Source organism: Labrus mixtus, chromosome 8, assembly GCF_963584025.1.
Source record: "Labrus mixtus chromosome 8, fLabMix1.1, whole genome shotgun sequence".
NCBI classification, from domain to species: Eukaryota; Metazoa; Chordata; class Actinopteri; order Labriformes; family Labridae; genus Labrus; species Labrus mixtus.
Window position 1 is genome coordinate 5,715,273 of NC_083619.1, and position 59,440 is coordinate 5,774,712.

General features: G+C 41.8%; 4 protein-coding genes across 4 annotated transcripts; all 4 read left to right on the plus strand.

Annotated features, from left to right (window-relative positions):
- Positions 1-3,310: 3,310 nt before the first annotated feature.
- LOC132978665 (cytochrome P450 7A1) lies at positions 3,311-9,475 on the plus strand. Its single transcript, XM_061043920.1, has 8 exons — positions 3,311-3,553; positions 4,517-4,757; positions 4,867-5,076; positions 5,250-5,444; positions 5,567-5,766; positions 7,455-7,585; positions 7,711-7,889; positions 8,222-9,475. The coding sequence occupies exons 1-8, from the start codon at positions 3,471-3,473 to the stop codon at positions 8,522-8,524; spliced, it is 1,542 nt and encodes a 513-aa protein (XP_060899903.1). The 5' UTR covers positions 3,311-3,470; the 3' UTR covers positions 8,525-9,475.
- Positions 9,476-26,230: 16,755 nt separating this feature from the next.
- On the plus strand, positions 26,231-27,875 carry tmem70 (transmembrane protein 70; the record flags this gene model as incomplete). The annotated part of the gene is made up of 3 exons (XM_061043717.1): positions 26,231-26,233; positions 26,275-26,374; positions 26,624-27,875. Coding segments are annotated over 3 exons (537 nt in total), but the record flags the coding sequence as incomplete, so codon positions are not given.
- Positions 27,876-29,072: 1,197 nt separating this feature from the next.
- exoc3 (exocyst complex component 3) lies at positions 29,073-43,186 on the plus strand. Its single transcript, XM_061043917.1, has 16 exons — positions 29,073-29,231; positions 30,582-30,794; positions 32,032-32,251; positions 32,494-32,666; positions 33,084-33,296; positions 34,541-34,719; positions 34,851-34,967; positions 35,316-35,433; positions 36,517-36,642; positions 37,650-37,750; positions 38,631-38,741; positions 38,970-39,105; positions 39,937-40,059; positions 41,003-41,164; positions 42,382-42,503; positions 42,789-43,186. The coding sequence occupies exons 2-16, from the start codon at positions 30,651-30,653 to the stop codon at positions 42,982-42,984; spliced, it is 2,241 nt and encodes a 746-aa protein (XP_060899900.1). The 5' UTR covers positions 29,073-29,231; positions 30,582-30,650; the 3' UTR covers positions 42,985-43,186.
- Positions 43,187-44,252: 1,066 nt separating this feature from the next.
- dnajb6a (DnaJ heat shock protein family (Hsp40) member B6a) lies at positions 44,253-54,720 on the plus strand. The gene is made up of 8 exons (XM_061043937.1): positions 44,253-44,424; positions 47,319-47,422; positions 49,133-49,242; positions 49,683-49,748; positions 51,193-51,303; positions 51,426-51,572; positions 52,715-52,931; positions 53,827-54,720. Exons 2-8 carry the CDS (start codon positions 47,358-47,360, stop codon positions 53,930-53,932), a joined length of 822 nt encoding a protein of 273 aa, XP_060899920.1. The 5' UTR covers positions 44,253-44,424; positions 47,319-47,357; the 3' UTR covers positions 53,933-54,720.
- The last annotated feature ends 4,720 nt before the right edge of the window (positions 54,721-59,440 follow it).

A 59,440-nucleotide genomic window follows, 5' to 3' on the forward strand; every position in this document is an offset into this window, starting at 1 on the left:
TTTTAATTTGTATGAAATTATTTTTGCTCTCAGGTGTTCGACTTAACCTATACATTTTCAGGAGAGTAGTCTTCTGTTTTAGGAGTTGAAATAATTCAGAATTTATCCATGGTAATTTACTCTGCCTAGGTCGAACCTTGCTGGAAGTGGTATATTTATTCTGTATTGTCTGAAGTTTAGTGTGGAATTGTGCTAGAATTTATTCTGGATTTTCCAGCGACTGCTCATCATTCCACTCAATGGCACTAAAGTCAGCATTGAACTGAAGTAGTTTTGAAATTGGTATTTTTGATACAGAGTGGGGGGGATGGGTTTTTGTAGATTTTAGAGTTTTCCTAATTGCGTAGATAAGCAAATGATCTGAAATAGCCGCATATATTACACCAGACAGAGTCTGAGGAGAACGCTATAGAAATTTAAGTTTAGTGTGGTCAGGAGCAGCCACATTTCCTTCTTTATTCAAAGGAAAGTATCTGAATCTGAGCTTATCACCAGTGGTCTCCTCCGTCTCTGTACTGCTGAGCACGTTGAATGTGTTGTCCATGGCCTCCAGCTGCATGATGTACACTGTTTGGGGACAGGGAGTTGAGCTATGTTCCCACAGCCCTATGTTCCCACAGCTCTATTTAACCACATTTCTAAGATTTTTCTCAAAATTAGGCCCTATGTTCCCACATTTCCCATATTTCTAAAATTTTTCTCAAAATTAAACCCTATGTTCCCACATTTCTAGGACATTTTCAAAATTAGGTATTGTGTTCTTACATTTCCCTTCAATTTAAGCCCTATCCTCCCACAAGATTTTTTGGAAGCACTTTATAGTAAATGAATGAATGAATGAATGAGTAATTTTATTTTGATCAGCAGCAGCAGAAATTGTCACAACCACAATCATTACAAGAAAAAATAAAATAGGCTGACCGGAAGCTAGTCAATGCGAGGCCTCTGTGCTACTTAGTTTAGTTTGTTTATTTAAAAGGACAATGTGCACTTACATTAAATGTTTGCAATAAACAAAGAGATGGGCGCACCAGATTTAGCTAAAAGCTACATTCCATCTGTAGTCCATTGCTACTGGATAATAAGTTGGGTGTAATTAGCTACCAAATTGGGAGAAAGGGGGCTAAATCTGATACAAATTTATGAAAAAGGAAATGTGGGAACATAGGCACGCTCCCCCTGCAGTACATTAGTGTGTAGATTTAGACAGCCTGAGGTTGGTGATGAAATAACTCAGTGCAGAGTCAGGTGTGTGTGTGTGTGTGTGCGCGTGTGTGCGTGTGTATGTGTGTATGTGTGTGTGAGACCATTTGTTGGAAAGTTATACAGGCTCTTGGGCTACTTGTATCTTATTTTTGGGGCTAGATTCTTCGAATGCCTACGAGGGCCTTCCAGGTGGATTGCCAGATTTTTAACAGGTCCATGGTGTGCACCTCACGTCTGTGGGACACTCATTAAATTATTTTACATCACAACTCAGCATCAACTTTTTCCCCTGTGGTCAATAATAAACCTGTTACATAAACTTGCCTAAAACCGCTGTCAATATTTAATGTGGTACATTTGAAAAACATTAGCATTAAACATTTACCGATTTAATTTGGATTTTTTTTTAATCCATGCCCCAAGATTGAACTTGTTGTGTGTCATCAGCCTGCACTCATTTACAGTGAATGGTCCTGAATATTTCCTGCTGCGTTCATGCATCAGCTCAGCCCGACTTCTTGTAAAGTACCGGTACTTAGGTCCCTAGCAGGAAAAATTATAAGTAAAGTTGAAGTGAATCTGCATCTTGAATCTGCATCTTGAAGCTCAAACTGAAAATGTTGGGAAATTTGTGTGAAAGAGGCAATTGATATCTACATGCTTATATTTTATGCTAGGATTATGAAATACCTATCTCAAGGTGTGTGCAGGTATGTTACAGGACATTTTTTTTTTCTGCAGACAGTTATGCGATGATTTATTTCCCCCCGAGTTACTTCATGTCAGCTAATTTTTTCCCTATGTTGACTATCTCGATCAACAAGATTCTTATCTCCACTGACACACGTCTCAACAGGTTACACAAATAGCAGAATAAGAATCAATCCTGCACTAACCTGCACACACACACACACACACACACACACACACACACACACACACACACACACACACACACAAAAGACAAAGAGTAAGGTATTTTACCTGCTTTTTGTAAAGTATCTCGAGATAACACTTGTTATGAGTTGACGCTATACAAATAAAAATTGATTGATTGATTGATTGATTGACACACACACACACACACACACACACACGCACACACACACACACGCACACGCACACGCATGCACGCACACACACACACACACACACACACACACACACACACACACACACACAAACACACACTAAACAGGAGCCCAGCAGTGGCCTTGAGTATATTTACCATCCTGGATGCACTATCACAGGTAACACTGTCCATGGACTCCAGTCAAGGCCATCACATACACACACACACACACACCTGACAAGCATACAAGTACACGCATGCACATATACTTCACGCATAGCACACATGGATTCCTGTCCTAGAGGATCCCACAGAGATAATGTTGGAGTTTGAAAACTTAACAGAATCACACAGTTTAGTCTGACCCTAAGATTCGGCCATGTCCCAAGTCCCTGTTCTGATATTCTCATACACACACGCACACACACACACACTCACACACAAACACATATAGATCTTAATATGGAATCCTCCGCCTGTTCAGATCATGTCATTGCTTTGTGGTTTGATTTCCCTAAAAAGGATGAATTTCTCCCCTCACTGGGGCAGGGAAGGGAGGAGGGGGACACTGTGTGATACTAATTGGAAGTACTCAAATTATAACGCGCTACATATCTGTTTAGTCCATTTCTGCTGAAATTTAGTGAACTGATTGTGATCTGGGAGAAAGATTCTATCTTCTTTCACTCCTATTTAAAACGTATTTAAGAATATGATGTGACTATGTTGATGTGGGATAATCAGAGTTATTCCACTGAGATACATTTTAATAATATTATATACTATATAAACGGATTCATATATTACAATAGTATTGATAAGCAGGACCTGTTGAGTAAAGTGAACTTCAGCTTCTAAGATCCTGAAACACATGCAGATTGATCACAGATTAGAGCTTCATGCTCAGTTACACAACAAATGGAGAAAAAAACTGAGCTTTTGCTGTTCGAGTCCAGTGATGACATCACACCTGTTCTGTAAATCCACCCTCCAGCCCTGCCTACAGTTCAAAACAGGTATAAAAGCCCTGCCACACACTGCTGCGTTGTTCATACACACACACACCAGTTACACACACAATCTACAACCTATTTACACACACTGTTCTCTGCAGGACTTAGTCCTTGTCTGAGTGTGTTTGGTCAGTGTGGAGCTTTCCCCTTGGTTGGATCTTCCCCTCATCATCGTCAGCATGATTATCAGCATCGCTCTGATCTGGGCTGTCCTGGTGGGCTTCTGCTGCCTGCTGTGGCTTGCTGTGGGAACACGCCACAGGTAAGACCTCACCTGTACGATGCAAAGTTTAACATAGTGTGGAGAGTGCATGAACAGAAATCTCCTCATGTAGACCTTCAGTTGGTTGCACACAGTTTTACACCCGTCCCTGTGTTTTTCCGGGCGAGCCTCAATAGTGATCCATGAGGCCCCTGATGTAACAATCGCTGTGAGTGACAGACGTATGTGAGCGGTGTGTGCTTGTCAAACAAAGGCCTTTGTAAAGACGATGGAACTAGTTGGGTATGTTGTTGAGTCACATCACTGTGCTGTCATATGTGAAGCTGCTGTTTACTTTACTCGTGTTCAGAATTATACAGTTAAGGAGTGTATTTAAAAAAGAAAAGAAAAATGTATAATACTTCATTAGCTTTAGATTCTTGGACACATTTTGGATGTAAAACATACATCTTTTGAAAGAGGATTCTCATGTTTAAAAGAGCCTCGTGATGACATTCAGGCCGGTATGTACGAACAACAACAATAACATTGGAAACTGGTTTGTGATGTTTTTACACTTAACGCTGTCAGTCGTTGGGAGAGACGACGCACAACTTTAAAACTGTGACACTCAAAGAGGAGCTCTGAATGAGTTTGAATGAATCATCCAAGAAAAGAGGTGCAGCAGGCTGAACATCTTATTTATCTCTGAAATGTTTTGGAGGTATATACCAAGACCATGAACTTTATTGTCATTTAAGGTCATCCCCCAGTTTTCTCTTCTCTTCCCTTATCTCTCTGATTGTCACTTCAAAATAATACATAATTGTTCAGGTAAAACATCATTAACAACATTATTGAATATCATTCAGTGAAGTTAGGTAGCCATAGTTGAACTTTAAGACCTCTTCGAAAACCAATGGGTGATTTTATACTGAGAATATGTCAATGTTTTATTGCCCCATTCTGACATCCAGCAGTTAGTTTCAACATGTTCTTTCCCTCCATTGTTCACACCCTCAGGCAGCCAGGTGAGCCTGCCGTGGAGAGCGGTTTCATCCCGTACCTGGGGTGTGCTTTGCAGTTCGGGGCCAACCCTCTCCAGTTCCTCCGCAGCCGCCAGAACAAATATGGACACATCTTTACCTGCAAGATCGCCGGCCAGTACATCCACTTCCTGTGTGACCCGTTCTCCTACCACTCGGTCATCAGACAGGGCAGACACCTGGACTGGAGGAAGTTTCACTTCGCCACCTCTGTCAAGGTCTGTTTTTAATTCATCTTTTATTTTTTGGACTAGGATGTTTGCCCACATTTCATTCTGCATGTGAGTCCTGTGATGGTCCTAAACCTGCTCTTTCTCCTCTCTGCAGGCGTTCGGCCATGACAGCTTCGACCCTCGACACGGTCACACCACGGAGAACCTCCACCAGACTTTCCTGAAGACCCTGCAGGGGGAGGCTCTGCCCTCCCTCATAGAGTCCATGATGGGCCACTTGCAGGACGTCATGCTGAAGTCAGACACACTCAGCCCCAGCAAGGACACCTGGGAGGTGGACGGCATCTTTGCCTTCTGCTACAAGGTCAGTAAACAACTTTAGACCAGTAATATACAAGAGACAAAGGAGTCAGGAAGACGCATGACACACAGAAACAAAGAGGAACTATAGCTCTGACATCTTGCACTGATTCTGCAGATTCTCCACCTTTTGAACCATGTTTCAACAGTCCTGATAGGTGTCCTTGTGTCGTGCAGGTGATGTTTGAGTCTGGATATCTTACCCTGTTCGGTAAAGAGTTTGGTGATGATAAGTGTCAGGCTCGGCAGGAGGCTCAGAAAGCTCTGGTTCTGAACGCTTCGGAGAACTTCAAAGAGTTTGATAAGATCTTCCCAGCGTTAGTGGCCGGTCTGCCCATCCACGTCTTCAAGAGCGCCTACAGTGCCAGAGAGGTCAGTAAGGGTTCAATGCACATATTACAGACAAAAAAAGAGAATCTGAGAACACAGTGCCTCGCTGTGAGATTCATATGATGAAATCAACTAAACTGAATGTCCTCTTTTCAAATCTAAAGAACCTGGCAAAGACCATGCATGCTGAAAACCTGTCAAAGAGAGAGAACATGTCTGACCTGATCTCTATGAGGATGATTCTCAACGATTCTTTATCCACCTTCAATGATATAAGCAAAGCCAGGACACACGTGGCTCTGCTGTGGGCTTCACAGGCCAACACCTTGCCCGCCACCTTCTGGAGCCTCTTCTACATGATCAGGTGAGTCCGCTTTCTAAACACTGTACAGACTCAGAAGACTGACACAACAATTCAACCCAGCAGGAGGCAGAGAGTTCTGGTCTGTCTGAACAGAAATGTAGAGATTTGTGTTATCTGCATAACACATTAAAGCTCAAGGCGATATAAGTGGTCACCAAGTACTGAGGGGCACTGGCACCAGTGTGACGTTTGAATATAGCCACAAGTAGTCAACCTACGGCCAGACAACCTACAACTTCCAAAGTAACATCTCCCTCTACTCAGTATATTTCAATGCTCACTCTCCCACTCATCCAACCACTCACTCACTCACTAGTCACAAATGGAATAGAGGAGCGATTACACAGCATTTAGGTGCATGTTGAAAAAAACACAACTTTATGATCATTCCGGAAAAAAAGACAGGGTAAAATAGTCTCTCACATAATTCCTTTATTACTTGGGGCGGCGGTGGCTCAGTTGGTAGAGTCGGTAGTGTCTTCACCAGATCGGGAGATCGATCCCCAGCTCCTGCAGCCACACATCCGATGTGTCCTTGGAGAAGACACTTAACCTTGAGTTGCTCCCGTTTTCCGCACTCAGCGTCCTAAGCAAAAAAAACACCCTCGGTGTCAGCTTTGTTTAATCGCTGCACTCACAGCACTCTCAGTTTAAATAGTTAAACTTTTTGAACTCCGCAGTTTTCATCAACAGCACATCTATCTCACCGACATATCAGACAGAAGAAAGACAGGCCCAGATGGTTACTTTGAGCTTTATTTACAATATATTGTAGAGTTAATTTAAGAAGAACAGTTTCAAATGGTTTTCAGAATAGCCTTATAGTTCTGAACCATCCAATCCCAAACTCAGCCCTCTCACTCTATGTAAACAATTATTAGAGATGATAGCTCTTTGTCTACAGATTGCCTGGAGCCTGGGTGGCAAAAGTAATAGTGACATAAATAAATCTATATTTAACGACATGATATGTTCCACACACATGTGACCAGTCTAACTGGCTGGTGTAGCTTGGTAATACAAGTGTGACATACAGTTTGTTTGTGGACTTATGGCAAATGTTGCTTGCTAAGAAATTAGCTATCGCACCTGTCAGACTACTACATTAGAGCGAATCCACTGAATTATACAGGACACGTTGTGGAGTCTGTTAATGTGTCGTCTGATCTCATATCACCCTCTGTGCTGTGGAGCTGGAGGTTTTACTTCATATTACTGCACATTTATCAGCTTCAAAAAGCTGATTGTAGCACACAGACCCATAAAGTTCAGATCAATGAGATAATTCACATGGATAGTGTTGTTGGGTTCAAGGAGCCGCCTCACAGTGATGTAACAAGTCTGACATAAAGACATATCAGAAGGAGATTTATGATAGAGATTCAGAGAAAACTCAGGCCCATTCATAAAAGTCTCTCAGCGTTAAGAATCTCCTGACTTCCTGACGTGAAATTCAAAATAGTCATCCCAAAGTCCATGAAAAAAAGAAACATTTTGAAGGTGATTTGCTTCTGTTCTTGAAAACTGTCCTGATACATCTGAGAGAATCTGTTCATGTTGAGTTCATAGCACTGTAAGACAGATTTCAGCCGACTTAATGTGGGACTTGTTTGAGACACCTCTTTAGTAACCAATGGGTGATGTCACTGCTACAGTAATACTAACTAGTCTCTCGTTTGTGTGCTCAGGAGTCCAGATGCTATGAAAGCAGCTCGTGAGGAAGTGCAGAAAGTTCTGGAGGTTTCCGGTCAGAAGGTCGACCCCAGTAACCCTACACTGAACCTGAGCAGAGAGCAGCTGGACAACTTGCCTGTACTGGGTAAGATCTCCACCAGTCACTAGAAAATAACCAGGACCTGTACATGGACCAATGATGCTACAGAGCAAAGATTAAAAGTTGAGACTGTGAACTGTGATTTATTTTGTATTTCTTCATGTCCACAGACAGCATCATTAAAGAAGCCATGCGGCTCTCAAGCGCCTCCATGAACGTACGCATTGCCAAGGAGGACTTCCTGCTTCACCTTGACAACCAGGAAGCTTACCGTATAAGGAAAGATGATGTGATAGCCCTGTATCCTCCCATGCTGCACTTTGACCCGGAGATCTACGAAGATCCATATGTAAGAGCCTTAAATACATCATGAATTAAAATCCTCTATAGTAGGGCTGACATGGTACCAAAAGTTGAAACGTTGATAATACAAATTATAACCATACGTGATTCAATACCAGGGAAATGTTTGCCTGAGGTGTAGATGCATTATTCCTCGCCTATGCACCTGTCTTATAAAACAGGTGTAGATTTTTTTTTTTTTAAAGCTTTGGCACATTTAGATCGTATTGATCCATTTAAACAACACAGATTGTATCTTTTATGAACAGTATCGAATCTTTGGACAATCTGTCTTTAAAAAATGAGCTGAAAATCACCTCCCTCCTCCTCTTCCTGCAGGAGTACAAGTTTGACCGTTTCCTGGACGAGAAGGGTCAGGAGAAGACCACCTTCTACCGCGGCGGGCGCCGCCTGCGCTACTTCTACATGCCGTTCGGCTCAGGGGTCACCAAATGTCCGGGCAGGTTCTTCGCAGTGCACGAGATCAAACAGTTCCTGACTCTGGTGCTTAGTTATTTCGAGATGGAGCTGTTGGACCCAGCCACCAAAGTCCCTCCTCTGGACCAGAGCCGAGCCGGTCTGGGGATCCTGCAGCCCACATATGATGTTGACTTCAGGTACAAGCTGAAAGCCAACCATTAGACTGTGTCAGAGACTGAAGGACAAACTGTACAAAGTGTATTTTTTGAAGATAATGTAAATAGACAAAATAATGTATATTTGTTGTACTAATTTGTTATTGCTGAAGAACATGTTTTCTGCATGCGTGCATAATGTGAATTTTTAAGTTTTTGAATGTTTAGCCCATTTACTTTGGATTCTGTAGATTTACAGTCATGAAAACTATAAATCTAAATGTATAACTGCAAACAGACACCTACAGTCAACCTGCAAGATCAGGACAATCAGCCTCCCCACGTTGTAACCCTGCACAGACACTTAAAACATCTAATATTTATTTCACACAGAAACAGGCATATTTTTGGTTCAATTCACATCAAGAGATGATAGCATTTGTCCACATGTATAATTATGTTGTACTTTATAGATAAATGTAAAGTGTGGAGGCTGGAGCCTCATAATGAAGACCCACACTATGTGCCATAATGCAGGTTCAGGACTGTAACAGATGATTTTGATCACAAAAAGAATCAGGATAGGATAACACTAAAAAAGGGCTGTTGCCATACCAAAGTTACTATTAAAAACCACACAAATGGAAATGATGACAATCAATTTGTACTCTCTCTCTCTCCCTCTCTCTCTCTCGCTCATGGCAGCTTTTAGTTAAAAATATGACTGAAGATCATTCTTTTTTAATACTATCCATCATTTAAACAACAGAGATTGTATCATTTCAAAGCACCTGATATCACAGATTCACCTGGTACTGTATTCAAAATGTCGACAACCTTATTTAAAAACAGTTATCAGTGGTGCTTCGTGTGCACGATGGGCTGAACACACAAAAATCATTTCTTCACCTAAACATGTCAAGTGTTATTATTGTGCTGTGAGACATGTTGTGTTGATTACATGAGTTTGAAATAAACACAAGCTGCTTGTGCCAAAGTACAGAAGAACCTGTGCAAACACATGAACTCATGCATCGTCCTTTTTCTCATCATCTTGTGAAATTCTGTGATCTGTTATAATTGTCAGATCTATTTTTGTAATGTTTATGCTGATGCTCGACTGCGATCAGTATCTTTTCTGGACTTTAGGTCGCAGAAGGAAAAGGAGCATCCATCAGCCGTAGAGTTTAACACATCAGACAGTCAACAAAGACATGTGTGAATGTTTACTAGTGCTAACCTTTTTTATGTACCTTATATCTGCCCTCTCAGTGTCATTATAGGTGCTTCATGATGTGATAACATGTGGTTCATAGTGAGCACAGAGAACATTTACTTTCTGTGTTTGTCAAACAGATGAGCAGGCTGAAAAGTCCAGACACAGGACAGTAAATATAACCTACAGATCTATGACAGAGATCTGTAGTGGAGTTGGCATTCAGATGTAGTGCAGTGAATAGATGCTGCTCTGCACAGTCAGTGTGCTGCATGCTCTCTCTAAAGGTGTTACTGCAGGTGCACACACACAGGTTGTGTCTAAAATCACACACTCCTTTCTTACTCCCTGTTCTCGGGGAGATCTCTGTAGTTGACTCATTTTGGACATTACTCCTGGCAACGATAATGACGGCTTTGCACTCTCACAACTGAAATGTAAAGATAGAGGATCATTAATAACAGTAAATAATGCATGGCATAAATTTCAGTGATAACTTATATAAGCTTATTTTTGCAGAACAGTTAAGTATAATAAATACATATAAAGTATTGAATTCCTTATAAATTATTAAACATATTAAACTCATTTATTAGTGTCACTAGTCATCATCATCAGGAGAAACTAAAGTAATTGTGTTGAAAATCCTTTCCCTCTTTATTGATCCAGATCTCTGTAAAAAATGCCGCCAAATATGAACTGTTCTGTGTTCAGTGATGATGCTGGTCACTCCTCTAGTCCAGGCCCCGAATGGCTCATTTCTGAAATTGTGGGGCGCGTGTGTGCGCCTGGGAAACATCCAGGTATATTAACGGCCGCTCCAGGATATATTTTTCGCCCACACGATCAGCATTTCAGACAAATGAAGTCGCTCTTTGAATGCATTTGTTGCAGTGCGACGTCTGGTCTTTTAGTCACACATTAGATCACCTTCGCTCGCAGTGCAAACCCGCTTTTTACAAAAGCTTCTCTCCCTCATTAGTCAAAAACGTGCATTTAAAGGTAACGGTGGGTCCGCTCACAGAAGAGGGACTCGTCCATAAGAGAACAGTCAAATATAACTTTCCACTCATTGTAGATTTACCCCGTACTGCACGATGGTTTATATTAATTGGCTTGTGAACGTCAGTCGTAAACATTTCCACAATGCAGTGTGGGATGAATGACTCCACTATAGTGTCTGATAATGCTCCCTCAGAGTGTGGACAGCACAACAACATAGCGCGTTATAGTGCAATGTAAAGTGAGGACTATAGTGTGTGATTGGGACACAGCCACAGTTTGAGAAGCCGTCTTTGTTTCTGTCTTATATGATGTGAGTGTCTGTGGAGAAGCAGACTGTAAATAAACAGCTGTTCACCTTTAATTCCAACAATAATTAGCGTGAATGATAACAGAGGCAGGTTGTATTTAAGTTAGACTTTTGCATGTTTAACTGGTTTACATCACGGAGAGTTTGGACGGAAAGCAGGATGACTGCACGCGCAAAATAGGTATTAGTGGAAGAGGCAAATCAACGCACAATATTTTTGAGTTATAGCAGGTAAATCTGAGTATTACAAAAATAATATTTGGCTTATTAGAAAACCTGGGCATTAAACAGGGCCTCTCTTTTCTTCCCTCCATCTTTTGAATGAATTGTCATACATTGCGCAGGAGGTGTGAGCTGTGTCCTCTGTGGCACGGACGATCATGCGCGACACTCTGTGCGTTGTTGCGCACCAGACAGCTGGCCAGCGCTGTGTCTGATCGGACATAAATGCTCTGGAAAGAGGTATCAGACGGGGGTACAAACAGTGGTGAGGTGCCCCAATCAAAGCGTCCTACAGAGTAGCAGCAGCGGGCTTTAGAGGGAGGAGACGAGCGCATTATAGGAGGAGCGCACCAGAGGGGGCGAGCTGGGGGAGATAAAAACCCGGGAAAAAATAAATCCCCAGTTTAACATTAAGTGGGAAATAGGAAGACATAAATGACAATGTTAAAATTCTTTAGAATGCAGAAGCTGTGGATGTTCAGTTTTGTTTGGCTATAATTTAAAGGGATACTTCACCGGTTGAAACATGAATCTGTATTGACATTGGGTCATATATGTAGTAGAAACATGAAATAAATGTTGAAGTTGGTGCCTTCTTGACTGAGAAACCTTTTTGGCTCATGTGGATGAAAGACAACAACTCCCAGAATGCACAGCACCGCAGGCCACACCCACTGAAGCTAGGGTGCTCTTGGAAATTCCTGGCAGAAAACAGACTCTATGTTTGTGTCCATAGGCAAACAGTGAGAGCACCGACACTACCAGTCCGCCCCAGCTCGAGCTGGCCCGGGCTCCTCATCCTCACCGTCGCCGACTGCGGCTGCTGCAGCCGAGGCACAAGACCTGACAGTCGGCATCAGCTGCCTCGTCGCTGTATTGCGGCCCTTAGAGATAGCCACGAACATCCGATTCGAGCACACAAGACCTTCAAAATCAACTTCATCCATATTAGATTGAAGTTGAAACATACTTTTATCATACTTTTGTTCTTAACTTTCTCCATAGAGTCTGTTAGCATAGCTACCAAGCAATATGGCGGACGTTGAGTTTTGATTCTGGAAGTGAGGTCCCACGTACTGATCTCTGATTGGTCTGTAGCTTTAGTGGTCCCCCCACCACCACCACCACCTATGGGCGGGTTGAAAACATGAGGAACCAGCGATGTAGATTCACCCCCTCTAACCAGAGCAGCCGCCGATGACACAAAATGTCGACTTTTGCGTCATCGGCGGCTGCTTTTCAGAAAAGAAATACAGAGCTTTCCCGTCTCAGGGGAAAATGAGGAAAATTAACAGCTTAATGCAAATGGGTGAAGTATCCCTTTAATCATGGTGTTTGCCTTCCTTAACCATTATTTAATCGAAATAATGAATAAATGCATGCCATTCATTTTTCTGTCATTTGAAACATGTTAACATGTGTGGGGAAAAATGCAATCTTTATGCCTTCTTTTATTGTGCCACTGTCACAATCACCGCAGTTTTTTTCATACTTGGTAAATCGCAATGCGTGTACTAACTTCTTTACATTTTCTCCTCCCAGTATCAGAAACGCCCCACATTGCATATGCATGAAGGAAAACGTGCTAAATGGACAATGCAGGTTGTTTTGCTCATATGAAAGACGCAATCCTCACTGCGCGCCGGTAGTAGATCAGATAAAACATATTTTGTTGGTGGTATCAAGTTTGCACACGTTTTAAGACATGCAAACCTTTAGTAAATCAGGTACATACTGTACAAACAGATAATAAATCAGTACATTTGCAAACCCGTCTGAGCGTCCTGCTCTGATGTCTACATGTTCAACAAACAAAAAACGTACTCTTCCAAGAAACTCTGTACACATTCGTCTGACTCTCCCCATCCTCCCCCTCTCTCTGTCGGACTCTCTCTATTACTGTCTCTTGCTGTCGGTCTGACTCTCTCTCACTGTCTGTATCTCTCTCTGTCTGTCTCTCGCTGTCTGTCTGACTCTTTCTCTCTGTCTGTCTCTCGCTGTCTGTCTGACTCTTTCTCTCTGTCTGTCTCTTGCTGTCTGTCTGACTCTCACTATCCTCCTCCTCTTACTGTCTGTCTCTCAATTCAAACTGGCTTATTGGGATGGAAAACGTACATTTAGATTGCCAAAGTGTGAAATCCAACACAAAATTAAAAAAAAGAAAAAAACAACAGAAAGGTAAATATTAAAAACAGAGCTGTGCAGAAAAAACTTCCATAACACAAACACATGTTGACTTCCAACATAAACATTTAATCAATCACAGCACAATGTCATAAAAAACACTAACATCAGATGGAATAACAGAAACTACATTAGTAGTTTAGTTTACAATGGGTAGTTTTGAGCATGAAATTAACTGGTTTGCCAATTGTGTGTTTTGGTGTGTTGGTGTGTTAAGAGTTTAGGAAAATTGTTAAAAGTATTGAAAAAATTGTCATAGCAATCGAAAAAAACTATAACACAAATTTAAATTGCTTGAACTTCTTTTACACACAAGCTCAACTAAGAACAAAACAATGGATTTTGCAGCCAAATTTACCAATGATTTCACAGTGTATGTCAGAACAGATACCATCATGTTCTGAACCTAACCTATAGGCTAAAGTCAAAGTGAACAGCTGTTCATATTGTAGATTTAAACTCATACATATCCTCTGTCTTTTTTTCCATTGCTACTGAGAAACAGCTGATTGAAGTTATGCAAAAAGAACAATCCCAGCTGATTCCAGAGAAGACGAGTACCAGGACAAGGGAGAGGAAGATTCAAGATTTGTGATCCACTGATCCACAAGGCCATACAATAAACACTCAAAAGTTACTACAGTAATACACATACAGTAAATGTAGAAATATACTGTAAGATAAGATAAAAAAGAGAAGTATAAATATTCAAAATGTAGAAAATGTAAACAGTGTATAAAGTGAGTAAACAATGAGTAAAGTGTCAGTGCGTAAAGTGTCCAGGCTGTATAACAGTTACTGTATGCCTCCGGTCTCTAATATGTAACTGTATTTTGTCTCTCTAAGGATTCAAAGTCTACCTCCCTCAGGGGGCAGAGGAAAGCATCTACTGTAAATGAAGAACAAGAACTTGTCATTAACAACATGGTGATTGCGGAGAATGAAATAAAACCTTTACTGCAGCAATTCTGTCTGTCTTCTTTTCATAAACCATACCTTCTATAAAGCTACTCTGATATGGGTCAATCCTTTCTTGTCCTGATGAAGACTCAGTAGAGTCGAAACGCGTTGACAATCCCTGACAAATAAAGGATTTTTATGTTATCAGAGTGCCTCGGACTTCCAGTTTACATTTTTTTACGATTGCTATGACACTTTTTTCAATACTTTTAACAATTTTTCTAAACTCTTAACACAGTTAGCACAACATCCGTCTCTGAAGGTGTTACGCACCCGTCTAGGCGGGCAGGTTTGTAACATAAAAACCCGAAACAAGTTATTTCCCCGGTCCCCAAACCAAAGGCAAAACTAATCTTGATTTAAACAAGGATTTATTTTAACACACAAATTCAAACACCTATCAAACAAAAGACAATCTCTAAACCTAACTTTTTAACAAAACCAAAAACAGGAGAAAAAGTGAGCACAAAAGAAAATGGCAGTAAACTGCTTCTCAAACTAAAGACCTACTCAACAAGAAAAACACAATTTTCAGAGCTAACGAAAGACTAAAGAACAAGGCTTTAACAACAATATAAGTTTGGAGGCCGAGGGACAACGAGCTGCTGCTGTCAGTTTACACACGCCGCCCTTGCTGAGGATTCCAGCAGGCCTTAAAGAATTGCGACCAGACTCCCGACCAACGAATGGCGGCGTCCTCCCTCCAGCTGATCAGCTCCTCCAGCGAATCCCCAATGTCCACCTGCAGCAGCATCAAAGATCCTCACACTCGCACACACACACACACACACACACACAGAGGTCTCACTCCCACACACCACAAGGCAATAAACACAATACGGCCAGGACCGTAACAGAAGGCTATGCAATTAACACGTCTTGTTGCTTAGACACAAAATGCATACATTTAACACAAATTTAAATTGCTTGAACTTCTTTTACACACAAGCTCAACCAAGAACAAAACAATGGATTTTTACTGCCAAATTTACCAATGATTTCACAGTGTATGTCAGAACAGATACCATCATGTTCTGAACCTAACCTATAGGCTAAAGTCAAAGTGAACAGCTGTTCATATTGTAGATTTAAACTCATACATATCCTCTGTCTTTTTTTCCATTGCTACTGAGAAACAGCTGATTGAAGTTATGCAAAAAGAACAATCCCAGCTGATTCCCGAGAAGACGAGTACCAGGACAAGGGAGAGGAAGATTCAAGATTTGTCACATGCTCAACAGATGTGCAGTGAAATGTAAAGACTGATCCGCAAGGCCATACAATAAACACTCAAAAGTTACTACAGTAATACACATACAGTAAATGTAGAAATATACTGTAAGATAAGATAAAAAAAGAGAAGTATAAATATTCAAAATGTAGAAAATGTAAACAGTGTAATGAGTAAAGTGTCAGTGCGTAAAGTGTCCAGGCTGTCAAAATGCAGACGAGCAGGACATGGGAGAGGAGGGGGATAACGGCAAGGGAGAGGAATGGATGAGGACAAACAAAAGGTACAAATGATTTAAACTTTGCAGTAAGAGAAGCCATTATACAATATCCTACCTGTTGGTTTCTTGAAAAATCCGGACAATGGATGCCACCGTGTCCCGTCTAAAATTTGACTGTACTCGTTCAGCCATTCTGTATGATAACACATGGTTTATGACATGCTCTATGATAGTGGCTCTTATTTCATCATTTACCCTAGCTCTGGCCCTTCTTTGAGCGCCACCACGCATTCAAACTCCTCTCCCTATACCTTGTCCTCATCCCCCTCCTCTCCCATGTCCTGCTCGTCTGCATTTTGACAGCCTGGACACTTTACGCACTGACACTTTACTCATTACACTGTTTACATTTTCTACATTTTGAATATTTATACTTCTCTTTTTTTATCTTATCTTACAGTATATTTCTACATTTACTGTATGTGTATTACTGTAGTAACTTTTGAGTGTTTATTGTATGGCCTTGTGGATCAGTCTTTACATTTCACTGCAGATCTGTTGAGCATGTGACAAATCTTGAATCTTCCTCTCCCTTGTGCAGGCATTGTATTTACTTTCTTTATGTTGCTCTATATTGTTCCCTTTGTACACAAGATCAGACCAAAGATGTCCTTTTTTACTGTATAACATATGGGTATGCGGTTGAAAGAACCTCAACCCCTGAGTGTGTTCCTATGGGAATCAGCTGGGATTGTTCTTTTTGCATAACTTCAATCAGCTGTTTCTCAGTAGCAATGGAAACAAATACAGGGATATGGATGTGTTTCAATCTACAATATGAACAGCTGTTCACTTAGACTTTAGCCTAAAGGTTAGGTTTAGAACATGATGGTATCTAAAAATCCATTGTTTTGTTCTTGGTTGAGCTTGTGTGTAAAATAAGTTCCAATTTGTGTTAAATGTATGCATTTTGTGTCTAAGCAACAAGACATGTGTTAATTGCATAGCCTTCAGAGATGGATGTTGTGCTAACTGTGTTAAGAGTTTAGGAAAATTGTTAAAAGTATTGAAAAAAGAGTCATAGCAATTGTAAAAAACTGTATTGTATTTTGAAAATGAGTGTTAGAGTTTAGTTTACAATGGGTGGGTTTGAGCTTGAAATTAACTGTTTTGCCAATTGTGTGCCAAGGATATTTATAAAGCAAATCTTGTTTTCAAAAAGAAAATAAATTGTAATTCAAATGATAAAACAGACACATTCAATCAAACAAAGGATGTGGTTGTTTTTAACACCTGTTAAATAAATCATGTTTTTCATATCTTTTACATGAAATAGTCACATTTGAGTATTTTCCACAAAAACACTGTAGACCAGTGGCTGTGCCGACTGTGATCAGTGTGTCTGCCTCCCGTACCTTGACTGTGTTTTTGTGGGTGGTCTGTCTGTGGGAAGCTTACACTCCCAATCCCCCAGACAGATCACTTCCGACTCCCCGGGCAGCTGATGCCATGTTTCATTGAGTTATCACCCCAGGCCTCCAGTTCTGTGTGTTTGTGGATCATAAGCTTTGATTCAGCACAGTACTTTCTTCTTCTGGCCGCAGTACTCCTCTGCTCTCATTGGTTCCTCAGCTGCAGAAGCTAAATGAGCTGTACTGGTTTGGACCAGCTATGTGCAAGTTCAATCAGAAGAGACGCGTAAATGATTGAAAGATGAAAGGTTTATTTTACATATGTGAAACAGAATGATTGTCAGAGAATCTTTGGCGCTTGAACTCTACAGGGAGACAGGGTGATTGGAGATGTCTGCCCTGAGCGGCAACAAGATCTATCCCCCCTATCCCCCTAGAGTCCAGACACTGGTGGTGGAGGTGTTAGTGGATGATGTCGTCTGAGTTGATGCGATGAAGAAGTTGATTGAACTGTGAAGACTAGAGTTGATGAGGAGATGGTTAATGATGTCATCTGAGGCAAACTGCGAAGGCTGGGGTTGACCGGACGATGGCTGATGATGTGATCCGAGGCTGATGGGATGAAGGAGGTGATGAAACTGTGAAGTCTTGGTGGCGATGAGGAGGTGGAGGGTCACTTGTAACGATGGCATAAATGAGCTAGTGGAAGTGAATCCATTTTTAAAAGAGACAGCAGCAATGTGATAGGCTAACATTGAGGGAGTGGAGCAGTGCTATTGGATAGATGTCACCAGGTGATGATTACGAGAAGTAATGAGTGAGCATGCGTGGAGGAGTGATTTGACATGGTATGAGAATAAACAATAAAACAATGGTGCAAAATATAGTCTTCCTGTCTGAACTGTTGCTAGAGCTACATTTGAAACGTAGCCTGGTTTGAACATAATTTCTAATTTGGGACGGAGGTCATACTCCATAAGATTTAAGGTGGTGAACTAGCTTAAAGGCTTTATATGTGATTCTTCACACTTAAATATAATATAAATCAAGTATATCCTCTGAAAATAACTCTGTGAGTCATGACTGTCTACAATGGGTGTAACACCCGAGTCCCACTGTCTGTGATGTTTTCAGAGTTTTCAGAGTCCTATCTTCACTTTGTTTACATCGCCCGGACGGCCGGCTGACTCCTCCCCTCACGTATAAAAGTTGTTTAATTGAGGGACTAGAGAAAAGAAGAATAACATACTGTACTCACTGATTAACTGTGTTTCTAGATCACGCTCATTTCAGGTAAATTGAGCATAATAAAGATCGCTAGCATTAGCATGCTAACACAACAATGCACCGCGTGTTGTTTTGGTTTCATACTGGTGCTCAAGGGCGACATCTGCTGGATCAAAAAATCACATATAAAGCCTTTAAAGAGTTCCAATGTAGGCAGAAGTCGAACTTCATAAATATATAGAGCATATCAGAAGTCATGTTGACGTCCGCCTTCAGATATCACCATAAACTTGAGGGATTATCTGCATCACATTTGTAGCAAAAGTAAAGAAAATGTACAGAGCTGTTAAGTGGTTTTAAAGATTTAATACAACCAGTTTGCCACTTGCTAACTTGTCATTAAGGTCAACTGAAAGAAGGTTCAATGATAACGAACTGAAAGGAGACATCACTACCTACTGTAGATGAGTAAGACACACTTCCGTTAACAAATACATTCTCCCCTGGTACTTTTTACATAGTCCAGTGAAATGAACTAACTGAGCTTTAACTGTAGCGTGGAAATGAAAAACAAGCGGACGAACCCTTATAGGAATTCAGATAACACCGTCCTGCTGTTCTCCAACCCTGAAATGCTCCAAGCCCCCCCGGTGCCTGCTGAATGACTAACATTTCTTAGTACCTTGTGTTTCTCCCTCGCCGGACGCTCACACACACATGCAACACCACTTGTTGAAAAACTCACTGTGTCTTAATGTTTGTTTATTGATTAGCATTGTTTGAATTATTGTGTTATAATTGGTCTACTATGTAATCTCTGAGACTGACCGCTCTCTCTTCAGTGTGTCACTGCTCGTAATGCAGAGCGATGTTACTGCTGTTTACTGTTTCAGGGGGAAGAAGACTCTTTAATATACAGTTTTATCAAATATCACTTACAAGTTTAAAGTCCTGGATTCTTCATGATGTTACTGTTCTTGCCTGGAAGTTTCTCAGGTACAAGAAGTCATTTTGGCAAGACGATTCTACTACAGGGATGAATCAGTGATTTGTAACAGACTGGAAGATGCCAGGTGTGACATGCCTGCAGTGGTATGAGTGTGTGTGTGTGTGTGTGTGTGTGTGTGTGTGTGTGTGTGTGTGTGTGCGCGCGTGCGTGTGTGTGTGTGTGTGTTTTACCTTCTGCATTATAACCTAACAGAGAAAGAAAAGAATAGAATAGAGACCTTGTTCCCTTTTGGTAAGCAGACACCTGTGATGAACACAATATGGGTATAGTATTTGCAGTTGACCACAGCTCATTGTCATGATGACACCAGGGACAGTTGTTGTGATGTCTTTGCATGTTGGTTCATGCAAAACACGGTGTTGCTGTGAGAAAACAAAAGGCCTGTTCACCTTCAAACATGCGCACACTGATAACATGCAGCCCTGACCTGAGGTGACTCTATGACAGGTTACTGCAGGTGAAACAATGACAATTTATATATAACATAAATATAACGATGCAATGGCTTTTCATTCAGACAGATCAGGGGTTATTATCACAAACATTTGATGAGAGGCTGATAAAGTTCAGATCATAAACTTTACGACTGATTCAGACCAGGCTGATTAAAAAAAAAAAAACTGTCAAAAAAAGTTTTGACCTCTGCCTCTGACACACTCATCTTAAATGTCAACTCATCCTGACGCGCTCAATATAAATAATATATTTCATGACATAGTGGTCACACAGAGCATGTGCAGGAGGTCAATCCTCATGAGCAACTGCATGAAAACATGTTATTGTGTCATACAGGTTCACTTGTCATGCTCAATAAAGTACTTCATATCAACACAGTGACACGTTTAATGTAACCTTTGAATGTGCTGCTGCAGCGTGTGTGTGTGTGTGTGTGTGTGTGTGTGTGTGTGTGTGTGTGTGTGTGTGTGTGTGTGTGTGTGTGTGTGTGTGCGTGCGTGCGTGCGTGTGATGTATTTGTATGAAAAATAGGTGGTCACGCAGCTGTAAATCCCCCCTAACACACACACACACACACGCACGCACGCCACGCACGCACACACACACACACACACACACAGCTCTATAAACAGTGAGGGAGCAAATCTGATGTAGAGAAATGAAGAGGCCTGCACAGGCGACCCTGAGCCTCACAGGCGGACAGGTTCCTACAGGTCAGAGACGGAACCTGAACCCAACCACCCAATGTTTACCCCCCCCCCCCCCCCCCCCCCCCCGACGTCAAACAACATTAACCTTGCTGTTCCCCTCATGTGTAAATGATACAACCTCTCATTTTAAACTGATTCACCCCTGGTTTAAGCTGCTCTTACTCGTCCATTAATAGCCATGTTTACCCCCCCCCCCCCCCCCCCCCCCGACGTCAAACAACATTAACCTTGCTGTTCCCCTCATGTGTAAATGATACAACCTCTCATTTTAAACTGATTCACCCCTGGTTTAAGCTGCTCTTACTCGTCCATTAATAGCCACATTAAAACCGTTGGAGGAATGTGAAAGTACCTTTGGCTCTTTCTGTTTGCACACATGCACTCCTGAACATTTTTGGAAAATTACGACACAGCCTTTCCCTGAAATCGTCCTGTTCACATACACGGGAAGAGATGATCTCAGAAGAACCCTAATTGTTCGCCGGCTGCATGATACACACATTATCACCCCTTTCCTGTGAATTTTCCTGAATATTTCCTACTGTGCGGTAACATCAGCTCAACATCAACATCAACTCGCCCCTGTTACGCCTCACGCACAATGTGTAAAGCATAGAGGCGTAATGGTGGCTCTGTGCTCACCGAGCGGCACCTTCCAGTGTTCATAAATGAAGCCAATGTGAAAAAAAGAGCAAAATCCTGCAGTTCGTCGAGTGTCCGCTTGAGGCTGGCTGCAGAAACAGGTACGTGGGTTGGTGACAGTGCAGGGGCAGGAAAAGGTGGGGCGACTTCATTGATCCTGGAACCACAGGGGCACGACTCTCTTTGTCCAGAGTTTCCCAGGGTGAGAGGTGCTGGGTTAGCGTTTGGATACTCACAAGCTCACCTGTGTTAAAAAACAACAACAAAGAATTCAGCAACATAATAAAATTACAAAAAGTGACAATATCTTTTTTTAAACAGGATGGGCATGGATTCATTAGCAGGCTCTTACAACGCGTGCAGCTTGTATGAAGTCAACAATGTCAGCGGATAAACCACAAGCTAAATTGTCACGCCACCTTTCGCAGCATGATGTCATTCATTTGTTTAATTCCTGTAATTAATTGGCACATCCAAACACACATCTTGGCCCAGTGTTGATGCCTTTCGTTGCAGCTTTTACATAATGTTCATCCACGATGAGAATTCCTTTAACATCTAATTTCATTGTCTCGTAGGTTCAGCGATCTTTTGATCAAATGAAGTTAGGGAGCAGGACTACACCCAAACCACAATCACCTGACAAGCCTAATTAAACTGAACCATACCACTCCACCCTGTTTGTCTCAGTTCTTCAACGCACCCTCCCTTTCCTTCCTCTCATCCATTCACCCTCCTTCCTAATCCCTTCATCTCATTTGTCTAACTTTAGGCACAGTCTGGGCTGTGATTTCATACAGAGTTACGCTTGAGAGGGAACCCCCCATCCCGAGTCTCCCTCTGCCCTGCAGTCAGTCCATCCTCCCAGAGCAGCCAGCTGACAGCATCCTCTTCCATCATAATCATTATCTCAACATATATTCATCTGTCTCATCATTCATATGATGTATCATTAAATATCTAAAACACATATGGTTGCAGGGTAGTCCTTGCTCGGGAAATATATCTTATGTAATAAATATATCTCCTTTCTTCCGGTCATTGTCTCCATGCACTGAGGATGGCTGGTAAAGAGCTCCTGGGAAGGTGAAGGACAAATATTTTATGAAGGGAGTCAAATATCTCCCTCTGAAAGTTTTCCAAGAGAGAGCGGTCTCAAAATATGGGATTATTGTTTGCAGATTCTTTTCCACAACTCCTCCAACATATATCTGTTTGACTGGGATCTGTTTTTTTAATTCCACTGGATTTCTCTCCACATGTTTCTGATTTTCCGCCCCGCAGAAAACAGATCCATTAACTGCTATCAACAATCGTTTGTTTTCTGAGTAAAATGTGGCTTTCGTTGTCTGAAGTTGTTCATCTTTTTCTGTACCTTTGATGCATGTGCTTACTCAGTTCTGCTTTTTTTATATATTGGAAAATCTATTTTAAAATCAATGAAAATAATATTTTCTGTTTAGATACAAACCAGCAGTAGTTGATGTCAGCCTCATCTTTCTTTGTCTTTAAGTCTGTCTGACCGCACAGAATAACTGCTTAAAGCAGAATGGTAATGCTAGATGGACTTGAGCTTGAGCTCGCTTTTCTAGTCAGATAGCAGAGGTTGCTAAAGTAACCAATCACATTCATACACATTTATACGGCGCTGAGGAAGTAGCGGGAGCAACTTGAGATTAAGTGTCTTGCCCAAGGACATTTCGGACATGTTGCTGCAGGAGCTGGGGATCGAACCCCCGACCTTCAAGTTGAGAGACGACCGACTCACTGAGCCACAGCCGCCCCAGAACCCAAATACAGTCCATAAAATGATATTTGAAAGTGAGTAAAGTGCTGCAGAGGAGTCAAGGTGATATATGAGGCGAGTTTGAGATTTTAAGAGAGTTAAAAGGAGAATTAAATGAAAGTGTTTTACCTCTGTTGTCATCCAAATTCAAATGTTTTGTTTTGTGTTTTTGTTTCCTGAGTTTCTTGTTTCTTGACCTAAACACCTGTCTGTTACCTGTTCACCGGTTTACCTGTAAAAACCTGCCTATAAGCTCTGCAACCGGCGACACTTTGTTTTCAATTGATGTTATATTTATATGTGATATTTACTGTGGACTGAATTGTTGATGTTTTCATTTATGGCAGAAGGTAAAGCCGTTATAAATCCATACATCAAAGGGATGAATGAAAAACACAATTAAAAAAAAATCTGCCATATCCGAGTCCCCGCCCCCTTTCACTCACACAGCCTCTACATGGACACCATTCAAACAGTTCATACAGTCTTATGTATACAACAATAATATAAAGCAGCACAGGTGGAGCAGAGAGCCGTCCAACCAGCCGTTCCTTCAGGCAGAAACACCCCTCTCACTGGACCAGTGGGAGGTACAGGAGGGGGTGTTATGTGTTCTGCAGTGGCTCAAGGACGCCACCTGCTGTCAGCATGACATTGTACAGGACAGTCTCTCCCAGAGCAGCAGGTTCCTCCAGCAGGGTCTGACACACGTTTAGTTTGTAACAGTTAGGTCTATCTCTGCAGGGTGCTGCTGACTGAACCTGACCCATCAAATAACTTGATGTATTTTAAGTTAATGGTGGCAGGATGATGGTTCATTACTGGGTTAACAACATCCATCCATTAATTTTCTTCCACTTATTCGAGGTCGGGTCGCGGTGACAGCAGGCGCAGTAACTCAACCCAGACTTCCCTCTCCCCAGCAACACTTTCCAGCTCCTCCTGGGGGATTCCGAGGCGTTCTCAGGCTAGATGGGATATATAATCCCTCCAGTGTATTCGGTGTCTGCCCCGGGGTCTCCTCCCAGTTGGGCGTGCCTGGAAAACCTCTAAAGGGAGTCGTCCAGGAGACATCCTTAAAAGATGCCCAAACCACCTCAACTGGCTCCTTTCCATGCGGAGGAGCAGCGGCTCTACTCCGAACTCACCCTGAATGTCCGAGCTCCTCACCCTATCGCTAAGGCCGAGCCCAGACACCCTCCGGAGGAAACTCATTTTGGCCGCTTGTATCTGCGATCTCATTCTTTCGATCACTACCCATAGCTCATGACCATAGGTGAGGGTTGGAACGAAGATCGACCGGTAAATCGAGAGCTTTGCCTTCAGGCTCAGCTCCCTCTTCACCACAACGGTCTGGCACAACGCCCGCATTACTGCTGACGCCGAGCCAATCCGTCTGTCAATCTCACAGTCCCTCCTACCCTCACTCGTGCCCAGAGATACTTGAACTCCTTCACCTGGGGCAAGGACTCACCCCCCACCCGGAAAGAGCAATCCATTGTTTTCCGGCAGAGAACCATGGCCTCGGACTTGGAGGTGCTAACCCTCATCCCAGCCGCTTCACACTCGGCTGCAAACCGCCCCAATGCCTGCTGGAGGTCCCAGCATGAGGAGGCCAACAAAACCACGTCATCTGCAAAAAAGCAGAGACGAGATTTTGAGGTCCCCCCGGCTGCTCCTTGAGATCCTGTCCATGAAGATCACAAACAGGACCGGTGACAAGGCGCAACTCTGCAGGTTAACAACATGTAGAGTAAACTTGTGGATTCCGGAGACACGTCTTTAGTAACAAATAGGCTGTAGCTGCATGGAACAGAAAAGTGTAAATGTTGTTGACATGGTCATTAGGTCCTGGTTGTTCAAAATTACTTCAACAGGATTATTCAGAATCCGGATATTTAAAAAAGGATTATGAAAAAAATTAGGTAAAAAGGTAATAAAGTAAAAAGGTGTCAGTAAAAGACCCCTAAACTGTGGTACAGCCTCCCTACTGCCATCAGGTCTACCCACTCTGTTGACTCTTTTAAATCAAGCCTCAAAACTTATTTTTATATGTTAGCGTTTGAGTCCTCTAGTCCTGAGTAGGCTTATTGTTATTTCTGTATTCTTATAATTGTTGTTACAATTTGTTGTTACATACCGTTTCTATACTGAATTGTACAGCACTTTGGTCAGCAGCTGCCGTTTTTAAATGTGCTTAATAAATAAATGTGGATTTACCTGACACGCTTTAACACACTAGGTGGCGGTATTGTACCTTCACACGCATGAACAGCGATCATTGGGGAAACGAAGAAGAAGCAAAGCGGAAGTACCTCCAGCTCTCTAGAAATCGGTTGACCCAGGCCGGCTCGCTGATAGATGAAACATGTTTTCTGTGAATGTCCTCCGCAGATTACGACCTTGTGGACTGTATCAGTCGGTAAACTTTGACGTCGCCGTCAGGCCCGCGAGGCTCGGAGCTCGCGCGTTCAGCGCGTGCTGTGTTCGGGGGGTGAAGCAGCTGCACGCGGGTAGAAGGTCGATCCTCCTCAACAACCAGGTGAGTGACTCTCAATTAACTCTTTAATGCACACAGACGCACAGATGACGTTTTACCACATGCATTTTACACCATTAACAATAACATGGTATCAGATAGCATTAGCCTCCAAGAAGAGATACTCTGAAATCGATTGTAAATGTCTGCAGGTCTGTGTCACTTGTTGTCAAAGGTCACATATTATTCTCCTTTTCAACCAGTTTAAATAAGTCTCAGAGCTTCTCAATACATGTGTGAAGTTTATAAATCCACTCTGATCCTGTATTTGATCATGCCTATAAACCCCTCTATTTCAGCCCTGCTCAGAACAGGCTGTTTCTGTGTCTGTACCTTTAAATATGTAAATGAGCGGTGTCTGACCACGCCCCTCCTTTGGGTGGCTCTGGCTTTATTGCACCAAGCCCGATTGTTTACAGTGAGAAGGCAGACTCAGAGGGCAAAACAAACACCTAGCTGTGGGAGTGTCACCCACCTGGGGGAGGGGTTACTGCCCTTTGTGATGTCATGAAGGGAAAATCTCCAAACAGCCTGTTTGAGCACACATTTTCTGAAATGATGGAGAGGATGGACTTCACATAAAGAACTAATAATAATATTACAAACAAAACAATACAAAAAGAGGACATTTACACACTGTCAGACTCCAGGTCAGAGTTTTAACGTGTGTCTTTGCTGTGTCTGTGCGTAGGCTCCTTCCCTCTGTTCCTCCATCAGATGTGTCTCCACGGCAACGCCCTCCACGGACGGGGAGCTCATTTACACCGGCAGCCTGGGTCGTGCTGTTAGAGGTGAGTCTCTCTCAGCTTTATCCTTCATCATCTCATTAAAGGTTAAAGGATGTTTTAGATTGGTGAGTAAAGGAGTCTGCTTGACAGTCAGAGACGTTCAGGAAGCCTCACACTGCAACTTAAAATGTTGACCATAAACCATTGACGCATAGCAACAATCTAATTATTGCTCGACAGATGACCGTTGTTAAGAAGAATTATCAACGTAGTGTTCCAGTGATAACCTGTGCTCTGTGTGCGCTCTCTCAGGGGTGAAGATGTTCTCGTACAGCAGCAGCGGGGCCAGCCTCTTCATCATGCCTCAGATCCTCCTGAAGACTGGGTTCGGGGTCCAGAGCTTGGCCCTGCAGGCGGCGTTCTGCGGCTTCATCGGGATGTTCATCTTCGTAACCCCCGTCGTCCTCCACTTTTTCACCCGGGGCTACGTGGTCCGCCTCTACCACCACCCGGACACGGACACCTACACCGCCGTCACTTACAGCGTCTTCCTGACGGAGAAGAGGAACGTGTTCCACCAGACGCAGGTGCGGATCCCCGCCGTCAGCAAGATGTTCACCACCTTCTACGCGGGAAACGCGGGTCTGCTGGTGAACCCCGACCTGTTCGCCATGCCTCAGGACTACAACCACCTGATGGGCTACGACAAACCCTTCAGCTTCCAGCCAGAGGACATGGACAGCTGAGAGACACACTGCAGGCTCAGTGTGTGTGTGTGTGTGTGAGAGTGAAATCTACAGGACTGTGTGTTTGTTGAAGGGAGACATCAGGGCAGGACTGACACGGGCGCTGTTGTCTTCTTAAAGCTGGGCTCTGTTTTTAAAACATGTTGGGGTCTAAATGACTGATGGGTAGATGAGTTCATCCTGCAGCAGTGAATCAGGCTGTGATGTCTGCTACATAATCTTTGATGTCCAAAGTGTGTCCGCCAGAAGATGTTGCTTTTCTTTACCAAAAAATGCAAGCAACCTCCTGCACACTGTCTAAGTTGCACAAATACATTGGCGACATTCGACCAAAACGTTGCCAATGTATTTTTTTGTTGTTGCAATTCCGACAGTGTTAGCTCCTCTGATCTCTTGCTTACACCTCTGTTACTACCTCTGATGGTGGACTAGGGGTGAAACGGCTTCGTCCCCCCGTTCATCCTCCAGGAGTATCAGGGGGCGTAAATATGCATCTTTATGCCGGTAGTGTGTAACGTCCAACAAAGAGAGACGTCCTCTGTTATGCGACGATTGCAGTGAGACCTCCCATATTGAGTATGATAGGTTATATTCATTGTTTCTGTGCTGGTCATCCTTTTAAACATTATTCTGAACTCTTCAGTTTCGCTACATCACTAAGAAGTAGCCGCTCTGCACCGGGTTACGCTCAGAATCTTTCCTGCTTTTTCGTCCTCTGCCAGTCACATCCCTGTGTAAAGTAGTCACCATGTAAAGTCATCTGCAGGAGGAACTCTGAAACGTCCCCTACCTTTAAGTCATTTAGATTAAAAAATAAATGTATAAACAGTGCCCAGGTAAAAAAAAATCCTGCTTTGTGTTTTTTTTCTGTCGATATGAAGAAACAGAATTCTACTATTAAATGATATCTTCATTATCTTGACGTGTTACCTGTGTCTCCTTACGTTTCTCCTGTAGTTTATCTGAGCAGCTCATACACACAGCTGTCTAACTTTCAGGATATACACCAAATTTAGAAATATAAGCTTTATAACCTGAAGTAGGGTCTATTTTCATGTACATGTATGACTTGAATAATCTTCATTACAGATATGTTAAAGTGTAATTTGTGTTCCAGGTTCTGTGCTAAGCTGAAGACTTCCTCACTGTCTCATGAACTAGAACCTGACATGTCAATTATGAATTCAAACACTAAAGTGTTTTACTCAGATCTTCCTCAGACAGTAGGATGAGTATTCCAGATTGAACATTTATAATTTATAACAGTGCACCCACCATCTCACACTCAGGACATTCAGCTGTGTCACGTTATCAGACATGAAGGTGAAGAACTTCTCTGACTACAACAACATCTGATGCATCATGATTGTTTTATCTTCAGGTTCATGTACATGTTAATGTTATAATGCTGACTCAACACAGACTGTGAGGTACGGAGCACCTGTTGTCCACATGTCTGCACAACATGATAATCTTATTATTATAGAAGATTACTTGATAACTGTTTGATTATCTCGTGCATTAAAGGTCATCATTTGTTTAAACAACATCATTTAATCATGTGATGCACACAAAATAAATTGTGCACTGTGCAAAACAAGATAATGACTTATGATTAGTTTATAATACGCTCAGGAGAATTACTTCTTATCTTGTGCAAACAAGATAACGTGAACACAAGATAAAAACTTATGTGCACAAGATAATATATATTTTTTAACTTGGGGACCTAGAGGGACTCCTTGGTGATCAGACTCATTGTTGTGGTTGTTTTAAACGTCTGTAGGTTAATTAGATAGCCTGATTGATCTGTAAAGAACATGTAAAGATCAGTGATCTAGAGAGGATTATCCTGATTTTGTATATCTTGTGTTTTCTTAATTGTAGATTTTGAATGTGTCTATTAAAACTGCTTGTAAAAAAAAGTTTCGGTCCTGCGGTAAACACTCCAGACCAGAAGGTGGCGATATTGGACCTGCACTGTTCAGCAGCTGAGAAAGCAGAAGAAGAAGAAGAAGTAGAGTTCCTAAGGAGGCGGAGTTAAAAGCAGGAAGTGGAACCACAACAACATCACTCCAGAAGAAAAAAAAACATCACTCCGTTATAAATATCACAACTATCTGTATTTGTCGAAATGCATCTTATCGTGCAAACGTTAGTTATTTAATCCACAGGTAAGAATCTTTTTCGGGTGAGTTTCTAAGGTAGCTTGTTTGGCTGAAGGTTAGCTAACGTCAGTGTTAGCCTCCCTCTTCATGTTTAGCTAAGCTAATGTTATAAACATTAATAGAAGTGGAGAAGGGTCGCTCCTTATGTTTTATACGTATTTTCACCTGGACCTGTAAGGTAGAACATGTCAGACTGACAAATTCACAAACACCGGCTAACCATTAGCTCGCTCTCTTTCATTGACAGTGTTTCGGTGTAAAGAGTGACCGTGCTAACTGGTGACTCTGGTTGTCATGAGGAATGAAAAAGCCCTAACGACTTTGTTTAGTATGTTTTTATTAAAATGTAAAAATATACTCATTAGCAATGCTTTTCATGAAAACAATACAAAAAGGGAAATCCGTATGGACACTGTGTCTTTATAATCTGTTGTAAGTAACAAAGACAAATACAGGAGAGAGAGAGACACCTGTCCTTTACTTACCTGTCATAACTTTGAAAAAAATCACCTGCGCTTACACACTCAGTCACATGATGTAACTGACTGTCTCTGCTGACTACGGTGGCTGATAAGTGCAAAGCAAAATTACAAATGTGAGACAAATTTACATTTTGAAAAACCTTTTTACATTTTTAGAAAACAAAATTACAAGATGTGAAACACTTTTACAATCTCCAAACAAATTTACAAACGACAGAATCTTGACAAAATGGGAATGTACCAAATGTCGGAAGTGACCCGGAAGTGATCGAGTGAGGGGTCATTTTGTTTGTTTTGTCGCGGTACATTCCCTTTCCGTCAGGATTCTGTCATTTGTAAATTTGTTTGGGGACTGGTAAAAGTGTTCTGCCTCTTGTAAATTTGTCTCAGCGATTGTAAAAGTGTTTCACTTCTTGTAAATTTTGTTTTGTCCTTGTTAAGTGTTTTTGGTTTTGTAATTTTGTTTCATAAAATGTAAAAAAAAAATTCAAAATGTAAATTTGTCTCACATTTTGCAAAAGTGTTTAACACTTTGTAATTTTGCTTTGCACTTCCCAGCCACTGTAGCTGACAATGCAAGTGCAGAGAGTTTGCCTTAGCCTACTCCTAGTTTACATTGTGATAAGGAAACAATGGAGTTTAACTTAATAATACTTTGTCAAAACCTAAATGAACATCTGAGACCTTTTGTTTATTTTTCAAGAAATGTGTTAAGCAGACAGATGTATACTTTTCCACCAGTTAAATGAACAATATATCAAAACATTCAACATTTCTTAATTAATACATTGTAACTTACACTGAGAGTTGTAACTTTCTTGTGACACCCAGCAGTATTTTCTTTATTAATTTTAGTGTTTTTTTTCTCTTTCAGGTCTCAAGTGTTCACTTGAAGTCTTTACATACGACTGGTAATAAATCTACAGCACACCATAGCTACACTATGGAGGAGACGAGTCGGGAGGCGGTTGCCACGGCGGTGCAGCGTGTTGCTGGGATGCTGCAGCGATCAGACCAGCTGGACAAAGTGGAGCAGTACAGAAGAAGAGAGGCCCGCAAAAAGGCCTCTGTAGAAGCCAGGCTGAAGGTGTGTTAGCAGACGTCAACATGTTGTTCAGTTTATCCTCACATCTATTCACAGGGCTCGGTATGGGGTCTCATCATGTTCATTTAATGGTTGTATAGAAACACTTGGAGATCAAGTTCATTATGCCAGAATAAATGAGAACCAGAATAATGTCAGTGTGCAGGTGACAGAGGTCCAAAGCAGAACCTTTAACAAAAACATAATAAAAATAATTCCTATTATAGTTCAGGACCGAACTAGAGAAGGACTGAGCAGGACGACATAAAGAAAGATGATCAAGTGAAAATGACATGAAGTCAAGTTCTTGTTTGTGTTGTAGTGCTATTCAGGATAGACTGGGGGTCTGTTTGCTGTTTATGCAGTTTGTTAAATCTTTTTGAAGCATGTTTTTTCACTTGCAGCATGTTTCTCTGTCTTTGCATTTCTTATGGTCATTTACATGCCTCTCTGAATTTGCATCGGTTTTGAATATGCAGCCTGTTTGTCTGATGGAAATCATTTGGGCTGTTGCATTGTGACTGCTCCATGTGGGCCACCGTCCCCAACTAGCAATTGCATTTGTATGGTCAATGAAAGATTAGCATATGTATCCTGTTTTTCAGTTCAGTTTAGTGTTTAAGTTGAAGTCTATGAATTAAATAAAAGAATGATTTTCAGGCCGTATGTGAGAAAAGGTTGTTACTTTACTCTTTAAACTCCTCCAAAAATGACATTAAGGCTCAGATTTGAACCTAAAATTTCCCTTTTTATTGTTTTTACCTTGTTTAAATCCACTGTTGCTGTTGTTTTTTTGAGAGGAGGAGAACTCAGCTTAGAGTTTGAGCTGCTGGTTGAAAGAACAAATTCAACTGTTTTTGTTACCTCACTGAAAAAACTCAAATCAAAGAAAGTGTATTAGTCACATTTCTAGTCAAAAATATCTTGTTAGACTTCTTATAAGCCACATTACCTGACAAGTCGAGATAAACATCTCATATCAAGATATAAAATATAACCTGAATGGCTTCTAATAAATAAATAAGATTTAGTTTTTGACTAGAAATGAGTAGGTCGGGTTGTTTTAGAGAAGTGGAGATCTCCTGAAGAGATCATGTCCTTTGTTTTGTTTTTTGCATTCTTTATCACAAGCAGAAGTGTTTTAATTCAGCATGATTTACATAAATAAAAGCCTATTGATAATAAAACAAACTTCTGTCACTAAAATAATTTGTCTCTTTGTGGCCTCGTTGTCCCTCAGGCAGCCATCCAGTCCCAGCTGGATGGTGTTCGTACAGGACTGACCCAGCTGCACTCTGCCCTGATCGACGTCAAAGACATCCAGAACTCTCTGGCTGATGTGAGCAAAGACTGGAGGCAGAGCATCAACACCATCGAGAACCTGAAAGATGTCAAAGATGCTGTGGTTCAACACAGTCAGCTGGCCTCCGCTGTGGAAAACCTGAAGAACATTTTCTCTGGTAAGCTTTGTTAGCTAGTTCTATGTGAAGAAGTGAACAACGATGTGTCCAATCACAGATGATGTGGCGTTAGTTCAGAAAGGTGACGTGGTTTAGACAGGTCTGATACAACAAGCTGTCCCTAAAGTTAGACACAGACTCCTCTTCTGAGCGGGAAACGTTTCTGTCTTTGCTAGATCAGAGCGTTTCTTCTGCCCTCTTTTTCTCTTGCTATACAGTTCACCTTTGACCTCTGTGTTCAGTACCAGAGATCGTGGCAGACACTCAGCAGCTGATCGAGCAGGCGGAGCTGCTGCAGGCCCACAGGAAGCTGATCGAGCTGGAGTGTTCACGGGACGACCTCATGTATGAACAGTACCGCATGGACAGCAAGAACACCAGTGACATGAATCTCATATCCATCTATTTTGAAGACGTAAGTTTAACTCTGAGAGCAGCAGGTGGTCGGTTTGTATCGAGATAATTAATATCGTATATGATTACAGGTTACACATGTGTGTCTTGCGAGATGCAGTGAGTGGGAAAAAAGTAAAGTGGATGATTCTTCCTTTTCTGAACAGGGGTTATCATCATCCAAATGTATCCACATTGATTTTATATATGTGACATTTGCATATTATTAGCTGTGTTTTGTTTGTAGGAGATTTTTGCACATTCAGCTGATTTAAACTGTGTCCTCTTGTTTCAGGAACATTTTAATACTATGTGATCAATCCATTAAAACTGATCTGTTCATTTGAAAAAGTCCACATGTCATACAGTGAGTCAGCTGTTTGTATATATTTAATGTGTTGTTATATTGCTCACCCCTCTCCTCACCTTCCCCCTCCAGGTTCAGGGCTTGTCAGATGAGCTGGCCAAACAGCTGTGGATGGTACTGCAGCGGTCCATGGTCACGGTCCGTAGTGACCCCACCATGCTGGTGTCTGTGGTTCGTATCATTGAGCGGGAGGAGAAGATCGATCGGCGCATGGTTGACCGTAAGAAACAGTCCGGGTTCATTCCGCCAGGACGACCCAAACGCTGGAAGGACAAGATGTTCGAGGTGAGACATCTCCCGTTTCTTTATAGACTCATCGGTGGTCACAATAACTGTGTTAGCAACTCGGCGACTGAGGCAGCATGTTAACTATATAGCAGCTTAGATAGTTGGATTAAAAAACATCATACAGCTGCTGATGAAGGGACTTTGATCAGACGATCTTCGCATTTTTAGATTTGACATATTTAGACATCTTTTACAAAAAGATCCTGATCACATGATGGAGAAATAAAGAAGAACTCAACCATCAGCCACATATTTATGATGGAATAGCTCAGTTGGTAGAGTCGTCGCCTCTCAATCGGAAGGTCGAGGGTTTGATCCCCATCTGAGCAATATGTCTGACGTGTCCTTGGGCAAGACACTTAACCCTGCATTGCTCCCGCTGCTTCTTCAGTGGCGGTGTATGAATGGATTTGTGTTGTACTTACTCTCTAACCCTCTAACACATTCTCAAAAGTTTTGAGTTCCTTTTTTTTTCTTTTGTTTTCGACTTAATTCTCTTTTCATCCAGTTCTTCCTCCAGTTTTTTTTTACTTTCATGCTTCAAAAATAATGAGACCACTCTCATCTTTTGGGTTCAAGCCATTTGGGTGGTGGGACTCTCACTTGAATCTTTTAATTCTAGATAGGACATTCCCAATGATGGGGGGATTGAAGGTGGCTAGTTTTGAGATCCTTGTGTTAATGAATGTGATTCAACGAGGGATGCACAGATGTCTCAGTTAGAACATCGGCTGGTATCTTCCCTGTTGACCAACATCGACCTGTTGGCTAATAATGTGGCCTGCACCGATGTCAGTAGCTGATGTGCATCAGTTTAATGTTTGTGAGCTGAACTGCTACCTCAGAGAAGAGGCTGTCGTTGGGCGGAGGACGCCACCTGTTGGACAAACTCTGATTAGTTTTCATTGTCAAACCTGAAATAGTGTGCGAGTCTTACAGCGTTTATGACAGAAGTTCAGCGACATGCAGTTTGTCAGAAATGCTCCTTTAACATTTCAAGTGGAGGGACTTATAGCAACAACTCTGATAAATCAAATCTCATCACTCATTGAAAAAACACAAAGAGAAAGAAGTAATGAAAAAAGAAAACATCTGTGTCGGAATCTGTAATCAGCGATCAGAATGATTCAGTCTTCAGATGTGATGTTGACGTTTTACCCGCCGTCACTGCACTAAAAGGTGTTTCTTTGGCCAACTGTACAGATTCCGCCCCCCTGAACTTTGATCTGTTTGTGTTTCAGGTGCTGGAGGGTACAGTCAGCACCCGGATCGAGGGCACCCAGTCAGTGACGAGGGAGAATGATAAAATGTGGCTGGTTCGTCTGCTGGAGATAACCAGGAAGTACGTTCTGGACGATCTCATTGTTGTGAAGAACCTCATGGTGCAGTGTTTCCCTCCTCACTACAACACCTTCAACAGGTAAGACACACACAATGAACATGCCTCTTCTTGTTGTCAAGCACGCAGCGGCAGCTTCCAAATATTCAGCTGTCAGCTCGATCATGTTCAGTAAGTCTGCTTGCTCATGTGTGTGTTTCTGTGTGTTGCAGGTTTTTCTGTCTGTACCACAACACCGTATCCACTCGTGTGACAGAACTGGCCTCTGAGGACTTGGAGGCTAACGAAATCGTGTCTCTGCTGACCTGGGTCCTCAACACATATAAGAGGTACATACACACTTTCACACACTCTGTCTTGGCACACCGTGTTTCCTGTTTAGTGTTTCCCATACTGTAATTAAGTTACTAGTCCGCTGTGTAGTGCTTCTGGAAAGTCATGCATTAAAAATAAGACGGACTTACATAAATACCAATAAAGGTACTGTTCTCCAATCACATGACGGTGCCAAAAAGCACCCACTCCTAGTCTTCAGAAGTTATTTTCATGACGTTTTGTTACATCGTTTATCAGCTGATCACTCTGAATACATTTAGTTTTTCTTCTTTCTGTTTTCTCAATAAAAAAACAAAGGGAAACCACAAAAGATGAACTCTGTGTTAATGTGTGTGTTTCAGTACCGAGATGATGGGACATCCAGAGCTCCTTTTAGAGTGCGACATCAACCAGCTGGAGCCGCTGCTGCCTCAGGATGTGGTGGACGACCTGCTCAGCAAATACGTCAGGACGTTTACAGTGAGCGCTGCTTCAAACTTAAATAAATGTGTTTGTCTTTTTTGACTTATCTTCAGTCTTTTGTAACTTTGAATAGATTAGTACGTATTGATCCATTGGAACCAAACACTGATGCTTCAGACTTCATGGAGTTCAGGTAAGAAGTGGCAGAATGCAAGAGGAGACAATCCTTTCCTGTGTTGCTCCTCCTGATGAGTGAGGATGGGATTCAGATTGATCCTTAAATCAGGAAATGTTTAAATCCACAATGGAGAGACCCTGCGGAAAGGGTCAGGAAACCCCTGTCTTTAAGAAAACCATCCCGAGGCAAACGGATGTGATGATTGTACGCCTCATTGATGCAACCAAAGCAGCATATTCTCATCTTTCACTGCCAAGTGGGAAAATGATCTCCATTATTTAAACTTCTTAATAAGTATATTATTTAATCAAAACAAGCTTCAGTCTTTAGGAGCTAAATGAAAAATGTTACTAATGGAAGTTTTAAGGTACATTTACTTTAAGTTTGCGCATCATTTATTTGATCGTTAGATACTTGAGGGTTGTAATACAAACTGACAGAGGGACAGAATGTGTACACACCTGAAAATGGTGTATCACCCTTTGAAAGACGCAGCCTTCGTAGCCCATGTAGACCGCTCAGGTTGAACTGAAATGAGACAGTGTGATCTACGGAGGATGCCATGGCCCTGTCACCCACTGTCCCCGCCCCTTTACCTCTTTGTTTCTAAGTGCCGCCCCATGTTGCCTAGCAACCTCAAGAGCTGCACTGGAACTATCAAATGTAACAAACGTCACAAGACCCATCATTTAAAAAAACAATTTAATAACATTCGTCTTTGAAGGAGCCCTCAAAATGGGACAGCTTCTGATGTAATCAGTCTTCAAAGCACCCTCTGAAGGATGCAGCTTCTAAATTGGGACACAGCCCTCGTCTCAGTGAACCTTTCCTTCCACCAGCTTTTAAGTATCCAATACAAAACTGGATAAGACAGTTTCCGCAGTGTCATAATGAATACAGGTGAGGTGACAGTGGTGCACAAAGACATGTTCTAAGTGTGTGTGTGACTGTGTGTGTTTCAGTCTAACATAACAGGCTGGCTGCGGAAAGCTCTGGAGACGGACAAGAAGGACTGGCAGAAAGAAACAGAACCTGAGGCTGACCAAGACGGATACTACCAGACCACCCTGCCTGCCATCGTCTTTCAAGTAATACTCACATACACACACACACACACACACACACACACACACACACACACACACACACACACACACACACACACACACACACACACACACACACACACACACACACACACACACAATACAACTACACAAACTTAGTGTCTTGACCCTGAATGGACTTTAGCAGATGCAGCAAATGATTGGAAAGTTTTTCAGAGGAATAAAGGTTTTAGATTGAGGAGTTACGTTCTTTTGCGTCGCTGCACTCACAGCCCTGTCAGTTCAACTTTTGAATCAGCACCATGCTCATTCGTGTCACCTCTTCCTCATGGACCGATCGAACTCAGGAAGGGGCGGGACTTCCTGTCAGCAATGTTCTCCCAGCCTTTTCCTCACATGGTTGACAAACCTCAGGGTTATCAATACATTATTAATGGTCTATTGTGGGTTCAGCTCGTTTACTGTACATGAAGATGAAAGGTCTCCACCTACAAAATAAGTAAAGCCTAAATAACCCCCTCGACAGACACTGACATATTGATCCATGATCACAGACCTCATTTTAATCTCAGTATCTTTGTACTCCTCATTTTAATCTCGACATTTTTGTACTCCTCATTTTAATCTCGACATCTTTGTACTCCTCATTTTAATCTCAGTATTTTTGTACTCCTCATTTTAATCTCAGTATTTTTGTACTCCTCATTTTAATCTCAGTATTTTTGCACTCCTCATTTTAATCTCAGTATTTATGTACTCCTCGTTTTAATCTCAGTATTTTTGCACTCCTCATTTTAATCCCAGTATTTTTCTAGTCCTCGTTTTAATCTCAGTATTTATGTACTCCTCATTTTAATCTCAGTATTTATGTACTCCTCATTTTAATCTCAGTATTTATGTACTCCTCATTTTAATCTCAGTATTTTTGCACTCCTCGTTTTAATCTCAGTATTTTTGCACTCCTCGTTTTAATCTCAGTATTTTTCTAGTCCTCGTTTTAATCTCAGTATTTTTGCACTCCTCCCCAGATGTTTGAGCAGAACCTGCAGGTGGCTGCACAGATCAATAGGGATTTCAAGGAGCAGGTCCTGAGGCTCTGCCTGAAGCAGATGGTCTCTTTCCTGATCAGGTATATTTTACAAACTAACCAAGGTGTTGTTGCAGACACGACGTTTAAACTTCATTCGACCAATCAGTGAGCTGCGTTTTCTTAATGCAGTGTTTGTTCCAGCGTTTCCTCTCATGCCTAAATGTCTCTGAACAGACTAACAGCTGAAATGAACATCTGTCAACTGATGTTGATCCACAAAGAGAAACTCAAATGTTTGTAAAATACGACAAGGCGTTACGATGACACATCCAAAGCTAGTGTCAAATAACCACAGTGACATCTAGTGGTGAAATCTTCAACCGGAACAAAAGGTCATTTAACGGTGCTCTGTCATTGGACGGATGAAATCATAACTGTTTCCTAAGAGATGTCATTTATAGCAGAGAGCGTGTTGCTGACACCAAACAGCTGCTAAGACCCTCTGTCCTCCTCATCCTCATAGCTACCCCACCTCTCAAAACCATCACCATGACAACCGTGTTTTGCAGAGGACTTCACACCTACTAGAAGCCAGGTGTTAAGATTTAAGGTGCAACTTCTGCCTACGTTACACCTTAAAGCACCTTAAATATTTGTGGAGTAAACTCTGTCCTAAATTAAAAGTTACATTCAAACTAGGCTGCATTTGAAAATTGAACACAGAGCTCCTGCAACCCAGGGTTGGCCTTTTTTTTTGTAGTTAAAGGAAGAAATCTATTCTTCTAATATATTTAAAGACATTGAGTTAGTAAGTACTCAAACCAGGATCACTTCCTCAGTAATCAGGTGTTCTTTAATCTTCCGTTGTGATAAACACAAATCCAGAGAGAAAAGTTCTGCAATGATACTCTCACTGCTGTGTCAACCCTAACTGATGTGTCTGTGTGTGTGTGTGTGTTGTTGTTGTTGTTGTGTGCAGGTACAGGGAGGAGGCGGTGGTGTACAAAGAGGAGCACCTGAGAGACAGACAGCTGCCTCAGTGTTACGTTCAGTACATGATCGGCATCATTAACAACTGCCAGACATTCAAGTAAGAATCTGATACACGGACCAGTGTTCACTCAATCATTGTTTCTTTTTCATAATCACATGTACATTTCTCATTTAGACAGAAACATAGATTTTTGTTGTTTTCTATCACGCTCTCCAACCTGTAATCACTGAGATGTTTTTTTTTTTAACGATGTGTTTTATTGATTAAAATAGTTTCAGGGTCGTTCATTTTAAAGACATGACAGATTTCGACTGTGTTCCTCAGAGAGTCCATCAACAGTCTGAAGAGGAAGTACTCGTCAGAGTCCACCGACAGTGACGCCGCCATAGAGAGGACCCTCAATGAGGTGGCCAAGGAGGGATGTCAGTTCCTATTGGATGAAGTCTTCCTAGATCTTGAAGTAAGAGGGGCTCCTATTGGACGAAGCTTTACTCTGTCTAACAAGTCAAAATCTTAACAAGATGGTTGTATGTGCACAACTATTAACAAGGTGTTTTTACTCATGTGTATCAGAGGATGTGAAATGAGATTTTACTGAGTGTGTTTCCCTTCATTCACACGATCTAACTGTTCCAGTAGCTGGACTTTGTGTATCTGACGAGTACCAGTTCGATCAATCTGTAACTTTTCAGCCTTATAATAGAAGCTTCAAAGGGATTTAAGAGTAAAATCACTTTCAGCAGACAGAATGTTCACAGTGCGGCCCGGTCGCCTGCTTTTAGCAATGTGGAACTTTAGCAGCAAGCCGCGGTCATCTCCCGAGAAGTGTGTGTGTGCAACGGGGGAGGATGTGAGAGCGGCCGAGGAAGTTAAAGACAATATCTAGATTTTTATTTTTTTAAATCCTCCCACACCTCAAATAGGATTGATCGTTCAAATCCATTTATCGCTCGGCCCTCACAGCAGCCTTCAGCTTTAAAAATAAGCTTGTCTGGTACTGTTTGATACCATGGCTGAGGCCTTTGTATCAATCCGATCTTTTTAGGGACAAATTGGACGTACTTTTACCTTTTAGTTAATCCCCCTTTGTTTACATTAACAGCCCTTCAGGCCACCTGAAGCAGCTGAATCAGGGCTCAGGTTTGGAGATAGCAGACTCTCTCTTAGATCCATGTTTTCATGAATCACATCCCTCGTGTGTTACTTAAAGACAGTATGTCAACATTTGAGTCCCAGTGAACTGATGACAAATGGAGCACTGATTCATCCATGTTGATTTTGCATGAAACAGCATCACCTGAATGAACTGATGACCAGGAAGTGGCTGACGGGGTCACATGCTGTGGACACCATCTGTGTGACAGTTGAGGACTACTTCAATGACTTCAACAAGATCAAGAGACCCTACAATCAGGTACACATGAGAACGCTCAGCTGCCATATGATGTTAGTAAAAGTGTAATGGTATCGTTACCACGGCAACAAAGACAGAAGTCCTAGGCAGACCAACATTGAGTCATTTTTTGTTTTTAATGATCAGACGTTGCTGAAAAACTTGTGCACACTGTCTACATTGCACAAATATGTTGGCAACATTGTTGTTCTCCGTTTGTCTCTCGAGGCAGCTCTCAGTTTAAAATGTGACTGAAGATCTGTACTCTTTTTTTTTGTGTGTCGGCACGTTTCGATTCCATAGACGATTCAAATAACAGGAGAGTTACAGAGCAGGTTGTCTCTCTCATATCTTTATGGATTCTTATGTCACTTTATAGTGATTTAACTCATTTTAATCATTCTAAATAGAAGAGTCTAAATAACCTGTTTAAGATTCATTTCACTTGCTGTGAGTTCAAACTCCATTTTAAGATCTTCACTATACCCGACTATGTCAGTGATTTTACAAAGATTTTCCATCATTAAACTTTGTCTTTAGTTTAATTAAAAGAAAGAGAAGATGCACATTTGCTCCAATGTGACAACAAAGTCCTTATCCAATCACGATGTTTGGACCTCTGATCGAAACTTTGTGATTCAATAAAAACTTTTTTTTGTGGCTTCCGAGGAAGTGTGCGGGAAAGTCTTCTAACTTTTCTTGTTGCGGTTTTTAATCCCAGCACCTACGTACGTGATGTGTGTTAGAATATTTGTTTTTTTGCTCTTAATTTAAGTTCTGGAAAAAAATCGGCATGGGCCAAAATCTGACCTTGAAAAAGATCTGAGTCTGACAAAGACATTGAAATCTCTGTATCTCTACTGACTGACCTTGTACGGTTCTACACTTGACTGCTAGGATCCTGTGAGTGTTTTAATAATGCTTAAACTGTGAATGTTTGAAACGCTGTGTGTGATGTGTGCAGGAGATGACGAGCGAGGCTCTGCGCAGGGTGGTGGTGGAGTACATCAAAGCGGTGATGCAGAAGAGGATCACCTTTAAGAACGCTGATGAGAGGAGAGAGGGAGCTGAGAGGATGATCAAAGAGGCCGATCAGTTCAAGTTCCTCTTCAGGAAACTGGCTGCTGTAAGTCCTCAGATAATATGTCACTTTTTCCTGCAGGGATGTCTGTGTAAAGTCGAGGTGAGCAGTTGTGTGAAAGCTGCAGGAAATATTCAGATAGATTAACAGCAAGCAAGAAGGAGGGAGAGATAATGTTTGTATCCTGTGACAATGAGGAGGTAACTTTCATGAGGATGTTCTTCAACCATCTGAGCAGCGGTCAGGTCTGCCACATGGATTTTTGCTGTTTTTTTTTTAAGGTTGTTGGCGATGATCATAATTTAGAAGATGTACAACATGAACCATTGGTACATTTCTCTAAGTAGCATCGGTAGGGTACTTAGAACCTCCTCCAGATAACCAAAAAACTACCATGAACTCCTGTACAACATGTTAAAAAGAGCCCCATTAATGTCTGATACCAGATATAATGTTTTATCTGACAAAATGTAAAATGTTCTTATTTAAACATGAGGTTTTAAGAACAGTTACACACCTCCAATTTGCATCCAGGTTTAGAACTAAGGGCCGTCATTAACTACTTAATTTCAGTTCATTAAGGTCTGAGATTCATGCATTGTTTTTTTTTCATTAGATGTTATTTTGTCCCTTTAGGCGCACCGTAGATAAGCCTCCTCAGTGTCTCCCTGTTGTCATAGTGATGTAAAAGAGGGACACTGCTTTGCATCTCATTTCACTTTAACAAACTCTCAGACAGCTCAGCAGAGTCATATCCACCTCATGACATCACACATTGAGGTTTGTTACCTTTGAGCTGTTTGACTTCAGTTTTTGATCCATAACAAGTTTCTGTTCTGTTGTTAAGTTAATGTCATAACCTTTGATCGAACAGAAGGGCCTTACTTTATTTCAAAATAAAAGCTTGCTTGAATTCAAACAGCAAGTTAAGTACTCTCCAAACATTCAAATTAAAAGTCTTAAGAATTTTCAGTTTTCACATGCCAAATAATGGAATTTCAAACATGCGATTAAAAATGTTATTTTATAGTGATTAACTATTGAAGTTTAGCGATTAATCATCAATACAAATTGTAATCGTTTGACAGCCATACTAGAAATGTATTCAAACATGCACAAGACTTTTAAATGTACTTTTAGCAATTTAGTTTTTACTACGCAGCAGTCAGCCTGAACACATCCAGTGAACACGCTGCCAACAGTTTGAAGTGTAGTCAGAGAAAAAGAGGACATGTCTCACAGTTGTTGATTCTTATATTCAGGGTGAAGACACAGACTCGCTCTGTGGGGCCATCGCTGCCATCGCTGAAGTGTTCAAGCTGACTGACCCCACTCTGCTGTTCTTAGAGGTCACCACCCTGGGGACCAAATATCCCGACATCAGGTAAACACAGCCACACACACTTTGACACGCATCATCACAACACGTTAACTATTCATCTTGAATTCTCTCTGGCAGCTTTTGGTTCAAATATGACTGAAGCGTTTTTTTCAGCTTTGCTACGTATCAAGGTATCAGAATGTTTTGATAACATTGACTTGAAGGCGTTTTGATAGAAATTCCGCTCCCTGGCAGCCTACACCTATAGCAGCATGCCAAAGCCAGCACTGATGATGAACTGTACCGAAACGCTTCACCAAGGCTTTTTGTCCCTCCTGCTTCCCGTAGGGAGGAGCACATCCAGGCGTTACTGGCAGTGCGTGGGGACGCCAGCAGGGAAATGCGGCAGATGATCGTGGGGACTCTCAGCGAGAACAAAGTTTCTTCTTCTATTGTGACACAGCCCATCTTTAAAGACATCACCGTGCCAACCATGACCATGACGACCATGACCTCCATGGCAACTGCAAAGCTGCTGAAGTAAAGCCGATTCACGAGACACTATTTCACCTTCAGCACCTCGAGCACCTTCAGGCACGATAACAGGAGCAAACTCGTTTTTTGATTGCCTAATGCATCATGTTTTTTTGATTTTACTGTTCATAACCATGATTTAGTTTTTTTTCATTGTCATCCTGATCATGTCTGCTTTAACAAAATAATAAAATGAGATATGAATAAATGAACTGTGGTGTGACTGCTTATTTAAGCATCACAGCATATGTCTGTTAAACCCACTCCTTCTCTTTCTCCATCAACGTTCCTGTCAATAAGTTTGTGTCCACACTGTGGACAAAGTGGTTTCTCTTTGCTGGTTTAATCCTCTACATGTGGAAGTAGTGTTTTTATCATATAATCTGATCCTGTCATTTTTAAGCAAAGTATCACTCACTGTGAATTTCATATTCCTGTGACTTCTCAAGATGTCAACTTTTTTAATCTCACCTTAACAATGCTGGTTTTCCCGTGATAACGAGAAAACAACAACCGAAATGTATACTCGGTATCACATACATTCAAATGTATGTTCAGTATGTTATCATCTACACGTCTACTGTAGTACAGAATAAAAAATAATTATAAAACAACTGTACAATAAATAAAAAATAGAAAGGGTCTGCTTATTGGGATGATAAAAGTTAAGATTTTAAATCAAGTAGCCAATGTCTTATTTATGAGTTTTGGATTTTTAAGAGTTTAAAAAGACGCGACATCCAGTAGGCTAACAGAAATGAGCGTCCATACTAACCATAGACCGTATATATTAGATTACTAACCATAGACTGTATATATTAGATTACTAACCATAGACTGTATATATTAGATTACTAACCATAGTATTAGTACTAACACACTGTGAACACACCGAGGTCGGAAATGGGGACATCTATTATCCCATCAATCTATGCATACTGCTTATGTAAATACTGTAAAAACTCTACCTCATGTATATTAATCATCTGTTACATAATAGCATATATCTCATCTCTGCATTTTTGCACTACTCAAAACTGCACTATCTTATTTAGCCTTGTATATATTAGTCCGTTTTGCTTATATTATGTCTATATTTAATGTTATTCTACATTGAGAACACAGTTACAGAAGACAAATTCTTTGTGTGTGTTTAAGCATACATGGTCAATAAAGCTGATTCTGATTCTGAGTTGCGGGTGTGTGCGGGGTGCGTCCAGCTGGTGGCGCTCATGTGCATCTTCACTTGTAGTAACTGCAAATAAACACAAAGTGGATGAAACGAAGAAGTCGGAAACCGGAAGTTGCGTCCGAGCGGAGAACCTGCAGTTTGCAGAACATGAATAAATCTATGGAAATCACCTGTTTATCTCCTATCAAGGCTTAAATAACACAGTGTGTACCTGTTCTACATTCCCGCCGACTTCCCCGACAACTGGACTTGCTTTGGGTAAGAGTGTTTGACGTAAAGGCTAATGTGTCTAATGATGTGTTTACTGAGCTCTAACCAGCTTACGGCAGGATGCTAAAGGTGAGCAGCTAACAGCGGCTACCCACACAAACAAATCTCTTTCAGCATCACAGCCTTTATTACACACTGCTAGAAATAAATTAATTCAAATGAGTAATCCAATGCTATATTATTTAAGTATTATGTAGGTGTTAGCTAGAAAGGACATTTATACCTGATATTAAAACGTTCAGTGTTGGTTATCTATGTATTGATGCTGTATGCCCGGTGTTTCGTTTTAAACAGTGACTGTGCTAACTGATGACGTTTAGCCGAATGCGTCTGTTGTTGTCCTACACGTTACAATGGATGTTGAATCCCTCTTTGTTTGTTCTGCATTGTAATGGAAGGAATAATGAATGTGATTAATCAAATCTGTGCAGTAAAATAACACCAAGAGGAATTCACCAGGACACTTTACGTTTACAACATCTGTTGTATCTATGACAACCCCCTGACGCATTCGGCTCAAAGTCACCAGATAACACGGTCACTCGTTATCAATAAAGACCTGTTTCAATACCGCAGATCAAAAGTTGAAGTCCTATAGGCAACACATACATGTCTTCTTTTTAATTAGCGCACAATGCAAGCAGTCACATGTGCACATTTAATTCTTAACCTTTATTTAGGCCTCGAAAATCATTGTGGTTTCCCTCATTTTTAATGTAGAGTTACAGAAAAATGCACAATTAAAACATGCTGGATTGATATTTAAGAAAAAATAGTGATTGAAGATGTAGGGTTTTTATTCATCTGGAGTGATTTCTAAAAAACGTTTTCAAATGATCAGCAGATAATTCCTCCTTGTCTACTGTCCATCCTTCCTCCTCTCTGGTAAAGACCCCCGCAGACGAGGTCAGAGTACCAGCAGCTCTGATAAAGACCTTTGTACGACTCGATACAAAAGAGCCTTTGTTAAATACAGAAGCATTACTCTGAGGCAATCTCATAGGAGAAAATCACTCTGTAGTTGAGCTGTTCACAGTCAGTGGGAATAAACCATCTGTGATGAGATGGCATGAGCAGACATCTTTGAGCAAAGAAGGGCACACAAGCTTTAAATGTTGTTTTATGTAAACTTGTATTATTTATACCGTGTTATTCACAAAGCTTCCTAAGTACAAAGAGTCTCTACTGCTGATGTAATTCTAAGAAAGCAGCAAAAAAGGAGCAAACTCAACCGTAGGACAGTGAGTCTTTGGGTGTCTCACGATTGGATTTTTGAATTAGGATCTCTTCAATCATCTGTGAGACTGGCTGAATTTCTTGTTGCTCTCTTTGGCTAGCCTTAGCACTTAGCAGGGAGTGACTGATAAGCCAAAAAATAAATAAATAGGTTTTTGGAGGTTATGAATCTATTTAAAATCTCAGAAGATAAGAATCTCCAGTTTTACATAAATCGTTTCTTCCCCCCCCCCCCCCCCCCCCCACCTCTACTCAACCGTAACACAATTGTTCAGGTGCACGATCAGATGTTTGGTCTGAAGGCTTTGGTACTGAATTGCCTTTAACGTATTTGAACAATTTCCACAGTATGCCAGAGTTTGCCTGCATTTTGTTGGAAATTAAAAGAAACGACTAGAGCCCGGCCGATTAATCGGGTGGCCGATAATATCGGTCGATATCTGCATATCAAGTGATTATCAGTATCGGCTAATTTTATCACAGATATGCACCGATATTACAAGATTTATTCACCAGCCGAATAGCATTTCATTTGAGTATCATCATATTACACTAGCAGTTCTCTGTCACCAGCAGAGGGCGCTATATGGATAGCAACAAACATTATCACTCTCTGTGACGCAATTACATGAGTTACTTTCCAGCTAAGTGACCATCTTGTCTTCATTTTTAATCTTTTTTAAGTGTTTGATAACTGCATTTGAGGGATCAACACAATAAATGTGTACATAAATATCAATCCATCTCTACAGATTGAAGATAGAACCAGGAAAGCTATCGGCCGATAGGAATCAGAATTAAAATCGATTTCAGTAAAAAAAATCGCTCGGGCACTAAAAATGACCCACTATTTGTTGCTGTGATATCACAACAGGTATATAGTTTAATAACTAGTATGATACCTACGTTTAAAAATCTGGTATCATGACAACTCTAATCCAGGATGTAATCAATCAAACATGGGGTGGCAGTAGCTCAGTCAGTAGGGACTTGGGTTGGGAATCGGAGGGTCGCCGATTCAAGTCCCGGCACGGACCAAGTCCGGAAGTTGGTCTGGTAGCTGGAGAGGTGCCAGTCCACCTCCTGAGCACTGCTGAGGTGCCCTTGAGCAAGGCACCTAACCCCAAAACTGCTCTGGAGCGCTTGCTGCCCCCTCACTCTGAGACCTCTCCATTAGTGCATGTCCATAGGATCCTGTTTGTGCATGTGTGTGTGTATTTCAGCCTGTGTTTGTGTAGCATGTTCATTAAACAGAGTGTAAAACTGAATTTCCCCTCGTGGGATTAATAAAGGATAAATTATACGGTTCAGAAAAATAAGAACACTAAAAATATCTTACCACAAAAATCGTTTTCTCTGTGACATACAGAAACAAATCTGATATGATCAATCACTCTCCTGCTAGCTGTGTCGTATGTTTAGGTCATGCTCTGTCTCTCTTGTATCCACAGTACATGTAATGAGTGTATCAGTGTAGTTTGTTTGCAGTGAGGGAGGCGGGGCTTAGTGAATGTTCGCTCCTCACCTGCTAACTCAACTAGTAGAATGTAAAGAAGCCTTTGACAGGTCTTTGTTTGGACCCTGAGTCCTGCTGATGTGTGTGTTACACGACTGATCAGATGTTTTTTGTTGTTTTTGTTTCTCAGGTTGATCCGGCTCCCTGAAGTTTCTCCCTCCCCCCCATCATGATGGACTACTACCAGGTGTTAGGTGTCAGGAGAGACGTGTCTGCAGAGGAAATCAAAAAAGCGTGAGTTTGTTTACATTTTCAAACGTTACATCGCAGCAGTGATTCAATGAATGAATCAGACATCTGACAGTGCTTTCACCTCTTTGTCATCCTGGTCACTTTTTTAAATAAACTTTATTAACCTCAGAGGTACGGAGAGAGCCAGACTGATCAGAATGATTAATGTGCAGATTGTTAAGAAAGTGTGTGACAGCAACAAAATGTCAAGTTCAAGCATGAGAGTGAGGTAGTGTTGTAGTCAAGACCAACCTAACCGAGACTCTAGACATACCCGAGACCAGAGTGCTCAAGACCAAGACATTAAGAGATCGAGACCGAGTCAAGACCAAGACCAAGGCAGGGCGAGACCGAGACAAGACTAAGCTCATAATTATCACTGAAAAATCCTCAGCTTGTGTGCAGCGTGTCACTCTCTTAGACTGTAACACTGGGAAGGTTGCAGCTGTGACCGCGGGATAAAAATCTAGTTATTTGTTCCTTTAGAAAGAGACACTTTCCTACTCAAAGTAAGGACTTGAAAATAGCCATCTGTGGTGGTCTTGGCCAGATTTAAATCCTGATGCCACCCAGACTGAGACCGAGACAAGACCAAGTAAAAAAATGCTTTAGATTCCAAGATTCCTAACTTCAAAAGGTGGTCTGGAGACTTTGAGTACTACAACAGTAGAGTGAAAACAGTGTCGCTCACCTTCAGTGTTAACAGTTTGAATCCTCACATGCACACTGCGAGGAGTGTTTGGACCAAAAGCTCATCAAAAAGTTTGCATCCTGTAATTCCATATGACGTCACACAAAGACTCAAATAACAGGGGGATGGTCGCAGGATGACCCCAGTCGCACCAAATTGCAGATTTTTCAAGGCTGCACAGTGAAAGCCTATCAGAGTTTACATACTTCCCAGCAGACCTCATGTCAGAAGGAATCAGTCTGATCTCCTTATAGAAAAACAAGCGTCTGTAAGGGCCCTTCTTTGCATGTTTCTTCTGTTGTACTGAGACAAAAACACAACCACATTTCCTTCATGGTGTAGTTTGAGTCACATCACAGTAAAAGCGGTTTAGTTTGGGTTCATACAGTAGCACTGTAGTGAGATAGATTTCAGCCGATGTGTGACTTTCCAGATCAGGGGCGGGCACCAGGTTGGCCCAGTTCCCAGCTGTCATTGGGCGAGAGGCGGGGTTCACCCTGGAGAAGCAGCATGCGGTGATGGTGGAGGCTGCTGTGCAGAGTGAACACCTGCCGCATCAGGATGTAAACCAACACATTCACACAACCATGATTGTGTCGTTGGGATTCATTCTGGCCTCGATGTTGAAGAGCCTTGAACATGCAGACTTCAGAAAACTCTGATTTAACATTTTCAACCATTACAAATCATCTGCAGAAAAATAGTTCCTGAAGGCGTGTGGATTCTGGTTTCCCTGTAGGTTTTTCAATGAAGAGAACTTTTGGAAAAAAGCTCCAACAATCTTTTTGACAAAGGCATGGACAGTATTATACACACTTCTTCAAAACACTGCACAGCTCTTCTACATGAGTACTGGTCATATTTTACTGTCTCCTGATTTTCTACCTTTTTATATTGAAATGTCCATTTGATAGCTTTTCATTGGTGACTATCAAATTAACTGACTTTGTGTATTGTATATTTAAAAAACGACTTGAAACAAACCTGATCAGGTCTATTTTCCTCCCTCTGTCCTGGTGCAGGTACAGAAAGCTGGCCCTGAGGTGGCATCCTGATAAAAACCCAGAGAACAAGGATGAGGCTGAGAAGAAGTTCAAGGAGCTGTCGGAGGCGTATGAAGTCCTGTCAGATGGTTCGTATCACAGCTCTCTGTGTTAGTCTGCAAAAACACCTTTTAGTGCTGATGTTTAACCTCTCGGTCGACTAAACGATCACATTCTTAGTAAGGCGCTATTGACAACATGACTGAGACTGAAGAACGATTTGAGTCCAGTGTGAAACTTGAGCCCTGTCTCTGATGATGTTTTAGACTTTATTATTGATCGCCTGGTACTGCAGCTCAAAGCTGGAATGAGCTAAAAACATGAAACAAGTAACTGCAGAAAAGACCCTAACTGTGAAAACCTGTCAAACAAATTCTCTTTAGTCAACTATTTCTCAGAAGTAGACGGATTAATTAGATGTTACCCTATAAAAGAGCCTGTTGTGGTACTCGTCTATACGATTCACAGTGTTAGCTCCCACTTCATGTTACATACATTTTTCCTTTTTTATTTTCCTTTTGTCTTCTAGCCAATAAGAGGTCCTTATACGATCGCTACGGCAAAGAGGGACTGTCGCCGAACAACGGAGGACGAGGTGAGTGCTCTTTTTTAAACCTCTCAAATCTAAATAACGTCTTCTTCTTGAAGTTAAGAAAGGTCACTCTGTGTGGAATGATTTTCTTCTGGGGGTGTTATGATCGGTCCTGTGAGGAAAGATTCTTGATTTAATCATTGCAGTGTGGTGTCTTTGTAGAGAGTGATGTTACAGCTGTGTGTTCCTAAAAAAAACAAACATCACCCTCTTTAACGAAGAGCTCTGTCTCTGTAGGGATCCTCTCTTTAAAGGTCACATATTCTCCTCCTTTTCAACCAGTGTAAATAATTCTCAGAGCTCCCTAAAACATGTCTGAGAAGTTTCTTGTTCTAAATCCACTCTGATCCTGTATTGTATCATGCCTATAAACCCCTCTATTTCAGCCCTGCTCAGAACAGGCTGTTTCTGTGTCTGTACCTTTAAATGTAAATGAGCTGTGTCTGACCACGCCCCCTCTCTGGAAGGGCTTGGGTGTCTCGTGCTTTCTCGCTCCATGTCTTATTGTTTACGGTGAGAAGGCAGACTCAGAGGGCAGAACAAACACCTAGCTGTGGGAGTGTCACCCACCTGGGGGAGGGGTTACTGCCCTTTGTGATGTCATGAAGGGAAAATCTCCAAACGGCCTGTTTGAGCACACATTTTCTGAAAAGTGAAGCAGTCAAAAGACAGAGAGGATGGACTTTTCTCGTAATTGGGAATTTTGCATATTATGTGACCTTTTAATTAAAAAAAAAAACAACCTAAAAATAAACCCACAGTAGATTGTATCATTCTAAAACACGTGATGTCAAAAGTATCTTTACTCCACTTTACTCCTGATCTTCTTTGGTTTGCATTTATTTTTTCTGTAAACATCTTGTTGTTTTCAGTTTGTTTCTGAGCGGCCCGGTTTTTACCAGCTCCCTGTAAATGTTCACTTAAGTCACATGAAAAAAGTCCAGTTTTCTAGACTCTGAAGACTTTTTCAGAACATTTTTTTTAACCAGGAAAGAATCTCCTTGAGATTTCAAATCTCTTTTTCAAAAGTGTCCTGGCCGAGACAGGCAGCTGAGGGTAACATGAAGTTGTTAACATCTGTATATTTATTATACAGATGTCAACATCTTAAACTTAACGTGAGGCATGATTCTATTAAATGTTGATCTTAAAGGAGATACAGAACTTTATTTCTCTGAGCGTTTGGTCATGATGAGCACGCTGTTACACCCTGTCAGTAAGTCGTCAGACAGTTCAGAGTGTTTGAAGCTCACGTCTGATCGACTGTCAGTGCTTTTGGTCGGCACGTCATGTGGCGGACCCTCACAGTGGAGAACAGGGTGGGGGGGACTGTTGTTTGCTGAGAAAACAAACTGACTCAGCAGTATTGGATGCCTTTGACTCTGTTTTGGTTGTGTAACAGTTGAACTCTGTTGACGTCTCTGCTTTCCTCGACGTGATGTTTCAGGGGGACATTATCACAACGGAGACCATTTCCACGAACCGTTCACATTCCGAAACCCCGAGGACGTCTTCAGGGAGTTCTTTGGAGGCAGAGACCCCTTTGCAGACTTATTTGGTGAGTTAAACTGTTTCTGTGTAAAAACATCACTAAGTCTACTTTCAGAGACGTTAACACTTTTAACCATTCATTAACTGTCGTGCACTTGCGCCTGTCCGTCTCCCGTCTGGTCTTCTCAGGTGCTGATCCGTTTGGTGATGATCCTTTTTTTGGAAGCGGTCGGCGGCACCAAAGTCGATCCAATCGCAACCGGGCGGGTGGTTCGTTTTACGGGGGCTTCGTTGGTTTTCCACCCTTCGGAGCTGGCTTCTCACCTTTTGACCCAGGTAACACAGCGTACACGCTTCAAGATAATTGGGGCCAATTTTTGGCACGACTCACCCCCTCCTGACAACCCAAAGCAAAGTCTTGACTTTTTTTTAAGGTTCTAAAGATGATCCTGTCAGATTTTCCTGTGGTGTACGGTGTGTTAAGTGTGATACTGATTTCAAATTGTAAATAATGTACATTGAAAATTGTTGCTCTCCACTTTCTATAGGAACAAAACTGGGCTGACTAAGGACTTACATAGTCGAACCTGATTGGTCAGATTTTGCCCATCGTCCACTGATTGTCAACAGTTTTTTTGTTTTTTTTGGCGCTTATAGATCCATATTCTTATTTACAACACAAGAGATAACTACATAATAACACTATTTGTCTAGATAGGACTTGTTCCATAATGTTTCTTACTCATTAAGTCTGTAACCATATTACACATGCCCATTTAAGCAGACACACACTGACAGCTCATCTGTGTGTGTGGATTCAACCACCACAGCGGCCACAATCTACATATCTGTCAGACCAGCAACAAACAAACAATGATTTTTACTGTCAGACTTACTGTGCTCTCCTCATCATAATATGCCACCAAAAGGAGTCCAAATCCAGAGAAAGATTGAATCCAAACACATCCTTAAAGATCCACAGACTGCTTCACATTTACCTCCACTGTTTCGCTGAACTTTTGATGACATCACTGTTTACAGACTATAACAGCCAATGGGACAGGCTTAGGACATGCCGTTATTGAAAAAACCTTTTCCACTGCCAACTAGAGGCTGACCTGATACAATAGTCACTCATAATTATCAGTGTGTTAGCATAAATATTTTCTTGTATATGTGCAGATAGGAACTTTCTTTTCACCAAACATTGATGCAGAGAACAATGCTGGTTGATATAAAACTGGGTGTCACGCAGGTTGTCCAACAGAAAACATTCAGATTCTGTGTTGTATAATCTTCTGCAGCACATTTAGAAAGGCTGACAGCTGAACAAACGACCATCACAGTGATGGGTTTGTTAACCATGTTTGTCGATGTGGCTTTACTGAAATCCACTGAAACTCAAAGTTCTTACAAACCTCTGTAAACAACTCTCCTGTTACCTGTTCAAAGCAGACTCTCTCTGTCCTGTCTTTCAGGCTTCGGCTCGTTTGGCTCCATGGGCACCATGGGTCACATGGGTCACATGACGACCATGGGCAGTCTGGGAGGAGGAGGGGGATTCACCTCTTTTTCGTCCACCTCCTTCGGGGGAGGAGGAGGAGGAGGCGGCGGAGGCGGAGGAGGCATGGGCAACTTCCGCTCCGTGTCGACCTCCACCAAGATCATAAACGGCAGAAAGATCACGACTAAAAGGTAGATTCTGAACGAACGGCAGACCATGAGAAAGTCCGTCTCACTTCTGGATTGTTCTCGACAAGACACCAGACTGTAAAGAGGGCGTAAAGATTGAAGACCTAGGCTCCTAACAATGAGTTATTTATTGTTTTTAACAACTGTAATGTTCTCAACATGCCAGGAAAACAGTTAAATCAAATGTATTGATGCATGTCCTTTTTGGTCTTCCGTAGCCCAAATACTGGGTCATTTCTTTGTTTTTAATTGCTAAAAGTTATGAGCAAACTTCTGCACACTGTCTTAAATTGCACAAAAACATTAACACTGTTTGTACTCAAATTCTTGACACACTGACACACCTGTCTTATGAAGTAGATGTAGTTTAGTAAATAAGAGTATCAAACTAAAGACATTTTGACTAGACCAGCTGATATTGCCATAAGTGACTATCGGGGTCGGCTAATTTTATCGCAGATATGCATCGATATTACAAGATTTAGTCAAATATCATTTCATGGGAGTTTCATTGTATTACACCAGCACTTCTCTGTCACCAGCAGAGGGCGCTGTATGGATAGCAACAAACATGATCACTCTGCAGAGTTTTAAGCAGTGATGCATGTACATGCTCAGTTACTTTCCAGTTGAGTGACCATCATTTATTGTTCAAACTTAATATCGTTATCAGTATCTGTTACAAAGAATCCATATCGGTCGGGCCCTTAATTTTGACAACCTTATCACACAAGCATCATGGCTGTTCAGCCCAGAGTCCTGACATCTTTCATGGCCAAAAGAGACCACTACCTGATCTTGTCTTTAGCCCCGTGTAGTTGAGACTGTAACAGCTTCTTCTCTGTCAGTAAACTGAACGTCTGGTCTAACTCCTTTTTGTGTGTTTTTTCTCCACCAGAATTGTGGAGAACGGTCAGGAGCGGGTGGAGGTGGAGGAGGACGGGCAGCTGCGCTCTCTAACCATTAACGGTAAGGAGCAGCTGCTGCAACTGGAACACAAGTGAGGACAGGAGGCGCCGTCTGCTGGAGAAAATGTTACCTCGGCACAAAACACAACAACAAACTTGAGCTGGAAACAGAAGAGAAGAAAAAAAAAAGCAACAAAATGATGTAATAATATTAATGATAATAATAATAGTGCTCTACTGTTGTTTGGATGTACAAACTTAGATTGTGTTTATTTCCCCTCCTGTGCTCTCTCTCCTTCTCTCTCTCTGTTGACCCTTTCTTTAATTCAGAGGACGTTTCTATGCATTCATCGATGTTTTTTTTTCTGAGTTTGAGCTCAGGTGTGTTATTGTTTCCGTGTTTGGGACCACAGTATCGTTCTGATGTGTATGAAGCCCCCCCTCCCTCCCTCAACTTTCCAGTACTTTCTGTATGCACTCCACTCTGTGTCAGAAGATATGGCATGACCCTGCTTTTTCATCTGCACATAAAAAAAAAAAAAGACAAACGGATTTTAAAAGGTGGGTAGGAATACCTGAAGCTCCCCTCCCCCCCCGCTCTGTTTACTGCTTGTCTTCTTAGCCATGATTCTGTTTTTCTTTTTTTTATGAAAAAAAATACAATGTTAGGGTGAGTTATGCAATTTTATATGTTCTAAAACCAACGTGTTTTTGTTTATTTAATGATGCATGTACACCTGTTGATGTTGAGTCTTAATGTTGAAGCTGCATTATGATGCACAAATAATGGAGGGCATTCTATAAATGATCTATGAATATGGAAGGAATTTTGTGTACTTTGTAAACCAATAAATCTGAGTTTCAATCCGTTTTCAGGATGCTGACATGTTGGCTTGTTTTACAACCCGTCTGTACGTTTGCCCGCCACGTAGATCCATATCCAAGTGTCCGCCCTGCAGGTCATATGCTGCTTTCATGTGCTGCTCGGGTGGTCCAAGTTTCCGAGTAACTGTTACCATGGACTGTAAATAATAAAAATAGTCTGTGACTGTTAGAAGTGAGCAAAAAGTTAATGTGTAATACGTGAATTTATAAAAAGTATGTTAACATTACCAAAGATCGATGATGGACTTTTTAGTTGTTTCATCAGATCTGCGGCCGTATGTTTTGGACACTCGGGTAAAGAGAGGAGCAGAGCTGTGAACTGATCACCTCCTGGTGGTGAGTTGGATCAGATAGCGGGGAAGGCTGCTGGACAGACCTGGCAAACACAAACGTGTAGTACGGGTGAACTGGGAACGTCTGGCAGAGGCCCCTGTCCGTGGGGTCTTCAACTCCATACCTCCGGAAGAACTTCTCCCTCATCCCGGGCGAGGTTGGGGACATGGAGTCCGAGTGGTCCATGTTCAAAGCCTCCATTATAGAAGCTGCGGCTAGGAGTTGCGGCCAGAAGACCGTCGGTGCCTGTCGTGGCGGCAACCTTAAAACCCGCTGGTGGACACCAGTGGTGAAGGAGGCCTTTCGGGCTTGGTTAGCCCAGGGGTCTCTGGAAGCAGCTGACAGGTATCAGGTGGCTCGGAGGGCTGTTGCCTTCAATGGTTGCGGAAGCAAAAACCCGGGTGTGGGTGGAGTTCGGGGAGGCTTTGGAGAAGGACTTACGGTTGGCCTCAAGGAGGTTCAGGTTCACGGCTCAGGAAGGGAAAGCAGGGCTTGCCCCAGGCTCTTATCATGGGAATTTTCTTATCCAGTCTACATGTGTTTTGTGGATTTGGAGTAGGCTTTTGACCGTGTCCCTCGGGGGATCATGTGGGGGGGTACTGCGGGAATATGGGGCCCCGGGGCCGTTGGTATGAGCCATCCGGTCCCTGTATGACCAAAGTGGGAGCTGTGTCCGCATCCTCGGCACAAAGTCAGACATGTTCCCAGTGCGTGTAGGCCTCCGCCAGGGTTGCCCCTTGTCACCGGTCCTGTTTGTGATCTTCATGGACATTGCTTCCTTCCACAATAGGTCCTTTTCCAACACAGGTAAACAACGTTCTGTCTTCAAGTCAAACTGGAGAGAACTAAATTTGTTGAATCTAAATGGGAGGGTCTCTTTGCAATCAACTGTCAAGAAAGCAGTTACTTTCAGAGAATAGCTTTGCAAGCCTCCAATGGCTTCAATTAGCGCAAATTTGAACTGCAACAAAGTGGGACCGCGATACCAGATTTTTAAACTTCCATACGACTCTTGAAAAAAAAAACAATATTGATATCTCTTTAAATATCACAGCAACATAAATACTCTAGACGTCATAGGCGTCGACTATTGGGTCATTTCTAGTTCTTCATAACAAAATTTGGAGGCAATCTCCTGCACATTGTCTAAATTGTTGCTGAATTGTTGTAAATGTTTTTGTGCGTTTCTGACAGTGCCCTCCCTCTGCTTTCTGTCTGTTTGAAACGTAACTTTTGAGTCTTCATGAGACAACAAGGACATTGTCACAATGGAAGAAGCAGCAGCTTTACTCTGAGCTCCCTCAGTGTGTCTGAGCTCTTCACCCTGCCAAGGCTGAGACCGGACACCCTGCAGAGGAAACTCACTGCAGCCGTTTGTATTCACAGTCTCATTATTTCAGTCACGGCCCGTAGCTCATGACCATAACTGAGGGTTGGAATGAAGAGCGATGGAGAATGAAAAGATTTGCCTCTCGTCTCTATTCCCTCTTCACCACGTCGGTCGGGTCCAACTCCCACATTACTGCAGACGCTGTACCAATCTGTCTGTGGATCTCATGATCCATTTTACTTTGTGTTGAGGTCTTTGGACACAGCCCTCACTTTGGTCATACAGGGAGCAGGTGACTTGAAGCTGTGGACCTGCAACCCCTTGTCTAACAGTACCCACGACCCCAAAAATGACATGTAGACTGGATGAGCAATTTCAAGAATCCCCCCAGAAGCCCAGCAAGAGTAAAAAGTCGGTCCACTGTCCCGTGGCCTGGACGACATCAGCACTGTTTCTGTGTGCGTCATTAGGTGTAAGGCCAGCATAACTCTACATCAATAGTGGATGAACAGAGATGAAACCAGAGCTTTATGTAATTTGAGCACTGATTTTTTCCTGGGTTATAAAAAGCAAAGTTACTTCTAAGGCTGATTTTTTATGAATCATTGTAAACCCGTCGTAGTACAGAGCTCCATTAGCTCTGTTGTGATGCTCTCCTACATGTGCTGCAGACTCGGCTGAGTGGATTTGTAAAGTAAGGAGTCAGAGTTGTCAGCAGGACAAACTACTATGTGGTTGTTGGACTGCTGGCACTGTGAGAAACTCATCCACTTAGGCTGATAGAGAGAGGTGAAACACAGGGAGCACGAGGGGCGGATACAATGAAATACAGTTAGTGCTGTAATTAAATGTGTCTTCATGAATCAGTAACAAATCGTTACACACCCGACCACATGTCAAAAGGTTCTGAAGTCAATTACACAAAACATCTTTTCCCAGTTAGATCGGGCAGCTCGTATGTGACCTGTTAGCTTTCAGACAAAATTAGTTTTCTGTCCTGAGTGTTTTCTGACTAATCACCACTTAATCCTTCCGCATGAATCGCTCACATAAAGTGGATTGTTCGATTGTTGATCGAGTGTTGCTGCTTGTTTTTTTCTAATCCGCCCCTTTTTGTGTTTCTGTACCTCCTGACACCCAGCAATGAATGTCTGTCCTCTGTGGGAGATGTGAATCCTCCAAAAGAATGTTTCTAAAACCCTTTCAGCTTTTCAAACTGGACCCTGCTGGGCCATGTAGAGGACATCAGGGCCTTTCTACCGAGCCGTCATCTGAAGGGGTGTGTCATTCTCAGGAGTTCTCCCTTTTCAAAATGGATGCCCTCTCGACAGACACATCGAGAGGTTAGTGTTTTGAAAAATACACATTTATGTTGTTTTCTACAAGGGACAGCAGATGTCCCTTTAAGGAGAAGCTCTAATGTTTACTATTTTCTGTTTTTGGTAAGATACAAAAAACAAACCAAAAAAGTGATTTTGCAGTAAAACATTTTCATACAACCATCCATTTCATAAACTAGAGATGTTAAAGTTATGAGAAAAGGTGGTTGTGCTTTGTTCTTCCTCGGGGTATCTTGAAACTAACTCTACTAATAATCTTCTTCTACATCCTCTTTTATGGAAGCTCAAAGAGAACGTGCATCCCTACATTTGATTTAATCTGCTTTGCTAGTGAAATAAAGAGTAATACATCTGGTTGTTCTCTTGAGATCTTGACTTTTTTTTATCTTGTATCTCCAGATTTAAAAAAAATGTAAATTAACTCATTAGTGTATGCAGTGGCAGCTCAGCAAGTCTGGGTCTGGCCTATCACAATAACCAGCTTATTGTGTCACACATCACCATAAAATCATCTCATAATCATGTAGGAAACATGCTTTGTTATTGAGATAAGGAGAAAAACAAGTCGAGATCTCTGGAAACACTTCCATATTATTGATTCTTGTCCAATTTGGGCTTCTGTACTCATTCATAGACATTTAGCTTTAAAAGGTTCCAACTCAGTTTGGCATTAGTTCCTCTGAATTATTCAATACATTTGATTATTTAGTGATTATCCCAGTTTGTGCTCTCCAAGAGATTCTCTGTCCACTTATCTCCTTATCTCTGACAGTCAGAAGATTGAAGAGATGCTCGCTCTCTTCCTGCTCATAGGGAAGAAGAAGAACCTCCTGCTAACACATCACAAAACAAAGTGCAAAGATCAGTCTGTGCAGTGAGCAAACTGGTTACTCATGGTAACAGTTGCAGGGTCACCATGATGATATAAGATTGATTTCGTTAGAGCTTTACTTGTATCATCTGTGTTTAAAATTCTGGTACGATGACAACCCTTGTCTTAAGGGTCTTAATGAATAAATTGATGCAAGAAAAAACCGTTGTATTTATATTTCTAAGTTTTAATTTCTAATTAATTAAAATATTCTTACAACAATTTAAGTTCATTTTAAAGCTGTTTTCACAAATCCTCAATTATTCACTTGTGTTTAAAACTTTGGATTCGGCTCGGGGTGCGGGAGGGGCGGAGCCTGTGTTTGGGTGAAATAAGAAAAAGAAACAGACTTCATTTAAAGAGTGGATGTAACCTCGGGTCTGAAGACCCAGCAGGTGTTTCTGTGGATGCAAACCGGTGCACAGGACCGCAGGACACGCCCACTACATGACACGCCCCCTTACGGTATGACACTTGTCAGATTCATTTGGGATTCAGAGTGCAAGAAGGGGAAGTGGGCGTGTCTTGAAAAAAAAAAAAGTCTGTACTCTGCCAGATTGCAGCTCTTCTCCTGAGATGTGAAGTCAATGCGGAAGTGCTGCATACCTGCATTCTTCCAGTTGCCAAACAGCAGAAGACATCACTTTGAAAGAAGCAGGCCGGACGGTCCTGACAACCCCATTACAGCCTACTCTTGAATAATACCCCTCTATATGCGATACTTGTCCTGATGTAGTTGAAAACAGACAGAGGCTGATTTTACGAGTTATAATAAACATCGAAACGCATTTGAATTCGGGGATTATTAATGTGTCTTATAAAGAAATGCTGAAATCATTCCAGGT

Coding starts and splice junctions, on each gene's coding strand:
- LOC132978665 (XM_061043920.1), top strand. CDS start 3,471: ATGATTATCAGCATCGCTCTGATCTGGGCTGTCCTGGTGGGCTTCTGC. Junction 5,445..5,566: donor GCGCCTACAGTGCCAGAGAG/GTCAGTAAGGGT, acceptor TCAAATCTAAAG/AACCTGGCAAAGACCATGCA. Junction 5,767..7,454: donor AGCCTCTTCTACATGATCAG/GTGAGTCCGCTT, acceptor TTGTGTGCTCAG/GAGTCCAGATGCTATGAAAG.
- exoc3 (XM_061043917.1), top strand. CDS start 30,651: ATGGAGGAGACGAGTCGGGAGGCGGTTGCCACGGCGGTGCAGCGTGTT. Junction 32,667..33,083: donor TATCCATCTATTTTGAAGAC/GTAAGTTTAACT, acceptor TTCCCCCTCCAG/GTTCAGGGCTTGTCAGATGA. Junction 41,165..42,381: donor TCTTCAGGAAACTGGCTGCT/GTAAGTCCTCAG, acceptor TCTTATATTCAG/GGTGAAGACACAGACTCGCT.
- dnajb6a (XM_061043937.1), top strand. CDS start 47,358: ATGATGGACTACTACCAGGTGTTAGGTGTCAGGAGAGACGTGTCTGCA. Junction 49,749..51,192: donor GCCGAACAACGGAGGACGAG/GTGAGTGCTCTT, acceptor GTGATGTTTCAG/GGGGACATTATCACAACGGA. Junction 51,304..51,425: donor CCCCTTTGCAGACTTATTTG/GTGAGTTAAACT, acceptor TGGTCTTCTCAG/GTGCTGATCCGTTTGGTGAT.